The sequence below is a fragment of the Gymnoscopelus microlampas genome (genome assembly GCF_963454915.1).
Source record: "Gymnoscopelus microlampas genome assembly, chromosome: 13".
Classification (NCBI taxonomy): Eukaryota; Metazoa; Chordata; class Actinopteri; order Myctophiformes; family Myctophidae; genus Gymnoscopelus; species Gymnoscopelus microlampas.
This window is the reverse complement of record NC_139950.1, coordinates 46,400,683-46,468,182: the sequence shown is the minus strand read 5'-3', so window position 1 is coordinate 46,468,182 and position 67,500 is coordinate 46,400,683. Positions and strand designations below refer to the sequence as shown.

At 42.8% G+C, this 67,500-nt stretch overlaps 4 protein-coding genes across 7 annotated transcripts in view; all 4 read right to left on the bottom strand.

Moving 5' to 3' along the window:
- Positions 1-37,751: 37,751 nt before the first annotated feature.
- LOC311058689 (26S proteasome non-ATPase regulatory subunit 11A-like) lies at positions 37,752-38,681 on the bottom strand (the record flags this gene model as incomplete). Its single annotated transcript, XM_084076153.1, has 1 exon — positions 37,752-38,681. The coding sequence occupies one exon, from the start codon at positions 38,679-38,681 to the stop codon at positions 37,752-37,754; it is 930 nt and encodes a 309-aa protein (XP_083932279.1).
- Positions 38,682-39,621: 940 nt separating this feature from the next.
- Positions 39,622-40,839, bottom strand: LOC311058688 (26S proteasome non-ATPase regulatory subunit 11A-like; the record flags this gene model as incomplete). The annotated part of the gene is made up of 1 exon (XM_084076152.1): positions 39,622-40,839. One exon carries the CDS (start codon positions 40,837-40,839, stop codon positions 39,622-39,624), a length of 1,218 nt encoding a protein of 405 aa, XP_083932278.1.
- Positions 40,840-48,763: 7,924 nt separating this feature from the next.
- On the bottom strand, positions 48,764-55,406 carry hps6 (HPS6 biogenesis of lysosomal organelles complex 2 subunit 3). The gene is made up of 4 exons (XM_084076240.1): positions 55,111-55,406; positions 52,390-54,383; positions 50,658-51,251; positions 48,764-49,628 (listed from the first exon to the last, which is right to left on the bottom strand). The coding sequence occupies exons 2-4, from the start codon at positions 54,349-54,351 to the stop codon at positions 49,068-49,070; spliced, it is 3,117 nt and encodes a 1,038-aa protein (XP_083932366.1). The 5' UTR covers positions 54,352-54,383; positions 55,111-55,406; the 3' UTR covers positions 48,764-49,067.
- A 5,828-nt stretch (positions 55,407-61,234) lies between these two features.
- prom2 (prominin 2) overlaps positions 61,235-67,500 on the bottom strand; it is a 32,500-nt gene continuing 26,234 nt past the window's right edge. For 3 of the 4 annotated variants that reach the window (XM_084077126.1, XM_084077125.1, XM_084077127.1), the window contains 5 exons: positions 67,116-67,196; positions 66,296-66,364; positions 65,121-65,210; positions 64,441-64,553; positions 61,235-63,866 (listed from right to left, as the gene is read on the bottom strand). In XM_084077126.1, coding sequence (XP_083933252.1) covers positions 63,809-63,866; positions 64,441-64,553; positions 65,121-65,210; positions 66,296-66,364; positions 67,116-67,196 — 411 coding nt within the window. In that variant the 3' untranslated portion in view covers positions 61,235-63,808. The remainder of the gene's footprint in view (positions 63,867-64,440; positions 64,554-65,120; positions 65,211-66,295; positions 66,365-67,115; positions 67,197-67,500) is intronic. The other variant, XR_014602153.1, reaches the window with a different exon arrangement.

The following is a 67,500-nucleotide window of genomic DNA, read 5'->3' as shown; positions in this document are numbered from 1 at the left end:
CCCCCCCCACACACACACACACACACACACACACACACACACACACACACACACACACACACACACACACACACACACACACACACACACACACACACACACACACACACACACACACACCCACAGTGGTGTGAGTAATGAGGAGGTTCATTTAAAGGGACATTTCACCTTCTTCACCCCCCCCTCAAGGACACTTCTGATCATTGTTGTCAACTAGAGATACACACTTTGTGTGTGTGCGTGCGTGCGTGCGTGTGCGCGTGCGTGCGTGCGTGCGTGCGTGCGTGCGTGCACATATGTGCATAATATACATTTGAAGTGTTGTGAACCATGTCAACAAAATTCACATGAGACCATCTGAAGGAAGTAAGGAAGAGGCCCAAAGTCGGTACAATATGGCTGCTGTGCATAGAGCCTGACAGAACAGGTCTTATACTGCCATCTGCTGGACAACAGACATACTGCTACTCCTACCACCAGATCATTGGTGTCAGTTCTAAGGATGGCAGGTCTTATGACAGCATTGATATCAAACGCCATCTAACACTCATAGGTTAATAGTATGCCAAACAAAGGCTAAATTGTAACATGATTGTCAATGTGTGCAAATGGCTTGAGACAACATAAGCCTTTTTAAATGCAGTCTCATCCCTCTACTACAAACACAAATACATCATAATCTCTATCATTAAGCAGAGACTTCGGGGAGGGGGCAAAGCATTTTTGTTTTTTCCCCCTTTGGTCAGTCTTTCAGGCCAGGGTAGGCAAGAGCTCACTTGAGCAGCCAGCTCTGCCTCTACGGTGGCTATGCATCTGGCCAACACAATGTGCTATTATCAACGGTCATTTTCATTAACATGTGAAATTCCGTTTCAGAGTGGCACGGCTAGAGAGCGGAACAAAGACACAGCCTGTTTGGCTTGAAAAGCTATCGATTTGACTGCATCTCTATTCATTAGCCTACTATGCAACAACAAAACACAACAGTATCACATGAACAGACCAGTTACAGACCAGACCAGTTTCACTCCAAACACAGCCAATAAAAATTGAACAGAATAAGCCAGCAGTAGCCTAAGCCTATAATGCCTTAAAAGTTAGCATATAATACACATCTGATGGCACACATACATACAGGAAGCAAAAAGGTTTAGGGTTGGATAAAAAAAAGACGAGTGCTGTCTTACCTCAAGATGAAAACAGGCATGATTAGTCCAACAGTGGAAGGTATTATTTTACCAAAAGTAAACAACTGTCTGCCACCAACTTCAAAAATGTGTTGCTGCTAATTAACAATAATGCATTGCACCTGTGCTGAACTACTGAACCAGGGAATGTACCATTTGTCAAGATAGGGGGAATACAAGTGCTTTGGAGAATATAATACCTTGTGAAAGCCATCATTTTGTTCTAATTTGCATTTGTAGTTATTTTACGGTCATTTCATAACAGAGCTAGAAAAAGTGCTCCTCGGAGCACAGGTCTCCGCCAGGTCAGGTAGGTTATTGTGGCCTCCTGGTGGCGCTGTAATAGGCCAATGTGAAAAGGGTGCCATTTCTTCTTAGGCCTTTCACGGCAAGCGGACACTGCATTCATGATTTGAGGCATTTGTTCCAAAAACGTGTTTTGCTAAATTAGACCTGCTGGTGGCGCTATAACAGGCCAATGTGAAAAGGGTGGCATTTCTTCCTCAGCCTAGTGGGAATGTGTGTACTCTTGCTGTAAACCATTTTGCCCTTCTGGGACACTAATAAAGACCTTGAACCTTGACACACGGACGGACGGACACACGGACGGACAGGGTGCAAAACACAGTCTCTCGCCATGCCTTTGGGCCTGGCGGAGACAATAATCAATGCTATAGACATAGAGACATCCATGAATGTATTTTATAAAGTAAAATGTTATAGTTTTCCCCCTGGAGCCAAGGTATGGCAGCTCCATACCTTGCTATACCCAACGGGCTCCCTGCACCAGATGGAGTGCATCTGGTGCACTTTCATATGAAGCATCTGAGCTTCATATGAAAACTAAAAGTAAGCTATGATGACTAAAACTATGACTAAATATACTGACACTTTCATCAATAATAAAACCTACAATGTTAGTGTGAGGGACTAGTGGAGAAGTGATCCAGTAGATCTAAGACTAGTGGTAATATTTATTGACCCTTTAAATGGCACGCACGCACACACACGCACACAGTTCAAACATTCACTAAATTCATGTTATATTCAATAGCCTCACAACAGGGCATAACAATGTCTGACTTTAAACAATATCTGTTTGTTTTCTATCATAATAATAAGTATCATCTTCGGCTCGTTTCATTCAGAAAGAGTCTGGGAAGCAAAGCTGTTTGTGTTGTTGTTTCCTTATTATTGTTCTTTATTCTTCAACGATGGTATCTGACCCATAGAGGCTTTTAAGTAACGATGGTATCTACAGTACACCTATAGACAAATCCACAGAGCGCTGCGGTGTGCATTCTGACACCGCAGTTATGATTCCTCCAGGAGAGCGCACTGTGGATTCGTCTATAGAGGCTGTTCAGTAACGATGGTATCTAGATCTGTTCTAACAGTGTGTGCTTCTATTCACAAGGACTCTGGGAAGCAGGTCTATCCTTATTGGTTAACAGAGAAGCAAGTCCATCCTGATTGGTTATCGGACAACAGACTGAACAACAGCATTGTGTGCTGACCTGCTTGGCTTCTATTTCACTGACCCATTCAGCTGAATGGACCGGGCAGGGTTTCAACCTCCCAGGGGACCCCCCAATATAATCATATTTGAACTGGGGACCCCCACCCTGATAAGCACTTGGAATGGTAGGAGTTGAGGCATTACATTTAGTTTGACTCGGTTCTACAGAGTTAGAATAGAGGCAAGAATTGTGAAAATAGCTGATCTACAACGTGATGTTTGGACAAAATCTGTACGAGTACTGTGAAAAAAATTGTATTGCAAAAAGCGGCCTCCTGGTGGCGCTATAACAGGCCCATGTGAAAAAATGTGGGCAGAGGTTCTGAATTGGCATCCAGGGAGTTTGTGTGCTCAGTTTCGCTGCGATTAGGGAACGGTGTGTGAGATTAGCTGTTCACAGACGGACGGACGGACGGACAGACAGACAGGGGGTAAATATTCTCTCGCCGTGCTTTTCGGCCTGGCGGAGACAAAAAGGAATGTTTTTGGACGCATAAAAGTTTCCACTCGAGAGGGTCGTTATTCAAAAGGATTGGGTTACATGTGAGTTGGGTTACATGTGAGCAGTGCTTTGAAAAGGAGGTGGTGAGTATATAAGAGCTGCTGCTTGCTGGGTCGCTGTTAGAGAGGTTAGGTTTGTGCTGGGTCATTGTCAGTGAGTTTAGGTTTGTGCTGGGTCATCGTCAGAGAGTTTAGGTTTGTGGTGGGTCATTGTCAGTGAGTTTAGGTTTGTGCTGGGTCATTGTCAGTGAGTTTAGGTTTGTGGTGGGTCATTGTCAGTGAGTTTAGGTTTGTGCTGGGTCACTGTCAGAGAGTTTAGGTTTGTGCTGGGTCACTGTCAGAGAGTTTAAGTTTATGTTGGGTCACTGTCAGAGAGTTTAAGTTTATGCTGGGTCACTGTCAGAGAGTTTAAGTTTATGCTGGGTCACTGTCAGACGGTTTAAGTTTATGCTGGGTCACTAGTCAGTTTCAGGATGAAGGCTTGCGGTGCTTTGCTGTTTTTGCTCTTTGTGTTCGAGGCCGAAACTAGCGTTCACTTTGAGCTGAACATCGACCAGCATGACTGCCAAGTAACGGTGACCAACAATGCAGGTAAGGATGATTAAATGACATTTAACCACTTAAGCCCTGTATTACTTAATCACTCAAAAATAGAGAAAATAGTAGATCTGCAAGCTCACAACCAAAGTTGTTAGGGTTTTTTTCTTGACTTGTTTCCATTTACATTGTTTTATCATTAGTGTGTTTGCCCTAACAGGGCAACCAGACTATAGTACTCTTCCGACTGTCTTCCACTTCTTTATAGATAAACTTTATTTGGGCATGCTACTCCTCCCACTTTTTTCCCCCCCAATTGTGTGCCATATGTCAAAATGACCGGCTATCGTGCGCGTGTATTTTGCTAAGAAATTGGTTACATAGTTTAATTGATATTGATGTATTAGTGCATTAAAGTTCCCCGTCCACTTTAATGGGAAAATGAAAAAACTCTAACTCTAAAGGGATCACAGACACACACTGACCACCTGTCCACTGTACCAAGACATCACAGACACATACTGACCCCCTGCCCACTGTACCAAGACATCACAGACACATACTGACCCCCTGCCCACTGTACCAAGACATCACAGACACATACTGACCACCTGCCCACCAAGACATCACAGACACATACTGACCACCTGTCTGTACCAAGACATCACAGACACATACTGACCACCTGTCTGTACCAAGACATCACAGACGCATACTGACCACCTGTCTGTACCAAGACATCACAGACGCATACTGACCACCTGTCTGTACCAAGACATCACAGACACATACTGACCACCTGTCTGTACCAAGACATCACAGACACATACTGACCACCTGTCTGTACCAAGACATCACAGACGCATAGTGACCACCTGTCTGTACCAAGACATCACAGACACATACTGACCACCTGTCCACTGTACCAAGACATCACAGACACATACTGACCCCCTGCCCACTGTACCAAGACATCACAGACACATACTGACCACAGATCACAATCACCCAAGCAGAGTTTGAAAACATGATTATGACAAAAGAAAAATCCTATCTCCCAGATAAATTGGTATTCCCACCTAAAATGCATTTTCTGTTTATTAAAGGGCAAGAGGAACAGGAAGGCTCCTGTTACTGAACAAACACTCTATGCAGGGGTCTTCAACAGGGGTCCAGGACCCAGAGATATTGCAGGGCGGCCATCCTTGTTTGATTGGGACTTTTATTTTTATTTTTATTGTTTTTACATTAATCACTTGAACACACATCCCTATTCTGGGGGGAACATTAGCCAAAGATAGCAGATATACAGATGTGTTGTGAGCTTGCAGATCGTCTAGTTTTGGTTTAGAGGTTTGGTGCACGGGGAAAAAGAACACACCAAGTACTTGGTCAAAACCCAGTATGTCTGGATGTGATATGTAGATATACAGTTATAGAGTCTATAATGTGTTATATGTAGATATAGAGTTATAGAGTCCATAATGTGAATCGACTGGTTCAAAACCAAGCGTATGGCGGGATGCTTTATAATGATTCTCCTTCTTACAGATTCTGCATTGAAGAAAGAGAAAGAGAACCTGGTCAAAGACATGGACCAGCTACAGAGCAGCTACAAAAACCTGACTGAACAGAAAGAGCAGTTACAGTCCAGATTGAACCAGATACAGTCCAGTTTAGAGCAGCTACAGAGCAGCCATAGAAACCTGAATGAACAGAAACAGCAGCTTCAGTCCAGTTTTGGGCAGCTACAGTCCAGATGTAACAACATTACTGACATGAAGAGGAGGCTGTGTGGTCAGTGAGACATCACTGTTTTTATTCATTGCTATGTCATTTTCATCATCATTTAATCTGATAAACTAACTTTATTCTTTGTGTTTTTAGTATTAGATGGATTTACATTAGATGGTGGTGTGTGTTATTACTACTCCAAATCTACTGAGAGGATGACCTGGGAGCAGAGCAGACAATACTGTAGAGACAAACAATCAGACCTGATCGTCATAAACAGCAAGGAAAAACCGGTGTGTGTGTGTGTGTGTGTGTGTGTGTGTGTGTGTGTGTGTGTGTGTGTGTGTGTGTGTGTGTGTGTGTGTGTGTGTGTGTGTGTGTGTGTGTGTGTCTGTGTGTGTATGTGTGTGTGTGTGTGTGTGTGTGTGTGTGTGTGTGTGTGTGTGTGTGTGTGTGTGTGTGTGTGTGTATCATGCACACAATAGTGCATGATATAACCTGTTCCACTTTAAGACATACATCTATTGTACAGTTTCCACTCAAAGTTGAAATCTGGGAAGTAACCAGCAGCTTTTCTGTCCAGGACCTTTTTGAGAGAGTTGTTACCAGAGGCTGGGCTGTGTGGATTGGTTTGACTGACAGAGAAGAGGAAGGAATCTTTAAGTGGGTGGATGGAACACCACTGACCTCACCAACGTAAGACTCCAAATTAATCCACATTTTTTGTAAAATGACAGAGCTACAGAGCCTATGCACAAACTTCAATACAGCAAAATAACAACAATGATAGAGTACAGTATGATCTGTGTAAAAAGTACTTACAGACGATAACTTTGAATGTCTGAACAAGAAAAAATGTTAAAGCAGATTCCTTTAGCCATACACAAAGCATACTCTCGCCATGCCTTTCGGCCTGGCGGAGAGTACACTATATACCTGCAAACTTTGGGAGCTATATTATATTATTATAATACTGTATATAATAGGATAGTAGGATAATAATAATAATACATGTAGCTGCTAGCAGCAATACAGGGGCACGGAATGCAAAAGGCAATATGCAAAATGAAATGTAACCTAATGTAAATGTTCTTTATTTCTACAGGTTCTGGGGTTCTGCTCAGCCTAATGTAAATGTATTGTAATGAATGAAATGTTCTTTATTTCTACAGATTCTGGGGTTCTGCTCAGCCTAATGACAGAGGAGGAAACAAAGACTGTGTTTACTTTTACAACGGAGGTTCTGGAGAATGGGGCGACGCTGCATGTTCTACCACCTACCGCTGGATGTGTGAACGAGTTATTGTGTAGTCACTATGTAGGATGTGTTCTAGAGTGGTGTAGTCACTGTGTAGGATGTGTGAACGAGTTGTGTTGTCACTGTGTAGGATGTGTTATAGAGTTGTGTAGTTACTGTGTAGGATGTGTGAACGAGTTGTGTAGTCACTGTGTAGGATGTGTTATAGAGTTGTGTAGTCACTGTGTAGGATGTGTGAACGAGTTGTGTAGTCACTAGGGGTGTGCCGATACACTCATTTCACCAAACGATACGATACGATATTTGGCTCACAACTTCGATACGATATCGATACGATACGATACGCACTTTTTTTATTATGAAAATATATGGGGGAGGAAAAAAGTAAATGCAAACAAATAATTCTGTTTTTGCATTATTCAGACATGCAAACTTGTACCTTTTCAGCTACAATAGCCGTTTTCGATCCAAATAGGGCAATAGTGTGACACCTGACCTGAAAAAAAAACAACATGTTGTCATCTTTTCACCTCGGGGCTGTTTGCATGCCTGATTATAATGATTGTAAAAAAAAAACTAAAAAAAAAACGATATTTTTTTTTCCCAAAACGATACATATCGTCACGAAAACGTATCGCGATATATCGTGGGACGATATATCGGCACACCCCTAGTAGTCACTGTATAGGATGAGTCATAGAGTTGTGTAGTCACGGTGTAGGATATGTTATAGAGTTGTATAGTCACTATGTATGATGTGTTATAGAGTTGTGTAGTCACTGTGTAGGATGTGTTAAAGAGTTGTGTAGTAACTGTGTAGGTCTGTAGGATGTGTTATAGAGTTGTGATACTAGGTACAACAATACTACACTACACTAGGTAGTAGTGATGCGTGGGTCGGGTTTTTTCATAACCCGCCCCGCCCAGCAAAACGATATATGAATCAACGACTCGGCCCGCCCCGCGACCCGCGGTGAAAAAAGAGTGAGTGTGAGTGAACTGCTGCGCGATACCGTAGGCTACATCACACATCAGTATAAACAAATTAATTATGTTTTGACCTTTACATCTCATTCAACCTTAATATGCAAAACTTACAGCTTGTGTTTAGTTTCGTTAATGTTATACATGAATGATGGCGCAAGGGAGGTTGATTACAGTTTGCCTTAGTTGCCTGCAATGTGTGTCACCAACTTTCAACACTTATCTATTGCAGACAGACAGTCAATGTGCTTGCTTGTATAATATCCACGACCCATACGAGTTCTGGTTTTGACGGGTTTTATTATCGTCAAGTGGGTCCGGCTTGGTTCAGATTCTATCACTTCGGGACCCCGGTTCTGTTTATCATTACACCCGAGCGCTGATTAGGTGAGCTGTGTAAAGCTTCATTTGTGCTTCGCCGTATGTGCTTCGCCGTGGTGTTGTTGCGTATCGAAAATAGCAGACATACAAGCCCACAACACGGCGTGTTGCGACGTGTTGTGAGCTTGTAGGTCTGATATTTTCAACGCGCAACACCATGGTATGTAGAATAGGCTGATCTATCGGATAACTGCAGCGCTGTGAGACACAGCAGCACCATCAGGCTGTCGGGAATGAATCCACACTGACATTGTCAGATCATAATAAAAACTTTAAATAATTATGATGGGTTTTAATGGTAGTTTTATTGATATTAATAATAGGCTTAAATGTGTTTTTCTTTATGTGTGAGAGTGGTGTTAATGACCCGCAACACCCGCAGCCTGCATAATTGCCTCTGAAATCTTGCCTCGTCCGCCTACGCCGCGGGTTGACCGGCGCGACCTGCGGGTGCGCATCACTACTAGGTAGCAATTACCGTTAAATTCTTCAGGCACATTCCCACTAGGCCGAGGAAGACATGCCACATGAACATTTTCAAATCAGCCTCATGATGGCGCTATAACAGGCCAATTCGTGTATTTACCTATAACTGCACCAATCTGTGTAAAACTTTGTTTGTGCACTACCTAGAGGCCAAGGAAATCCTTTGCCCTGCATTTTTCACATCTGCCTTTTAGAGCACCACCAGGAGGCCAACTTATTTAAAACTCATTTTCTTACATTACTCCTTCCCATTTTATCCACATTTCACGCAAGTCGGTACACATGATCTCCATAGTCATGTGATCAAGACAGATCTATTAGATTTTTCATATTCCATCCTGATTGGCAAAGATTCACACCTAAAGTTTGCAGTAGTGGCTTGTTTTAAACAAAATGCAGCGTCCGATTGCGGTCGAACTTTGCACGCACATTCACACTATGTTGAGGAACAAATGCCACCCTTTTAACATTGGCCTGTTATAGCACTCCACCAGCAGGTCTAATTTAGCAAGACACATTTTTGGAACAAAATGCCTCAAATCATGAATGCAGTGCACGATTGCCGTGAAAGGGGCCTAAGAAGAAATGGCCGAGGAGCACTTTCTCTAGTTGTATTTTATATAATTTTATTTCCTTTTCAAATCAACATTCTTATTAATTGATTGTTAGAATGTCAGCTGTATATTATTTTATGTAAATATTGTCCCTTAATACGTTTTATACAGGTTTAAGCCTAAACAACCACCACCCAGATCATTTTTTTTCATAATATGTCTGTCTGTCATTCCAAGCCTTTTGAGCTGCAATACTAAAAGGTCCTCTTTGGGCAGAGGGGCGCTATTGAGGAAGTTTGTCTGTCAATCATCACCTCCTCCCGCCCTCCTCACGCTTTTCCCCTTCTTCATTAGAATACGGCCTTTGGCGCCGGATATAAACAATAAGGCAGGTGGAGACTGAAAAGGAGGAGGCGGGACTATTAAAATGAGGTCCCCATGGTGACATCACCATCGGGAAAATGTGAAAAGGCCTGTTCAGACACGCCCATTCAGAAAATCCAAGAAATAAAGATGAAAGACTGAGTGTTCAAAAAAATGTTTTGAGTACAAGAGACACTGGGGAGCCCAAAAAAAGGTTTAATTCATGGTGTGGCCCCTTTAAATATGTTTGAATCTGTTTCTTGTTTTTCTTGTCTTCAATGTAAATCACTTTGAGCTGCATGCTTTGTATGAAATAATGAATAATAAAGTTTGCTTTGGATTAATATTAGTAATATTGTTGTTGTTGTTGTTGTTGTTATTATTATTATTCTGTACATTGAAACTAGAACTAAGGACGATCAGAAGCTCACTTTTCTCTCTTTCTTATTGGCTGGTGAAGTATTAGAGGTTTAAATACCTGTTTAAATACCTGGGTCACATAATCAGGGATAATGATGATGATGATGATGATGATGATGGTGATGATGGTAAACTATATGTATATAAGCCAACATGCTGGCACGAACATTTCACATGTGTTCAGACAATGTTAAAGATGATGCAACATTCACCAATCTAACCATCTAACATCCTGCAGACATGCGTCATAGCACACACGCACACGCACACACACACAGGCTCTGTCAGCAAACAGAACTCTCTTGCATGCAGCGCTGTCATACAGTGAGGGCTAACAGACCTGTACCCTTGAGGCATCAAACAGTTGGAATGATGTGTGTGTGTGTGTGTGTGTGTGTGTGTGTGTGTGTGTGTGTGTGTGTGTGTGTGTGTGTGTGTGTGTGTGTGTGTGTGTGTGTGTGTGTGTGTGTGTGTGTGTGTGTGTGTGTGTCCTGCTGAGAGCATAATTTAAGCGTTTCCCCCTGAAGCACATTAGCGATGCGTGGTGCAGAGCAATGCACTTGACCCATTGACCCCTGTGTGCTTAATTCACAATAACAGCATGAGGCCAAATACAAGAGAAGAGGAACCAATAAACGACAAGTTGATCCTCTCATCTGAGAGAGAGAGAGAGAGAGAGAGAGTTTGTACAGTAAGATGGTTTAGGGTTAGGCTCAGTTTGTAGAGTCTGGTGCAGATCCTGTTTCTGATGAAAAGCTCTGCTTTTTATTGTGTTTCAGACTTATCATCTGTGAATGTGAGCATCCATAGGCGGCGGGTAATGAAGGCTAGGGTAGACTAAGCCTTCCCAAATGTTATGCTGGGAAATTCTGGGAATTGTGCAAATTATATATAATATATGTGCATTATTTAGTTGTTTAATTTAGTTGATAATAAATCAGTAAAATCAGGCAAAAATAAGAATTAAACTAGAGAATGTGCTGCTCGGAACACAGGTCTCCGCCAGTACTGTTCCTGATTAATCCTGTCTTACCTATTTATATTACATATTGTCACGTGTCACTTGACCAATGTTAGCTTAGCTTCAAAAAATATAAATGATTTTTTGAAGCATAATTGATATTTATAGGTTTTTATGTCATCATGCGTCTCGCTAGCCAATCAAAGCATTGGTGACAACATATTCTTCACGTGTCACGTGAAGCTTGACCAATGTTAGCTTGGCTGAGACGGTCGGACACACCGAAGGACGGAGACGAAAACATACTCTCCACCTCTGGCGGAGACAATAACCTAACCCTAACCTAAACCTAACCCTGACCCTATAACCGAAATAAAGTAACCAAAAACCAAAAAGAAACTAACAAAATCCGTCTAGAAACCGCAATTCTTTGCAGAGATTTCTGCGCTTCGCGTGCGGGCGACCCCCAGCCTTCCCAATTGTCATGCTCGCCCGCCGCCTATGTGAGCATCCATCCAGAACAAGACACGTGATCCGTCAGCGAGGCCTTGAAGCGTGTGATGCACCTTGGACCTATAGGGTTATATGGTCAAGTCTAGGGTTAGGGCCAACCCCTAGGTTAGGTTTAGCCCTAACCTTAACCCTAACCCCCACCCGAGTTTAGGATTAGGGCTAACCCTAACCCGGGTTAGTGAGCCTAACCACAAGCGAGCTGCTAAACATGCAAGAGCCCACACTGCACATCTGATGGCCCGGTGTGTGTGCTGTCCGAGACTGCAACCAATGAAAGGAAAATACGACTCATTTTCAACATTGAACCATGTCATAATATACCTTAGAGCGGGGGTCTTCAACAGGGGGTCAGAGCTACTATAGGGGGTCCGCCAAATATTTGTGTGATAGGATTTACAGTAGTTTTTTTACATTAACCACTTGAACCCTAGAATTCCTTTTCTGATCGGGAACATTAGCTGAAAATAGCAGATCTACAAGCTGTCAACGAGGCGTTGAGAGCTTGTAGATCGGCTATTTTTGGCAAAGAGGCTATAGGTGTAGAGGGAAAAAAGAGCAGACTAAGTAAAAAAAAACAACTTTAATCTGAAACACAATTTTATACAATATAGAGTAGGGGGTCCCTGCTTCATCTCTCTCTCAGCGAGGGGGTCCTTGGCCTGAAAATGTTGAAGATATTGCCTTAGAGCTGTTGTGTGGAAATAAGAAGACTTGAATATAAAGTTAAGACTTGTTAAAGCATTTTCAGCCAATTGATTTCTATTATCTACGAGTGCCTTGTCTTGCAAAATGTGATATATATAATCATATGCCATTATAAACTACTACAAGTCGTGGGAAGAGAAGAGAAGACAAGACAGACAAGACAACGTCACAGTGTTGCTTGCTGCCAGGTGGTGTGCGCGCACGCACACACGCACGCACACGCACACACACACAAGGGGTGTGCCGATACACTAATTTCATGAAACGATACGATACGATATTGGGCTCACGACATCGATACGATACGATATATGGCACTTTTTTATTATGAAAATATATGGGGGGGAAAAGCTTATGAAAATATATGGGGGGACAAAGCAAATGCAAACAAATACTTCTGTTTTTGCATTATTATCATGGGAAAAGAAAACAATATATTTTTTTTTTCAAAACGATACATATCGTCACGAAAACGTATCGCGATATATCGCGGGACGATATATCGGCACACCCCTAACACACACACACACACACACACACAATTTAACAGGGATTGGAGATAAAAAGTTTAACTGATAATACACACCATGCAACACACAAAGTATTCATCAACGCCACTGACATTAATTAAAAAGACTAATATGAACATAAATTATACATTATATTAACATGAATTATAGGTCGTGTGCAACGATGATCCAACACATCACTGCCACAGTGGCTGGGAGACAATTAAGGGACAAATTAACGAGACAAATGAGTTAAACCATCGCACGCACGCACGCACGCACGCACGCACGCACGCACGCACACACACACACACACACACACACACACACACACACACACACACACACACACACACACACACACACACACACACACACACACACACACACACACACACACACACACAAGTTCTGTTCCTAATCTGTCCTTTGGAGACACACTTATAAAAGGTTTCCACATCAAAAGCACATTGAATTCCTCGTTAATGTACAAATTCCTCGTTAATGTACAAGGACCCCTGGTATTCAAGGACCCCTGGTAGTCAAGGACCCCTGGGTTCTGTTGACCGGTCCCTAATCCATCCATGGTCTCATGAACAACATCTACTGACATCTACTCCAGTCTTATACTGGCCTCAGCTGGACAACAAACATACTGCTACTCCTACCAGCAGATAGTCTGATACTGCCCTCTGCTGGACAACAGACATACTGCTACTCCTACCAGCAGATAGAGTGATGTTTCTCAACTTCACAGATAGAATGAATCAAACATATTAAATAAATAATTGTGATAAATGTCAAGATAAGGCCACAAGTCACACATACAGTATGATCTATGAAGGTTTGTTCATCAACTGCAATAATAACTAATATTATGACTGAGTTTATGAAACCCACACAATAAAACTATAATTAAAGACTACATGCACCATTCATATAAGACATTAACAGTGGCTACAGCGAGCCCAAATACATGACAGATAGACAGACAGAGAGATATAAACTGTGTGTGTGTGTGTGTGTGTGTGTGTGTGTGTGTGTGTGTGTGTGTGTGTGTGTGTGTGTGTGTGTGTGTGTGTGTGTGTGTGTGTGTGTGTGTGTGTGTGTGTTTGTATTACTATACTTGCGAGGACCAAGTATAGTAGAATTTGAAGAAATATACATTGTGAGGACTGAGGACCGTTCTCCTGGTCCTCACAAGACAAATGGTTATTTAATAGTTAAAAAAAACATTTTTAGAGATACGTTTACAATTAGAAAAACATTCAGGATAGGATTAGACATTTAGAGGCTAGGTTTAGGGGATTGGAATTAGAGTTCAACATGATTTATACTTATACGTGTATATACATGCCAGTGTCATGCACCGAAAAATAGCTGATCTATAAGCCCACAACGCGTCGCGCTAGATCTGCTGTTTTTGGGTTTTACGGTTAAAATGGCAATTATTATTTTTAAATGGCATTCATAACATGGCTGTCCTAAAGTGTTGATATCCTCACAAGTATAGTAATACATGTGTGTGTGTGTGTGTGTGTGTGTGTGTGTGTGTGTGTGTGTGTGTGTGTGTGTGTGTGTGTGTGTGTGTGTGTGTGTGTGTGTGTGTGCGCACGCGCGTGCGTGCGTGTGGCTCGGCGGCCAGATAAACCATATAATAGAATGGACTCACTCATTAGGGCGCGTGGTCTCCTCTGGGAGGTCTTGTAGATCAGTGTGAAGGTCTTCAGTTTCAGACCGTCTCTGTGTGACCTGTGACCTTTCTGGTGGGGGGGGGCGGGGGTGTTGTTTAATGTCTGTTATCCTCCATATTGGTGTCTCTTGTAGCTCTGTTGTAGTTTTACAGCAAGAGTCTCTTAGTAAATAAACCCACAAAACACTCTTTCACCTAAAATGGAAGCCTCACTTCCTCCACTTTTACAAGGTATATAGAAAGAAAGAAGGTATATACAACACACTGACTTTTGTCTTTTTGTGTGTTTTCTAGCACCTTAACTTAACTAAGTAGGCCTAAATCACACACAGATGTAGTGACGATCTTAAACAAACATTTCGCCACTGGGTCCAGGAATATCTGTTTTTGACGTTTCCAATCAATAGAATGTCCAAACCAAAGACTGCGCTGTTGGTGTGGTTCCCATTTATTCATTAGAACAAGGAATTACAGCAAGTTTTGTTAATGCATGTATAAACGGTAAAAAACGTATGATCTCCTCCTGTGTACCCAAACCATGCCATCACTAAGTGGCTTGTTGCACCTGTGCCTATATGAACCTGCTGGTTGCCACGGCAACCCACTCAAGGTGATCCCGCCCACAACTGGCTTAAAGGCACAAGGTCAGAATGGCTCCTTCAGTATACATCTGCTGCTATACTCACACACCTTATATCTTATCTCAGGTACTATGTAAATATGTAGATCATTTCAGCCGCTTTTTTTAAACTTCTGTAAATCTGTGATGTGACAATAAAGCTGATTCTAGATTCTAAGATAATTGACAGCTTCCTCTGATAATCATCACCCTGTAGCCTATACGCCTACCTGTACAAGAAAACCAATCACAGGTTCAATTTGTAAAAAAACTAAAAAACTAAAACAACAACAAAAAAATCCTCCTTCTTCATAAGTAAATAGAAAGAAATAGCATAGCTACGAGCCTCTGAGCTTAGTAGTCACTCTATTTTTGCTATTTTTTTGTAGCAATTGTAAAAATATTAAACCTTACTTGTCGAATGTTTAAGTATGTTCTAATGATATACTTCACTTTCCAAATATGTATTTTTTTTTTACATTTTGGACAAAATAGCATATTTAACACGAGGTGCCCACTCTTCCTTCCTTGGATTACAAACAAACAAAGTCTACTGTCAAGAAGACAACAATGTTTGTTTGGTGGCGATTTCACCCCAAGACGTCCCATAATATACAACACGTTGCCATGGCACTGCAGAACAACATGAATTGAGCTTGTCTTTTTCAGTCAAACCACAAGATGGCAACCTAGAGCCAAGCCTAAATTAACGAGTCCGGTGACTTTTTCTGTACAAGTAGTGGTCATCATGTGTACTCAACTCAAGTACTGTCTGTAGTACAATTTTGAGGTATTTTTTACTTCACTGGAGTATTTCCAATTTTCAATACTTTTACTTCTACTCCATTACACAATTATTTGAAAACTTGAGTCACTAGTTAGGCCTACTTTGCAGATATAAATGATTACAAAACACACATTAACCGCTTTAGCCCTATTTTATACTCAGGCTATTTGAAAATAGTGAGATCGTGTGAGATCTGCTATTTTCAAACATTTTAGTACTTTTACTTTGGTACTTTAAGTATATTTTGATGCCAATACTTTTGTACTTCTACTCAAGTAGCATTTTGAACACAGGCCTTTTACTTGTAACAGAGTATTTTTTTTATTGCTACTTTTACTTACAGTAAGTAAAATATCTGAGTACTTCTTCCACCACTGCCCCACCTCTGGGTGTTCACATCAGTGAGGACCTGAGCTGGGCACCATTGTTAAAGGGATAGTTCACCCAAAAAAAAACGTTTTATCTATCCATTAGTCTGTTCTGAAATGTAATATTTGAAGATCTGTGTTAGTTAATTTTCTTTTGTTTGCTCTTATGTTTTCTCGTTGCTGCTATGATAATTTATTTTAATGGTAATAAGGTGGGCAAAATAAGCTTCGGCTTCAGCCCATACCTTTTCGGCCAAGTAGTCATCTTATTGACTAAGTTGTACTGTATGTTCAACTGTTTTGTTTAAAAAAAAATCACGACCGAAATAAAAACTAACTAACTAACTAACTAACCCCATGGAGACTTGAATTCATAGATATTTTTTAGTTTTGTCGCATTCCTAAGCCAATAAGTTGATGACCGGTGGAACGGTAGGCAGCGGTTCCGGTAGGAGACGCAAAGGAGACTCTTTAATTTAGTTTCCTACCAGAACCGCTGCCGGTCATCAAATTATTGGCTTAAAAAAAAAATCCATGAATTCAAGTCTCCATGGGGTGACTAATCGATAGAAAAGAAATCATTTTGGGGGTGAACTATCCCTTTAAGGTGGTGGGATAATAGCTCAGTGCATGCTGTGATTCTTGGTGCATTCAGTTTTCTGGCACACGTCTGCATCTTTTAAGGTCCAACTAAAAGGATGGACCATGGACAATCAAACATGTGAATATTTTAAATAGGCTAAAATGTAGGTTTTTCTAGTTTTCTTGAGTGTCTTGTATTCTAGGTCAAAACTAGGCCTCTTTTACCGTTGTTTTCTCTCTTCTGTTTGTACCCTTTTAGTAATATGCTCTTTTTAGTAATGTTGCTTGTTTTCTGTATGGGGACTTGATTGATTGATTGATTGATTGAGTGATTGATTGATTGATTGATGTATTTAGTAAGACATGAGAACAACAGTACATAGAAGTACAAATTCACAATACAAGGTCTACTAAACTGGAAGACTCATTAAAGCACTGAGCTTGTTTCAAATGAGTTCCCCATGCACACAAATCATGATGACATATAAGAGACAGACAGATATACACACTACTATAGAATGTCATACAATCAGTTTACAGGTTACTGGTATGAAGAGTGAAAAATATGTACAAAAGAAGAAAGAGAGAGGGAGGGGCCATTTATCAATTGCTGCCTCCTGAAGGTGTATCTTTAGGGCAGTTTTGAAAGTGAGTAGGGTTTTACACTCCTTTACTCCTTTTGGTAGGGCATTCCACATTTTTGGTGAATAGCATGAGAACGAGTTAATTCCCTTTGTTGAGCCAAATCTGGGTTGAACATGATTAGTGGAGCTGCCTCTGGTGTTATGATCATGGACTTCATTAACATTTTGGAAGTATTTTGATAAGTTTTTTTATGATAAGTTTTGCCATAATCATGTAGCTCTACAACAGAGGCACAGCCATGGCAGCAATGGTACAAAAACACTTTAAAGAAAATGTATATATATTTTTTTTAAATTAATAATTTCCGGCTATTCGGTTTTCGGCCAAGTGTGACAAATACAGGGGGATCCCGATGTTGTGGTGTATCTTGAAGACCAGGCCCATAGCAAGTTGCTGTACTCTGTCCTCAACCCTAAGCCATCCAATCCTAGCAAAATGAGCATGGGTTAGATGGGTTTTGTGATTGAGGCCAAGGAGTAGCCTTACAAGTTTGTTTTGGGATGTTTGGAGCCTTGTTTTTAAGGCCTTGGAGGTGTTGTGATAACATGAAGTGCATGCATAATCATAATGACCTTGTATGAGGGCCGTTGCAAGAATCTTCAGAGTATTCTTACTGACTAGACGATCAATCCTCCACAAATAGCGTGTTGTTTGGATGACCCTTTTGTTCACTTTTTCGGCGTGTTTGTTACCGGAGAGGTTCGCCTCCAAGATAGAACCCAGGTAGGTAATTTCCTCCTTTCTTGTGATAACATCATCACCCACTTTGATCGTGAAACTCTCAGCCTTGCTAAGGTTAGGACTGGACCCAAAGAGGATGGATACAGTTTTACCCAGGTGTAATGAAAGTTTGTTGTCGGACTACGGATGGAAATCAGCATTCTTGCTAAATCCGTTGTGTTTTTACACAGCATTTTATGTGTGGTGTTCAATAATATGCGCTGTCCCGTCCAAAGAAACGTTTGTATAAATAAATAAATACTTAAAAAGGTAGGGTAAGTGATATTTTTTGGTTAAAACAAAAGTTTTTTTGTTAAAAGGATAAAGTACTATATTCTGATAGTAATCATTGCTATAGAGTGTTTGTTCAGTAACAGGAGTCTCCATGTCTCTCCAGCTCTTTATTAAACAGAAAATACATTTTCAGGTAGGTGACAACATCTCATCCAATCAGGAGAGAGTACCCATTTATCAGCTTCATTTTTATAGAGTTCCAGATCCAATTGTGTCTGCTCATTTCTTTGTGTCATAACTTCCAATTTCACTTGTTTAATCTGTATCCTGACTGAGTTCTCCATCCTGATTGGATACAATTGGTATCCTGACCTGAAAATGCATGTTCTGTTTAATAAAGAGCTGGAGAGACATGGAGACTCCTGTTACTGGACAAACGCTCTATAGCAATGAGTACTATGAGAAAATAGAGCCATTTCTTTAACCAAAGTAAATCACTTACCCTACCTTTAAAGGGAGGACTTCACCCATTTTGAACCTATCTTCAGATAATTGTTCCTCACTAATGCTCTCTAATATGGCACCATTTCCCCTGTGTCAGAGGAGCTGTTCAGAAACCCAATAAAGCTAATAGAAACTGCAGGCTTTCTCTTCCTGGAAAGTATGTTATAAGCATAAGCATGCTATAATAGAAGCCCTTGTTCTCGCATTAATGAAAATAAAATGAAATGACCAAACATGTCTACCGATGTTGTCACTGGTAGGCAGGTTTTCTTAATTGTCTACACAGTCCTCCTCTGAGACACAGAGTGAATTACAGAAATGGTACCATAATGAGCATTAGTGAAGGCTAATTAAGTATATGAAGATATAGTTCAAAATGGGTGAGGTTGTCCCTTAACAACTAAGCAGGAAATCTGCCCAGAAGTCCATATTTGGACTGTTTATGTTACGTCACGCCCCAGGCACAGGGCCTATATAATGACATCCAGTAACAGGTAGGATGCAGTAAAATGTACAGGAGGAACCCAATAGGAAACCGGTGTGTAAACGTACAGTACTAGGCTGTTTTGATAGTCACACATATATAATTGAAATACAAAATACAATTAAATTGTAATTTGTATTTCATAGCTTATGAGTTCTGTATTTTGGTTTTTTAGAAGCAATAGCAAATGAGTAAAGAGGAAAAGAGCCAGGATGGAGGTCTCCAGAAGCAGCCAGAGGATGGTAGTGGGCTTGGGGATGGAGTTGGATCCGAGGGAGATATGGACATTTACAGGAAGAACTATTCCTTTACCAACAGTGAAGTCCGTCGTATTGACACCGAAAACCAGCGGCTGCTTCGATTCTTGTCGAGCATGTCTCCCAGGTCTGGCAGAGCACCAGTTCCCCCGGGGAAGCCTAAGAAAGTGGTCAAGCCGGAGGATCAGGAGGAGGATCTGGCTAAGAAGTCGCTCCCCCATGCGGATGCCAAGTCGAAAAAGGTAGTCCCACACGACGACACGACTAAGGATAAGTCGAAGAAGTCGGTCCCCCCCGATGACAAGGCTAAGTCAAAGAAGTCGGTCCCCCCCGATGATAAGTCGAGTAAGGACGCCGCTAAAGCCAAGTCCTCCAGCAAGGCTCCTTCAGAAAAAAGCAAAAAAGGAAAAGATGCAAAGAAGATCTCGGATGAGAAGAAGGAAGGAAGTAAAGCGAAAGCAGATAAGCAGGTAAGTGGACTGCAAGACGAGATTGCTGAAATGCAGGAAACCTTAGAAACGGAGAAAGAGCAACTGAAAGAAGAGATGGCTGAAATGCAGGAAACCTTAGAAACGGAGAAAGAGCAACTGAAAGAAGAGATGGCTGAAATGCAGGAAACCTTAGAAACGGAGAAAGAGCAACTGAAAGAAGAGATTTCGGACATGCAGGACACCCACGAACAGGAGAAAACAGAAATGCAGGACAAATTCGAAGAGAGGAAATCGCAACTGAAAGGAGAGATCTCTGACATAAAGGACACCCACGAACAGGAGAAAACAGAAATGCAGGACACCTTCGAAGCGAGGAAAGTACAGCTGAAAGAAGAGAAGCAGGAATTGAGTGAACAGATAATTGTCCTTGAAAAGAGTCTTGAAGACTGCCAGAAGACTTTGTCTGAGAAGGAAGAGGAAATCACTGACCTCAATGAAGAGAACACCAACCTCAAAGAGCAACTGTCTAGGAAGGAGGAGGAGAACGTTGCCCTCGAAGATAGTCTGGCTAAAAAGAATAAGGAGAACGTCGCCCTCAAAGAGAGCCTGTCTAATAAGGAGAACGAGAACACCGCCCTCAAAGAGAATTTGGCCGCGACACACAAAGCCTGGGAGGATGAAAAGAAGCAATGGAATATCAAGGAACAGAATATGATCAATGACCACAATGAGCTGCAGAAGAAATTGGACCTCACTGAGGAGGATTTGAAGAACGAGAGGAAGAAAAACGAGGCTTTGACCAGGAAGTGTGAGGATCTTCAGAAACAACTGAAACGCATGCAGGAGCGAGTGAGGACCTACTACAAGGACAAGAGACTCCAGGCTGAAGACAGGAGACGCCTGGATCAGGACAAGAGATGCCAAGTTGAGGAAAAAAGACGCCAAGATGATGATAGAAGACGCCAAGATGACGATGCGAGGAAACGTCAAGATGACGAGAGGAGACTACAGGATGAGAAAGATACCGAGGACAAGATACTACAGGACGAGAAAGAGGCAGAGCAGGAAATAGTGCGCATCACAACTTGGAAGCTGAAAGACAGTTATGAACTAAGCAGTTCTGAAACAACTGAGCCAGTTGACGAAGACCCCTCTGATGAAGAAACACAGAACCAGCAGGAATGAGTTCTGAAGAAATCAAATTAAGGATGACAGTATTAAACAACAAGAAAATGTGCTCTCTTTGTCGATGATAACTAACTTTGTTTTATTTATTACTTTTTTTGTTGTTTCCACTTGACAGGTTTGGAGGCCTGAGCTTTGTGAGGATGGGGGCACGGTGATTGGGAATAGTTTGAAAAACAAAAACGTTTGGCCGTAAACAATTGACAATTTTTTGCTTTTTTATTATTAGATAGTAGAGTGTAGTAGAGAGACAGGAATGTGAGGTCAGAGAGGAGGGAGACATGCAAACCATGCCAGGATTCGGATTCGATCAGGGGTCCTCACGACTCGCCGTACACAAACTGGCTGAGCCAGGTGTGGTGGAGAGCTCTCTTCAATCGAACCATCATCATACTGCAATGTCCAGCATCACCAGACAGGGCCCACAGGGGCTCCCCATGGTCTTTTTTATTATTTTTTTACAATAATTTGTCCTGCTTTATAAATCAGTGAGTGTAGAGGCAGGAAAAGGCAAGAGAGAGAGAGTGAGACGGGATGACATGCACCAAAGGGCCTCAAATTCATACCTAGGCCAGCTGCGGTAAAGATTCTGCCTTCGTAAGATTATGCACACAACCAGTTACCGGGGCACCAGACTGAAGTCTTTTTTTGCCCCTATATCTATTAGGCGAGGTTTCATAATATATCATAGCCTATAGATGAAATCTCGAAAAGGTATCGGCGGTCCGATATGCTTATATATGGGTATATGGTAATTGCTGGGGTCATAGACTAGCTTCTAAGTACTTTGGTGGCGGTGGGCATGCACCACACTGGGAACTACTCTGACAACAAGTACGGGTATTGCATAAACGGGTGGGGCAAGCATTCCCAACTTGCATCATTCCTACGTTGAGCACCCGACTACTATATTATTATATAAATCCTATATTAAAATTGGCTAATAGAAGGACCAGGGGGCGGACCACATCCTCACGCTCATGTCACTATGACTCAACCATAACCATATAAGGAGTTCCCAATGCAGCTACACCCAAAGCCAGAACCTCTAGTAAATATAAATGCACGGAATCTGTGCGTTTGTCTCTCCTCCGCGTATCATCGACCGTCTGACCGATCGACCTTCCATGTGTATCGCAGAGGACCCGAGGGAGGGCAGTGCGTAGCGGGAAGTCGGTAGGATCAGCAATTCTCCGGAACCCTAGATCCAGAAATCTCTGTCCCGTTTATCTCTGACTGTCTGTGTTCCATTTATACTCATATGTAGATCCCTGATGTCATCAATATGACCATATAGTACTGACGATCATAGACTGGCCTCCAAGTACAAAGAACTCGAGTAGCCTACAACGTGTAGTCTGACAACGGGTACAACAGGCATTGGATAACCGGAGGGGAATCTTTCCCATCAGCCCGTTCAGCCAGCTCTGGTCTGATGTAACGCACGCACGCACACACGCACACACACACACACACACACACACACACACACACACACACACACACACACACAGGCTGCCGTCATTTATTGACAAGTAGTAGTTGGTACGTTCAGAAAATACTGTGTTACTTGATTCAGCTATTGATTGTGCTGTACTAAACCGGTTAGCGGAACTGTGATCCGATGCGAGAATGTGGACTGGCTGGCATCAACTCGGGACCCCTGAATTAGCATCTACTAGCATTAGATTGAAAACTAGCATCATGTATGGAGCTCTGCACACTGGCTACCTGCACTAGTGATTTGGATTCAAAAGGACTTCTCACAACGTGCATTGAGCAATACGTAGCCCAAATACCACTCTGTTAACCCATTCAGACTGGGAACTCATCTCCGTGTCACTTTTAGATCCCTTTGGCTATTCAAAAATAGCAGATATACAAGCTTGTAGCGCGGCACTTGTAGATCTACTATTTTAGAAAAATCTTGAAAATTTGTGCAAATCTTTGAATAATATATTCTTTAAATCGAACTTTTGTAATCTTTGCTTCTGGGGGGTGCCTGGAACAACATATTTTGAGATGGGGTCCACGGCCAAATACATATTATTTTGGGTGGTCCTTGACATGAAAAAGTTTGAGGACCACTGATATTGCAACAGAAAAACTGTTGTTTAAAAGACATTTGTAGAATCCCCCAGAAGCAAAGATTTGAGTTACAAATGTTAGCTTTAACATCTGCTTGTAGATCTGCTGTTTTTGAATAGCCCAAAGAAATCTTAATATGACACAGATGCGTTCCTGGTCTTAATGGGTTAATAAACAAACAGCAGTGATTTTATGTTTGGACATTGACTTTATGTGAAGTCCACAAGGTGGTCACATATCTCGGCAGCTCATCAATTTCACCGGCGCACACCGCCATGCTCGAGGACAGAGGAGGCGTGGAGGCAGGTATCCGAGTATTGGGATTGGACTAGTGTTTATGTGCATCTTGACAGACGAGATATGCCGAAATTTTTCTGTTTCTGTGAACTCTTCTGACTTGATCACAGATTCAGAATCTGCAAATACTTGTCTTTCGTTCACCTAAAATCCACAGCTGAAATAAGTTTGTCGATACGAAAATAATGCATATCAGCTCAATGTTGGTCCTCGTCTAATATATGACAAGAGTTTGGAAGCAAATATGTGCCATAATTAAAGAAAAAATACAATTTTGAAGATTAAAGTTAAACAAGAGAAAGGCTTTTTAAGCTTCAGGAAAACAACACATTTTATGATACAATAAAGTGACGGTTATGTGTAATAACAGCTTTATTCAATTTGGACAAAGTGCATCAAAAACAAAGCTTGTTTCTCAAATAATTTCTGATGGTGGTAGCTACAATATGAATAGTGTTAAAACTTGGTTCAGGAACATAATGCGTACAGTAACTACATATAGGAATCTATAAAACCATCAGAACACTTTGATTACAGAGTACAGTCTGATTCTAAAATATTTGATTGGGTCAAATTGCGTCTGGAAAAAAGACATTGGAACCCATATACATTTCATTAACCCGTCACCTGTCACATAGCGAAAATATAAGCCCCACAAGCTCACAACACGTTGTGAGCTTCTAGAGCTGATATTCTCACCAAATGTTTAGCTATTTTTGCAGAATGGTCCCTGTTATGCCCAGAATAGGATTTGTGGTCAACCAACACTAATGTGCAACACTCATGGATGTGCAGACTACAACATTCCTGGACTGTCCAGGCAGGTTCAGGAAGGGTGGAAACCCTATTTATTGATAGTCCATTAAAAGGTATTTTATGTTACTCTCAGTGGTGGAGAGGGGGCTCAAACAGTCTAAGACAAGCTTATAGATTTGAATGAGTGATCGCAGGAAAGATGCAGATAAGCTTAAAATGAACAGAAAGTTCAGAAATTCCCACATATCACACTACTGCCCAGAAGTCCATATTTGGGCAGTGGTTTGTGCTACGTCTGTGCGTACATCACGCCCATGTCACAGGCCTGTATAATGCAGCAACAGCTAGAATGCTTTCACAGTACCCTTTATCATACTGCATACTGCACATTACAACTACAGAATACATTTTTCCGTATGTAATTCAGATTTGTATTTGATAGTTCTGTATTTCGGTGTTTTGAGAGCAAACAAATTTAAGCCACCATGAGTGCGGCCCAGCGCATCGACGAGCTCCAGAGACTACTGGAAGTGAAGGATGAGCAGATACAAATGAAGGATGAGCAAATACGACAATACCAAGAAGAGATTGGCGATCTCCGGACACAACTGAACCATATCATGGAGGTTCACAGATCCCAGGCCGAGTCCAGGAGACAAGACGACAACGAAATGAAGCGTATCATGGCCCAAGAAGAGGAGATAATGCGAGAACAGTCAATGCTGGATGAAATGATGCGCAGAGGCAATCGCGAATAGACTGATTCTACTTTAGAGTCAAATGATGGACAAGATTATACAAACGGCAAAACATTCTCTCTTTGACCTCTTTTACATCATGGCTCTGCAGGAGCCACAGTTATAGACAAAGTTACCTGAAGTAACTTAAAACTTGTCAAACTATTTAATTTCAAGGATCCCCAGTTTGATATGCATTAGATCATACAGACCCCCATTTGATATGCTTTTCAACTCTGGGACCTTACTCTACATAGTTATGTCCTTAGTGCTATAATTTAACTCTGCTTATGGCCGATTATGGCCAAACTCTAGAGCTACAGACCTGTAAAGGTCAATTTGAACCCCCTGGTGGGCCCCAGACCCGATGTTGAGAACCAGTAAGTTAAACCACCTAGTAATCTCAAAGTAATTTAATCCGACTCTACTTAAGATTGATGTTTTTTTTGTTAACCCATTCGAAAGCATAAATCAACCTGTCCAAGACCACTAGTAGTATCGATACCAAACAACCTAGAGAGAATCCATCGTCTGCATTGCATGGCACTGAGATTCTGTGTATGTCTGTCTGGTGTCCGTAGCTCATCTCACAAACCACTGGACCAACCAGTGCACATGTTTTATATAAGTTTTATGATTGCTGTAATATCTAACTTACATTTTATAATGGAGGTCAATGGGCTCAGATCAACCTTGTGACTTTGTGACTTTACTGTGTTTTATCCTTGACATTCCTATTTCTGAGAAGCATGTCTATGTCTATGTGTTTTCCTTTTTCAATCTAATGTCAAATAAATCAAATCAAATCTTCACCAAGCTAAAGGCATGGGGAGATTATGTTTTCGCCCATATGTGTGTGTCGGTGTGTTTGTCAGCAGCTAATGCAAACCTCTGGACCGACCAACACCAAATGTATTGGGCACGCTGCCAGTAAGTCAAGGAAGATTACCTTTTTTATACAACTTTAATTTTATAATGGAAGTCAATGGCAGTTGGATCGGACAGAAACCTTTCCCGAAATTGAGACGATCACTTATGTCATAGATGAAGTCTCCACTGAGTGCAGGCCCCTTTCTAGTTTATTTACCTGTCTAGTTTATTTTATTTTATATATTATTGTTGTTTCCCCATGACAGGCTTGGAGACCTGAGCTGGGTGAGCATGCAAGGGGCCGGCTTCCGAGTTGTAAATTCAGGCTGTATAGGAAGTGACAGTTTATATTGCTGTTAGTTTCACCCCTGCTGGTGTTAGAAGCAATTAGGCTCCATTCAAGTGGATGGGTTTTTGCCTTACCTTAAAAACATTGTCATAAATACTATATGCTTCCAGTCACTAGTTTAAAGTCTTCTTTTAATCACTAAGATATGTGTTTTGGTAAATTATGATCCCATTTATTTAAAAATTGATGATAAAGTAGGGTATGCTGTAGGAGGGGCGTGGCTACCTGATTTGATTGATGTACTTTATTTAGTAAGACATGAGAACAACAGTACATGGAAGTACAAATTCACAATACGAGGTCTACTAAACTGGAAGACTCATAAAAGCACTGAGCTTGTTTCAAATGAGTTCCCCATGCACACAAATCATGGTGACATATAAGAGACAGACAGTTATACACAACTACAATAGAATGTCATACAATCAGTTTACAGGTTACTGGTATAAAGAGTGAGAAATATGTACAAAAGAAGAAGGAGAAGGGGGGGGGGTAGGTAAGGTTAGGACTTAGACAGGGGCCATTTTCCAATTGCAGCCTCCTGAAGGTGTATCTTTAGGGCAGTTTTGAAGGAGAGTAGGGTTTTACACTCCTTTACTCCTTTTGGTAGGGCGTTCCACATTTTTGAGGAATAGCATGAGAACGAGTTACTTCCCTTTGTTGAGCCAAAAAAGGGTTGGACAAGGTTTGTGGAGCTGCCTCTGGTATTGTGATCATGGACATCATTAACATTTTGGAAGTATTTTGACAAATACAGGGGGATCCCAATGTTGTGGTATATCTTGAAGACCAGGCCCATAGCAAGTTGCTGTACTCTGTCCTCAACCCTAAGCCATCCAATCCTATCAAAATGATCAGGGGTTAGATGGGTTTTGTAATTGAGGCCAAGAAGTAGCCTTACAAGTTTGTTTTGGGATGTTTGGAGCCTTGTTTTTAAGGCCTTGGAGGTGTTGTGATACCATGAAGTACATGCATAATCGTAATGACCTTGTATGAGGGCCACTGCAAGAATCTTCAGGGTATTCTTACTGACTTTACGATCAATACTCCGCAAATAGCTTCCAAAGAGGATGCATTCCGTTTTGCCCAGGTGTAATGAGAGCTTGTTGTCGGTGATGATTTGATTGGCAAGAGCTACAGTACACAACCAAAACCATTAATTCCCCACCGCTGCTCGGGTCCCAACCAAAAGCATTCATTTCCGTGTACATCTTTCAGACCGGATATAGAAAGATGGCGGATTTGAAATTGCTGAAAAATAGGCTTCATTTAGAGTCTATGGGCATAACGCTGTCCATACTTTTTACTGTCTACAGTATGAGAAGATCTGTGTTACAGCCAATGAGAGCACAGGACAGCTGTGCTCACAGACAGAAAGTCTGTCTGTCTGCCTGTCTGTCTGTCTGTATGTATAGATGGATATCAATTTAGGCTATAGACCTTTATTCTGTGGGTAAATTCAGGTGTCATACATCTTGGTAGTTGTCTCCGCCAGGAGACTATGTTTTCGTTCTCGTCCTTCCGTGTGTCCACCAAGCTAACATTGGTCAAGCTTCACGTGACAATATGTTGAAAGGGTGTGCTTTGATTGGCTAGCGAGACGCATGATGAAATAGAGACCTATAAATAGGTGTGTCACTTCAAAAGATCATTTATATCTTTTGAAGTGAGGTAAGACAGGATTAATCAGGAACAGTACTGGCGGAGACCTTCAACATTTGCCTTCCGATCATTCTAACGTTACCTTATCATCTCTAATATATACTGTATATATATATATATATACATATATATATATATATATATATATATATATATAGTCTGGTGTGTCCACACAGAGATGTGTGCAAAACTGTTCCCACCCGAAGCCTTTTCATAGTGTATTTGTGGAAAAGTGAGAAGGTGCACTGCCTGGAAGTTCATATTTGGGCAACGGTTTGTGCTGCGTTGTGTTACATCACGCCGAAGACATAAGCCTATATAATGACATCCAGCAGCATGTTGAATAATGTGTACAGGAGGAATCAAACAGGATAACAGTGTTAATGTTTATATAATTGATATACAAAATACAATTTCTATTTCATAGTATAGAGGTTTCTGTATTTTGGTATTTCAGAAATACTGAGAGCAAATGATGGAACCCTCTTTAGGTGTGAAGGTTGGAAACAAGAGAAACGACTTAACCAATAATGATGAAGTCCGTTGTGTAGACTGTGGCGAGAAGACAATGATAGACCCCTCTTTAGGTGTGAAGGTTGGGAGTACTAACAGGAAAAACTATTCTTCTACCAATGATGAAGTCCCTCGTATAGACTGTGAAAGGCAAATGATGGACCCCTCTTTGGGTGTGAAGGTTGGCGGTACTCTCAGAAAAAACTACTCCTTTACCAATGATGAGGTCCGTCGTATAGACAGTGAAAACCAGCGGCTGCTTCGAATCTTGTCGAGCATGTCTCCCAGGTCCCCCAGACTTCCACCACGTAGACCGAAGACAGCACCTCCAAAAAAGGATGACAGTGAACAACCGAAAGCGGTCCTCGAAAGTGAGGACCTCAAGCCTTCAGACGATGAGAGCCCCACAGAGGAGTCACCAGAGCCTCAACCAAAAGAAGAGATGCCTGCAGAGCCAGAGTATGGTGAGATGCCTGTGAAAAAAGAAATTAAAGAAGAGGATGAAGGGGACTGGGATGAGGAGAAAAAACTATTGTTGGATGCACTGGCTGAGACGAAGGATTCTATGGAGGAGAAGGCAACACAATTGAAGGAGGACATGCAGAGAAAACAAAAGCTCTTCGAAGAGAAGAAAACACAACTGAAAGAAAAGTTACTGGACATGAAAGACAAGGTGTCTGGCTTGCAGGACCAACTCGATGATCAGAAAAGTCTAATGAGAGGCGAGATAAGTAGTCTACAGGACAGCCACGACGCGGAGATGAGCGAAATGAAGGCGAAATTGAAAGCACAACTGGCTAAAGCGAAGGACAAATTGGGTGACGATTTATACGCTGCAGAGAAAAAGATTAAACAGTTGGAGAAAGACAGAGCAGCCCTCAAAGTTGCCAAACAGACTTTGATTGAGAGGGACGAAGAGATTGCAAGCCTCAAAAGCAGTATGGCTGAGCAGGAAGAAGCAAACGCCATCCTCAGTAAGGAGAACAATGACCTCAAAGAGACTCTGACCAAGAGGGAGGAAGAGATCAAAGACCTCGAAGCAAGTCTGGCTGAGAAGGAAGAAGAAAACACGGCCCTCAATGTAGAAATTGCCGACCTCAAAGAGAGTCTGACTAAGAAGGAGGAAGAGAACACCGAGCTCAAAGAGACTCTGTCTAAGAGGGATGAAGAAATCACAGGCCTCAAAGAGACTGTTTCTGAGAGGGACACAGAGATCGCCGACCTCAAAGAGTCTGCTTCTAAGAGGGAGGAAGACATGAGGAAACTCAAGCAGAATATGGATGAGAAGCAAAAAAAATGGGAAAAGGCAAGGAAGGAGTGGCAAGAAAAGGAAAAGGTGATGAAGGATGAGCACCGGAGGGTGCTCACTGAAAGCTACCAGAAAGAAAGAAAGCTCCAGATGGATCTGGACCAAACCAACACAGAGCTAGGCAAAAGCAGAAAGTTAAATGAAGATTTTACTAAGAGGTGTTCAGAACTCTCGAGACACCTGATGCACATCAAGGAAGTTCACAATACCCAGGCTTCGATCAGGAGAAAGCAGGATCAGGATATGAGTAGCGTATGTGAAAAAGAAAAAGACGAAGAAGGAGAAGTAGAAGTAGAACATGAACACGAGGACGACGACGATTGTCCATGCTGTGTGGGTAAGGAGAAGGAGCCGGAGCCAGAGCCGGAGCTGGAGCCGGAGCTGGAGCTGGAGCAGGAGCAGGAGCCGGAGCCGGAGCCGGAGCCGGAGCCGGAGCTGGAGCCGGAGCTGGAGCTGGAGCCGGAACCGGAGCCGGAACCCGAGCTGGAGCTGCCAGCCTGAAAAAGACAGAAGAACATGAAGAAGAAAAAGACTGTCCATGCTGCCATTAGGCCAAGGAAGAACCTCCACTTATTTGTTCCTGCATGTTTTATATCTTTTCAAATATGTCACTTGGATTTCATACAACAAGTCAGTTTGGAATCCCTAAAACCTGGACCAAAACTTTAGTCACATGTCGTAGATACATCACAGGTTGGCCTCATGAAGTCCGAGATAAACATGGGAGCAACACCGTTAGTAGACCCCATCTTGTTTGTTTGTTTCTTTATTATTATCTCAGCCAGGTATAAGGGGGAGATTATGTTATGTTAAACCACTGTATCAATCATGGTCAAATTTCTTGGTCCCTGCATTTTGTTAATTGTCTCCGCCATTGTCTACAGGCTTAAATGTCATAATATACGCTCTACCAGGTGAGCTGCTGGGGCGCACAAAGTGACAGTGAGTAGAGACATGAAGAATTCACACCATGGCCAGCTGCTGGGGCGCTGAAGATCTAGTTATTTTATTTCTGACAAATTGGGCTCTTCCATTTAATGTAGCAGAGCCTTTCCAGTGAGCCAACATGCATAATATCAGCACCCTGACTTATTTTTCATTCTCCAATAAAGAGCATGTTATATTTGTGTTTAGATAATTCTTTCATTATATTGTTTTTAGTTTTTTAGCTCCTCTGAAAATGGGGTTACATTTATTTCTGCACTGCTCATCTATCTCGAACACTATCTATACCTGGTTAATATAGCATCAAAGTCAGTTTAACCACTTAAACGCCTTTTTAACACAAATCGTCTCTTATCGGGTTCCTTGACACAAAATAATTTCTGATGGCGGTCTACGGCCAAATACATATTCATTCGGGGTCCTTCCTTGACATCAAAATGCTGAGAACCACTGTTCTACACAACATATTTGATCCTCACTCAACTGGGGGAAACAACAGAAACTAGAAAAAGTGCTCCTCGGAGCACAGGTCTCCGCCAGGTCAGGTACGTTATTGTGGCCTCCTGGTGGCGCTATAATAGGCCAATGTGAAAAGGGTGCCATTTATTCTTAGATCATGTCTGCATTTTGTTCAAAACGGAGCAATCCTGCTAATTTTGGAAGCGAACCTTAGCCAATGAGGATGGATTTGCATGATGTTTGGATAAAATCTGTAGGAGTAATGTAAAAAAATGGGTTTTGCACAAATCGGCCTCCAGGTGGCGCTATAACAGGCCCATGTGAAAAATTGAGGCAGAGGTTCTGAATTGGCATCCAGGGAGTGTGTGTGCACAGTTTCGCAGCGACCGGGCCAACGGTGCCAGAGATTAGCTGCTAACACACGGACATACACACACACACACACACGGACGGACGGAGGCTAAAACATACTCTTTCGGCCTGGCGGAGACAATAAACTAGACAGGTACTGTTCCTGTTGTTGTCCATGTAATACAAATGACAGGAACAGTACCTGGAACATCCCAGACTTTCTTCCAAAGTTCTGAGGAAAAAAAATTAAGAATAAAGAATAGCGACAATAACATACCATACAATAACTATTTGGTTCCTAACTCAGTAATTTAACTGAGGACCACTGCACTAATAAAAGAATGAAAAAATAAATACATACAAATAAAGACAGGGTTATGATTGATAAAGAAAGGGAGGCAAAGTGAGAATGTTTAGCTCCAGTCTGTTGGAAGTTTCATGAAAAGCAATCTCTTTGTTTACCCACCATACAATAACTATTTGGTTCCTAACTCAGTAATTTAACTGAGGACCACTGCACTAATAAATGAATGAAAAAATAAATAAATACAAATAAAGACAGGGTTATGATTGATAAAGAAAGGGAGGCAAAGAGAGAATGTTTAGCTCCAGTTTGTTGGAAGTTTCGTGAAAAGCAATCTCTTTGCTTCCTGGGTGATAGTGGAGGTGCTAAGCAACATTTGACTTCAAGTCATGATGCAAAGGTCCCCTTTGGTATGGAAGTACCTTAGGGCCATAGGAAAAGAATTATCCAAAGAGACGAGTTAGATCACCCTTCTTTTTTTTATTATAGGCGTTTTTAAAAATGGCCGCCGACAATTTACCACTATTACACCAGACCCCATATCTTTGCTTCTGTTAGAGCTATAGTAATAATATTGGTGTCAAATTGTACATTTTTGGGGTTGAGGAATTCAATTAAATAGGTTTCAATGTAAAATACCCAATGCTTTACTAATTGCCATGACAGCGGGGGGTAAAATATGTTAATTTCATTTGAAGAATATATTTTAACAGGGTAACTTACCCCCCCCTCCTCTAAAACTTTGATTTACTTTTCCCTTTGGTATAGAAGTACCTTAGAGCACTAAGAAAGAAATGATCCAAAGAGACAAATAAGATCACTCTTCATTTCTGAAATATATGCGTTTTTAAAAATGGCCGCCACCATTTGAAGTGATACAGCAGAACCCATATTTACTTCTGTTAAAGCTATAATGGTAAACATTTTTAGGGTCAAGGAATCCAATTAATTAGGTTTCAAGGCAAAACAAATCCCCAATAATTTTCTTACTACCATGACAATGGGGTTGTTGTGGTAATTTGAGTCTTGCACTTGCAAATAACCAGTTCTGGCAAGTCCCTTGAAATAATTGAAATTGAAGCCATTCATCAAAGGGCAAAAGGAAGAGGGGGCTCGACTCATCATTTACAGCCTTTTCCAAATATCGCTCATAAGCCTTCATCACAAGTACAGAGCAGCTACAGACACCTGATGCATGTACCAGGTTCTGCAGATGTGGTCAACACCAATGAAAGACTGAGCTTTGCCACTAGTTGAATTACCACTATTGGTGAGAGCTGTAGTCCATCCACTGCCATTCATCCAGCCAGTCTCCAGACACACTCCAGAGCATCTTTTTTGGCAAGTGTGAATAGGGGTTGATCAGCTAACATGACTGGTGTCTGACCTGGATTTAGGTAGTTGATTGCTTGAAGGAGGACATTCATTGCATGCCAAGCCAAGCCAAGCCATAGTGGGACTGGTAGGAGACTCTGTGAACAGTGGCAGTGTGTATGATCTGGATGGGGGGGCTGAACAAGGCTCTGCAATGCTTGCATAATATGCACCCCATGAGATCCATTCTTCATCCTCAAGGTTGTCTTTCCCCAAAAGGTGTCGGTGACTCTCTCCAACCACTGGGAGCCTTCTTCAAGTATGTTGCTGAGAGGACAAGAGGCTGGCTGAGGATGACTGTTTGTATTAAGGGCAGGAACATCAGTTTGGAGTGAAACATCCAGATCCATTGTTGTGTAGAAAGCTGGAAAGGATTGTACATGCTTCTTCCCCATCTTAGCTGGAACTAGGATGTTAGTGAGATTGGCTGTTTGTTGGTCATCTGACGGGAAGTGCTGCTGAATGCTTATGCATGTCCCGTGGAGGGCTGATTTTGCTGTTGTTGACGATGGGTTGAGGTCAATGTTGTCAAAACCACCATTAGTGATGACACTGCCTGAGGTGGGACCACCACACCAATCTGCTCCCACTGATTGATCACTGTACTCAATGTTTTCAAGCGATCACATGATACACCATACCTCGCTTATGCATGGTATCCACCTGGTGTTTACTGCCAGTATGCAGGTGCAGATTCATTGCCAGATACAGTGAAGCTGTGGTTCCCTTTCTCTTATGTGACAACTAACACTACGGACATTTCTTGGATCTGCATTTCACAGAGTTGTAAATGATTTGCTGCCCAATTGATGTAGCAACCTGGCACTTCTCTGGTTCAGGGGCTGGCTGGTCAATACCTTATCCATCCAGAAGCATCTTTAGGAACAATTGCAGCTGGGGTGGGATTGAATCAGGAGGCTGTGAAGGAACCTGTAAATTATTGTTTCATCGGAAGATATTCTTCCCGGAGGATTTTAGCTGCTCTGAAGATGATGGAGACATCAGTAAATGTGTTGCTTTTCATGCCAACAAAAGCTTTCAGGTCATCATCAAACAACATAACAGGGACCAGCCACGATCTAGTCGCACAGATCTGATGTCAATATCCTCTCGAAGGCGCGTGGTGTTACATTTAATAATAATTGATTGACTCAAACAATTCATTGAGGACATGTGCTCTGATGACCTGTGTTGCCTTATTTTCTGTCGTGTCACAACGGCGGTTTCTGCTTTTCTATAGAGCCTAGTCAGGCATGCACGATGATGCACTGCCTCCATAGCTACCATGTCACCAGCAGCTTGTTTAGCTAACAGACACTTGTCACCCAGCACCTGAGCACATTATTTCACTTTTCGATCCAATCCCAGGGTGGAAGCCGTCCTTAGTTCCTTTCTGTTGCCAACTTCACCACAGAAGAAACACGGTGTGGTTTATTCACATGAGGATGATGATGAGCATGAGAGTATAGCCTGTGCAGTGAACTTGCCACCACCATTCATGCACTGTGTTTTTACTGGGATCACAGACTCTTCATGTCTTCTTCTTGCTCTGTCCACCTTTTGATCAATAATGGCACAGTTAACATAAAAAACATTCTGTATTCAATGAGAAAGTAATACAAACCTCAAATTGAACCTCAAAGTGTCTCAGATTTTCTGTCACCTCTGATTTAATCAAATTGTCGCAGTCCCTTGTGCAGAATTTATGTTTTGTGGCAGCAACAGGTGTAACTCTCAGGTGATAGCAGTCAGACATATACACTTACAGTCAGACAGACACTAATCTACCCCCTACCCCCTACCCCCCCTCTCTCTCCTTCTTCTTTTGTACATATTTATCACTCTTCATACTGTACCAGTAACCTGTAAACTGATTGTATGACATTCTATAATAGTTGTGTATATCTGTCTGTCTCTTATATGTCATCATGATTTGTGTGCGTGGGGAACTCATTTGAAACAAGCTCAGTGCTTTTATGAGTCTTCCAGTTTAGTAGACCTTGTATTGTGAATTTGTACTTCCATGTACTGTTGTTCTCATGTCTTACTAAATAAAGTACATCAATCAATCAATCAATCAATCTCTCAAGACAGATTCAGAGCTCTGCAGCTGAATCTGTCGGGAGCTCCTGATACAACGTGTATAGTTAGGAATGTTAGGAATGTAAACAAAGACACGTAGACCGGAAGTGGAGGGCTGAGGGCGGACCTAATGGCCACCATCCTGTTATCCATATTCTATTGGGAGGTCCCCCCCAGCAGTCAAATCTTAAGGAAAAAAATAGCAGAGGGTGCTGTTTTTTCCTTTTTTTTACTGGTTTCCTAGATTGGACAGACACACATAGAGCATATGGCATGTGCATAAGAGGTTGTACTTCTTAAAGTTTTTTTTATAGGGGGAACATTTTAATGTCCTTTATTTTGTTGATGAAATGTGCATATTTCACCCCCATTGTGAGGGTAATGAGAAAACTATTGGTTTTTTTAGTCTTGGAACCTATGTAATTGTATTCCTTGGCTCCAGAAATGTACACTTTGACACCAATATTATCATCATAGCCCTAACAGAAGCAAAGATATGGGCTATGCTATATTGCTGTAAATGGTGGCTGCCATTTTTTAAAACACAAATACTTTAGAAATGACGTCTTATCTAGTTTGTGTCTTTGGATAATTTATTTCCTATTCCCCTAAGGTACTTCCATGCCAAAGGGAAAAATAAATTAAAGTTTTAATGGGGAAATAAATGGAAAGTTACCCGTTATTTACGTATTTTTCTAATAAAATGTGCATATTTTACCCCTGTTTTCAATGGTAATAAGAAAATGATTGGGTTTTTTGCCTGGAAACCTATTGAATTGGATTATTTGACCCCAAAAATGTACACTTTGACACCAATAATATTATTATAGCTTTAACAGAAGCAAAGATATTGGTTCTGCTGTATTGCTGTAAATGGTGGCGGCCATTTTTTAAAACGTGTATATTTCAGAAATGAAGGGTGATCTAACTCGTCTCTTTGGATAAATGTTTTCCTATGGTCCTAAGGTACTTCCATGCCAAAGGGGAAACTAAATTAAGGTTTTAGAGTGGGGAAAAATGTAAAGTTACCCTGTTAAAACAACATTTTCCAATTAAATTAGCATATTTTAGCCCTGTTTTCATGGCATTGAGAAAATGATTATTATTTTTTGCCTTGAAACCTATTGAATTGGATTACTTGACCCCAAAAATGTACACTTTGACACCAATATTATTGTTATAGCTTTAACAGAAGCAAAGATATTGTTTTTGCTGTATTGCTGTAAATGGTGGCGGCCATTTTTTAAAACATGTATATTTCATAAATGAAGGGTGATCTAACTCGTCTCTTTGGATAAATGTTTTCCTATGGCCCTCAGGTACTTCCATACCAAAGGGGACCTTTGCATCATGACTTGAAGTCAACAGCCTATTTTTGGGTCCTAACACCTCCACTATGAGTCCAGTTGGTTCTGGAGTTGCCCATTCTCTCCTTCCTCTTGTGTCTCCTTCCCCGGTCTCTCCGGCTGAGCTCCAGCCAAAGCATACTGTTCTGTCATTTTCCATTGCTCCCTTTCCTCCTTGCAAGGTTTTGTCCTTCTAATGCTTTCTTTTATGCTCCATCGTCGTACAAGCTCGTAGATTGGCTATTTTTGGCTATTAATCCTTTGGTCAGTATTTTAAAAAATACCAGATTACAGAACTTCTAAAGTGCTAAGTTTCTTTGCATTTTTTTTTAATTAGCACAAGTCTTTGTAGTAAAGCCTGAAGGGGGTCACCGTGTGAGGGGGTAGTCAGTGCAGTAATTGTCAACCTTTTTATTTCAAGGATGATATGCATTAGGCCACGGACGCCCATTTGATTCAATTGGGGTTTTCTTTGGAAGCAAATGGAGGGTAAATAAGGGTCCATTTGGATCGATTTGTAAAACTCTTTGAGTTACAGACCCATAAGGGTACATTTGGACTCATGGTGGTCCCCGGACCCGATGTTGAAACAGTGAGTTAGTGCTTCTCATCCCTGCTGAAATGGTTTAAAGCAAAAAAAGATAGGGGATCAGGGGATAGGGGGAGATCAATGGAAGTTGGCAATTAAACCGGACAGAACGAGAACCGAAACAGACTCAAAAGGAACAGAGGAAAGGAAGGCAGTCTGGTTCTGTTGGTCTGTTTTTGTTTTGTTTGTTATAGTTTCTTTCTTCATCTTGGTTTATTTACTTGCTGGGCTGTTGAAGTTAAAACTCTCCTTCTCTCCCTCCTCCAGACAGGAAGTGAGGAAGTGAGAAATCAACATAAGTTATTATGGCCAATTTCAACTCCAACTTTATTGTCACACCACAGGTTTAAAGAGGCTCCCAGCGTTTTGTAGTTAAAAACAAAGTCATAAGACAGAAACAAGGGAAACAAAGTCAAATAACAAGACACAATGTCAAATATACTTAAGGAATTCGAATGGTCAAATAGAAATAAAATGAGGCAGAATATGATTCTTGTTCAAGCAGACGTGTAGCAGCAGATATAGAATGAGTCTCTTGTGCAGGTGAGACTGTGATCCTATATTGCCACAGAGAGACAGATGGTCAACAGTGTGTCTAACTATGTGAGCTTCTTGGCTTTGTTGTAGAGAGAGTCGACCACTTTGCTCATGTTCTGAATGGTCTCCAGGGCTGCTTTGTAAGTCTTGTCCACCAGTGGCTCGTCAAAGATGATCAACAAACCTTCTCCCTGGTCCACAATGCCGTGAAACTTCTTGTCCAGAATCATCTGTGACAACTTCTTCTCCACATCTCCCTTGGAGAGTTTGATGAGGGTGGAAATGTGTGCTATCTGGACCCTGGAGAACGGCTCTATGACCCTGATGAGGTTCTGTTCAAACAGGTTGTCGTAGAGTTTGGTCAGGTGCGTGGTGATGATGTCATCGCTCAGCTCTGCTCTGTACTCCGTCAGCGCCTTTTCAAAGTCAGCCAGAGACCTGTTTTTGCTGGCTTGTGCCACAGACTTCAATGAGTCTATCTGTCGCCCTGCGTACCGCAGAGCTAGCTTCCCACTAATCAGAGCCTGCACGTCCTCCGCCGCGTTGAGCATGATTTTGCAGAGCAGCATGTATTTGAGAGCAGCGATAGCTCTGGGGCTGTCGATGGAATCGTAGCCCTCGAAGGCTTCGTAGAAGTATGAGTAGGCCGTCTTCCAATCCTTCTCCTCCGCCGCATGGATGATTCCTGATTGCATGTCCAGTGCGGCCTGTAGTTTGGGCGGGCAGAACATGGCGTTGGCGGTGGTCCTGGCGGAGGTGAGGGCGGCACGAGCCTTGGGCAGGTTGCTGAGGGCGTGGTACGTCTTGCTCTCCAACAGCTGAACCTCCACCAGCAGAGCCTTGTCGTCCATCTTCTTCAGCTCCTGCAGGAGCTGGGAGCCTAAATGTAGCGCCTCCTGGTAGCGCTTTGTGTCGACGTACAGCGAGACGAGACGAGCCTCCAGCTTCGCTATTGAATGTAACCTGTCAATGAGGGCGTTCCAGTCGGCCATCTTTCCTGAGGGTGGGTTTCAGCTGTTGCTTCCAGTCACAGTAATCTGCTAGACCGTCTTTATATGATAGGCTAATGCCTTTTAGGCGTGACGTGAGCACAGACGTAGCACAAGCCATTGCCCAAATATGGACTTGTTTCTTGAAGTGTTTATTGAACCTTTTTTATTTCAAGGATGATATGCATTAGGCCACGGACGCCCATTTGATTCAATTGGGGTTTTCTTTGGAAGCAAATGGAGGGTAAATAAGGGTCCATTTGGATCGATTTGTAAAACTCTTTGAGTTACAGACCCATAAGGGTACATTTGGACTCATGGTGGTCCCCGGACCCGATGTTGAAACAGTGAGTTAGTGCTTCTCATCCCTGCTGAAATGGTTTAAAGCAAAAAAAGATAGGGGATCAGGGGATAGGGGGAGATCAATGGAAGTTGGCAATTAAACCGGACAGAACGAGAACCGAACCAGACTCAAAAGGAACAGAGGAAAGGAAGGCAGTCTGGTTCTGTTGGTCTGTTTTTGTTTTGTTTGTTATAGTTTTTTTCTTCATCTTGGTTTATTTACTTGCTGGGCTGTTGAAGTTAAAACTCTCCTTCTCTCCCTCCTCCAGACAGGAAGTGAGGAAGTGAGAAATCAACATAAGTTATTATGGCCAATTTCAACTCCAACTTTATTGTCACACCACAGGTTTAAAGAGGCTCCCAGCGTTTTGTAGTTAAAAACAAAGTCATAAGAGACAGAAACAAGGGAAACAAAGTCAAATAACAAGACACAATGTCAAATATACTTAAGGCATTCGAATGGTCAAATAGAAATAAAATGAGGCAGAATATGATTCTTGTGCAAGCAGACGTGTAGCAGCAGATATAGAATGAGTCTCTTGTGCAGGTGAGACTGTGATCCTATATTGCCACAGAGACAGATGGTCAACAGTGTGTCTAACTATGTGAGCTTCTTGGCTTTGTTGTAGAGAGAGTCGACCACTTTGCTCATGTTCTGAATGGTCTCCAGGGCTGCTTTGTAAGTCTTGTCCACCAGTGGCTCGTCAAAGATGATCAACAAACCTTCTCCCTGGTCCAAAATGCCGTGAAACTTCTTGTCCAGAATCATCTGTGACAACTTCTTCTCCACATCTCCCTTGGAGAGTTTGATGAGGGTGGAAATGTGTGCTATCTGGACCCTGGAGAACGGCTCTATGACCCTGATGAGGTTCTGTTCAAACAGGTTGTCGTAGAGTTTGGTCAGGTGCGTGGTGATGATGTCATCGCTCAGCTCTGCTCTGTACTCCGTCAGCGCCTTTTCAAAGTCAGCCAGAGACCTGTTTTTGCTGGCTTGTGCCACAGACTTCAATGAGTCTATCTGTCGCCCTGCGTACCGCAGAGCTAGCTTCCCACTAATCAGAGCCTGCACGTCCTCCGCCGCGTTGAGCATGATTTTGCAGAGCAGCATGTATTTGAGAGCAGCGATAGCTCTGGGGCTGTCGATGGAATCGTAGCCCTCGAAGGCTTCGTAGAAGTATGAGTAGGCCGTCTTCCAATCCTTCTCCTCCGCCGCATGGATGATTCCTGACTGCATGTCCAGTGCGGCCTGTAGTTTGGGCGGGCAGAAGATGGCGTTGGCGGTGGTCCTGGCGGAGGTGAGGGCGGCACGAGCCTTGGGCAGGTTGCTGAGGGCGTGGTACGTCTTGCTCTCCAACAGCTGAACCTCCACCAGCAGAGCCTTGTCGTCCATCTTCTTCAGCTCCTGCAGGAGCTGGGAGCCTAAATGTAGCGCCTCCTGGTAGCGCTTTGTGTCGACGTACAGCGAGACGAGACGAGCCTCCAGCGCCTGCCTGAGGAAGGTCCTCTTCTCCGTCTTGGCCCACTCGATACACTCCAGGCAGAGCTCCACCTCCTGGCCCGTGGCGGCCTCCATGTCCAGCAAGAGGTCCAGCAGCGAGCGCACCATCTGCACCGCCTTGGCCTTGGAGATGGAGTTGAGGAAGGGTCGCACAAACTTCAACAGACCACCGAGCTCTGCGGCCTGTCCCGTCTTCGCCAGCAGCTTCCCCAACTCAAGGATGCTCTCCTCTTTGACACGGATCGCCTCCTCATCACTTTCCTGGATGTCCCGCTTCACTATTGAATGTAACCTGTCAATGAGGGCGTTCCAGTCGGCCATCTTTCCTGAGGGTGGGTTTCAGCTGTTGCTTCCAGTCACGGTAATCTGCTAGACCGTCTTTATATGATAGGCTAATGCCTTTTAGGCGTGACGTGAGCACAGACGTAGCACAAGCCATTGCCCAAATATGGACTTGTTTCTTGTTTATTGAAGTGTTTCTGGATTTAAGCACTATGGTTCTCAACGCTTGTAGTCCTGGGACTACCAGTGGTCCAAATGGACCTTTACAGGTCTGTAACTCTGAAAGTGTACAAATGGAACCAAATGGACCCTCATAGGTCCATTTTGTTCCATTTGTACACTCTCAGAGTTAAATTAACTAAGTTTTGCGCATCGCCGAGGACCTGAGGGAGTCAGTCGGATAGGCGGTTGTCCAGAACCGCTGATCCGACCAATATGCCCATATATAGGCATATGGAGATCCATTTTTCCAGAACGATGACAATGTCATAGACTGGCCTCTAGACTCCATATTTAGGCATGCCTCACATGGAACTCTTTATATGGGCATGAAAGGGACACTGACAACGGGTACTTGCATAACTGGGTGGGGCATGCATTTGCAGCTTTCATTGTTCCCGAGTATTAATTACCGAATGAAGTCTTCCCTGCCCTGTTGTTAATTCTGATCGAACTCAGAGTTAACTGCTGGTATGAGCGATTCGAAATCTGGTTTGTAACTGGATGCCCCTCAACAATGCAAGAAACAACCTTTCACAAACTGTCTTTCAATTGAAGATAAAACAGATGCTGCTGAGGCAGCAATGCACTCCCTTACAAATACTATTCAGGGAGCTAAATGGGCTTATTATTTTGTTTGAGTTGTCTTTTTTTTGGCAAGTAGGCCTTCTGTCAAACCAAGTGGGTTGATTATTTGTGTGACTGAACACACCTGACTCTAATTTCACCTTCAAGTTAACTTTATATACCTTTAGGACTATTTATGCAAACATATAGAAACATTTAAAGGGTTCACAATTTCAAGCACCACTAGCTGTAGTGGGTAGTGTAGTGTAGTAGAAAAGGAAAAGGATAACAAATATTTATTGGCTATATTATGTGGCTATGTCAACAGCCCATTGACATATCCATGTCAAGTCTGGCAGGGCTGGGTTTGTTCAGTTACATAGCCCATCTACAAGATCTACAAGCTTGTAGATCTGCTATTTTCAAAAATGATTGACACAGAGAGAGAGAGACTCACCACTACTGCAATGGATGATTAAAAGATCAGTACTTCCATAGTGCATGGTGTTCACGTTGGTAAAAAGGTAAATATGGGCGTTCCAAAAACGTAATCCATTCAGCAGTAGCGACGGTAGCGGCAAGTAGCGACTCAGACTTCCTGTAGTGGCTTTTCAAAATAAGACTCACTAAATGGTATCATAAGAGAAAGCAATGTACTATGGTTACTCAATACAGGTCACGGCCCCCCGTCTTTAAAAAGGTTAGCCTATGTAAACTTTCTTCACAAGTTTAAAAAAAAGATGGGTTTCATCCCTGCTGATGGCGGGAAAATAAAGTTTGCTTGGCCACTGGTGATGAGCACAGAGCACTTTAGTGGTCAACCTCCATTGGACTGAGACATAGTTGCAAATGGGTTTAGGTTCAAGGTAAAGGGGGGGAGGGGTCAGGGGCCCATGGACTCAGGATCTGGCCCTGCTGCTCGGTCACATCTCTGCCAGTCACAGCCAGTGAAGAACTCGACCCCAGTACTTGAGTACAGATACTCCTGGTCAAATTTACTTCCCTACAAGTAAAAGTAGCTCAGTCAAAATGTTACTCAAGTAAGAGTAAAACATTCATTGCTTTTAAATATATCTAAGTATTCAAAAGTACATGCTTTGAACATGGCTACGAAAAAAAAAGTAAAAGTAAAAGTAGAAGTACATTTCTTAATTTTTATATCAATGAATTGCTGTAATGTTTTCACAATTAATGTATAGGACCTTGTAACTCTCTGAAACCACCTGCACTGCATGCACTCTGATGTGCTTGTAGAACCACTACGTTATACAAAGCCTACCGAAACATCTATAAAAACATAGAAATGACTGAGGAACCAGAACTAAATACTTCTACTCCCATACAAGATGTAACAAAGAGGCGAGTGGAGGGGGAAGCCAGAAACACGGCTAGTGTGAGAGCAGAAGTCTGTCCAATTGGCATTCAGGGAAGAAAATTAAACCGGCAACTTAAAAGTAGGCTACTCAGTACTTTACAGCCTTCCTACAAATGTAATTGAGTGAAATTATTTGTAAGTAAGAATAATAAGTATCAAAACAATCTAATACTCAAGTAAAGTACAGATCCTCGGAATCTGTTCTTAAGTACAGTACTCAAGTACATTTACTCTGTTACTGTCCACTACCGACAGACACCAACCAGCCTTGAACGATGTGAGAAGTGGTGGTGCATGATGTAGCCTATCGACAGCCTATCTACAGCAGGGGTCTTCAACGTTTTCAGGCCAAGGACCCCTTAGCTGAGAGAGAAATGAAGAAGGGACCCCCTCTATATTGTATAAAATTGTGTTTCAGATAAACTTTTGCTGCTCATTTTTCCCCTATACACCTATAACTCGTTGCCAAAAATAGCCGATCTACAAGCTCACAACGCCTCGCGCTGCGAGGCGTTGTGAGCTTGTAGATCGGCTATTTTTGGCTAAAGTTCTCCTCAGAAAAGGGATGCTATGGTTGAAGTGGTTATGGTAAAAGGAAAAAAATCCTATAACACAAAGATTTGGCGGACCCCCCTGTAGTAACTCTGAGGACCCCCTAGGGGTCCCGGACCCCCTGTTGAAGACCCATGATCTACAGCCTATCTACAGTACCACCTAGGAGAGAGGAAGTGAGAATGTAATCCGAACAACAGGATCAAGAATAGAGGATTTGATAAGATGGTATATCTACAGTATCTCATCCATGTCATCTATGCTCTGTTGATGAATTGAATACATACATAGGACCACAATGGACTTTTTTTGTGTTATCCTTTTAGCCTAAGTAAGTGTTTTACTCTACCTATAGCATGTGCTGTTCACATTTTCGAATAAAGCAATCAATAAAATCAATCAATCAATGTCACTCCATTTCCAGCCAAGCCTCTGTCAGACCCATATCTCCAAATACTGCCCTCTTCTGGTTAGTAAATGGAACAATTACAAAGCTACAATAATCAGTCCAGTGCAGAATAAAAGCTCCCTTCTTTTTTCTCTTTAGCAATATGATAGATGATAATAATACAAAGCGCTTTACAGATTGTGCATTACATTCACCCATTCACACACACACACACATTCATACACCAATGGCGGAGGAAACCATGCAAGGCACCGACATGCTCATCAGGGGTAATTAGGGGTTCAGCGTCTTGCTCAAGGACACTTCGACGCTAACTCTGGGGGAGCCTGGGATCGAACTGGCCGCTCTGCCGGCCACTCGACCCCTGATACATAATAATATAATAATGAATAATATGTTATTTTATTACAAGCCTGAACCCTGACTCAAGACAACATGACAACTGATGGCCACCATGAATAGACCTTATGATCTAGCCTATGTTATCTAGCATAACCGTTGATTTGTGGTGAGAATTCTCTGAAACAGTAGTTAAAGATACATTACATTTGAACAGGCCTAAAAGTGACATACTTGTCTTGGCTCAGTCAGTGCGACATACTTGTGACCCAACGAACAGTAATTGCACTAGTAGGCTAATGTAAATACATTAAAGTTGTGACCCAAAGGCTGAGGAGATATAATCTCATTTTCAAATACATAACATAGCCAACACAGTTAGATCCAGAGTGTTAACTGTAATGTAAATGTAAGAATCGATGTTTACTCTCATTAACACTACGGATTTAATGTGTACATACAATCAATAGCATATTGCAAATATTCACTATTATTAACCATACTGGAATATGCTGACAGAGCTGAGCAAACCAGAACGACCAGAATAGACTTGGAACACATGAGTATTACATGTGCAAGAGAACACAGTTCCTACTGATTTCTGATTGTGATCCTGAAGATATTGATGACCAGACCAACTACTACATACTACACATTGTAAACCCAAGCGAGACTGCACAGAAGTTTAAACTTCACTTTAATAACACACTGAATTGCATTCATAAATACTCAAAACGTTTGATACATGATGTTTTTCAAAAAGAGTGCCATCACCACAGGTTTTGCAAAGCCACTCAGGTGGCGGCGGATACAGGAGAGATTCCTTTATCCAAATAAACAAATTAACAGATGTATTCAGGCCTACTGTACACCTTAGTGGTGGAATCAGGGTGTTCCAAAAACAAATGTCATTTCAGTTGATACTGTTCATACTGTACAAGACTTATCAGAACGTTTGTTCAAGTACATAAACTTGGAATGCAAGTCATAATCAGCAAATGGAGGCAAGTCAGACCACCAACAGTGAGCTCATAATTATAATGGTTGAAAGTCATAAGAGCAAAGATTATAACTGTACTCTGCACAGTAAACTACTTATGGTGATACACCGTATATACTGTACCCAACAGCAGTGTTTCCCAAACACTAGGTCAGGACCCATTTTTCTGGGTCGTGCGGACCCATTTTTCTGGGTCGCGGGCTAATACTCCCGTTTTTCATTTAATACAAATTATTTTTTTCATTATAATTTCAAAAGATCGTCAAAAATGCCAAAGAAAAAAAATCAGAAATCAATCAATAAAAAAAAAAAGTAAAACATTTTTCAAAATAATTTCATAAATAAAATCTTAGAAAAAGAAATCAAAGAAATTCCATTAATGTAAAAGAAAAAAACGTTTAAGAAGAAGTGAAAATAGCAGATTATGGTGAGCTTGTATTTGGCTATTTTCACTACTTTGGGTCCCGGGGGAGACATTATCAAATTCCTCTTTTGGGTATGGTGCTAAAAAAAAGTTTGGGAACCTCTAACAGCTCTACAGCAAAGAGATCAGATCCTAGAGCAGTGGTTCTCAAACTTTAACATTTCAAGGTCTCCCCTCAACTCTGACAGTATACAAAATGGAACCAAATGGACGGGTCCATTTGGTTCCATTTGTACACTGTCAGAGATACAAACTTGTAAGGGCCAATTTAGACCCCCCCCTAAAGGACCCCCAGAGAGTCCCTGGAATCCACTTTGAGAACCACTGTCCTAGGACAGCGTAAACGTCACAGCGTCCCTGCTTGAGGGTTATGTGCGATTCCATCTGAGGAACAGATAAGAAATGTGACACCGGGCTGTAAATGAGAAGCAGTACGCTGCCGAAGGCACTCAGATTGTTCCGTGGCATTTTAGAGTATGACTGTGACTTGCTCCGGCCCCCCGCCCCTCCCCATCACCCACCCAACTGAATACCAGCTACTGTACAGTACTCGTAAAAAAAAAAGAAAGAAAAAAAAAGAAAACTCTGATACAAAATAAATTGTTTCAAAAGTAGTCCGTATCTGAAAAAAAGGAATTAAAAATAATTTCAGTTTGATTAAAATTGCTAGAAAAAATGCACTGAAGGCAGCTGGGAAGTGAAAGGACACTTGAACTTGTTTACAGCACTTGTAACACAACATAGCATTTGATCATAAGACGGGCTGAGATCCATTTCAGAAGGCTTGACGTCCAGCGGAAGGCCACGAGAAACACTGATTGGGTGCGTTAGCAGCACATTCACAGTTATAGAGCATGGAGAATATGCTTGCTCCCGCAGATGGGACAAGAAGACACAAGACAAGAGGGCCTTAACATCTCTAATGACATTACTCTCTCACTGGGCCCAGGCAGCGAGACATCATGACCTTATGCAAAAAAAGTTCCTGTGTATGTGTGTGTGCGTACGCGTGTGTGAGTTAGACCCGCGCCGTGCCCATGAGAGACTTAACAGAATTACCCCCCTCCCACCCCCAAATTTAATTTAGAACAGAACTGCGAGCCATTTTTATCGGGCATTTTGGAAGGAATTTCTCATGAGTGGGACTAAAAGACGGGACAGAATGAGACAAGATGGACGTCAGACAGACAGACAGACAGATGAGATAAGAATGTTGGTGAAGACGAAGGAAGGAGATAGCAGATTTTTACAGTTAAGCATAAAAGAGGTTAACAATACTATTACACTATCCAATCGTGGTTAATATTTGAGCTTCAGAGTTGAAAGAGGAAGACAAAGCCAGACGGTAAACAAACACCAGAGGATGGACTCTGAACCCAAACCCTGCCTTAAACAACACACATGCTGTACAGGTACATTCAAAACACAACAGGGAGCGCACTTTGTGCTGACAATAGTCGATACAGATGACGTTGCATGATGAACCCCCAAATCACTGCAACAACAACTGGCTAGGTCAGGGGTCTTCAACGTTTTCAGGCCATGAACCCCTTAGCTGAGAGAGAGATGAAGCGGGGACCCCCTCTATATTGTATAAAATTGTGTTTCAGATAAACTTTTGCTGCTCTTTTTTCCGTCTTTTTCCGTCTACACCTGTAACTCTTTGCCAAAAATAGCCGATCTACAAGCTCACAACGCCTCGCAGCGCGAGGCGTTGTGAGCTTGTAGATCTGCTACTTTTTGGCTAGGGACGCTAGGGTTCAAGTGGTTAAGGTAAAAACAAAAAAAAAATCATATCACACAAAGATTTGGCGGACCCCCTGTAGTAACTCTGAGGACCCCCTAGGGGTCCCGGACCCCCTGTTGAAGACCCCTGGATTAGGGAGTAGGGATTAGGGCTGGGCGATGTGGACAAAATCAAATATCATCATATTGTTTGACCAAATACCTCGATATAAATATTGTGACGGTAATACTGTGGCAATAACATACATTGTCTTTACATTTTCAAAATGTGTCAAAAGTAGCAAAAATAGCCAAGCCACTGTGAGTTGTAGATCAGCTATTTTTTGCTAATTTTGCCAATTTTATAAAATAGTATAAAGTATAAAATAAGGCTTAGGTGATTAAAACCATATCACGATGTGATATGAAAAATCCCAGACGTCATCTAGTCTCATATATCGATCAATATAATATCCATATGTTGCCCAGCCCTAGAAGAAATATTTGGCTACAGATAGCAGACACAAATGACTATATGGCAGAGAATAGTTTGCAGGCAGACAAGTACGAAGCCCTCTACTACATATCAACGTATATATATTACTATCAGTGGTCTTTTCATAAAGGCCAGGTCTATTCAATGCAACTGTATGCATTAACTGTGCCATGGGCCTTCAAGACCATGTTTGGGCTTAATACTTAAATAATATCATATATATATATATACACACACACATTCAGACTTAGAATGGATATCAATACGTATGTACAATGGTTCAGTAGTCATTTAATAGGTTATAGTAGTCAGTCTGAGGACAGCCGCAGCCCCCAGAAATGGTGTCTCATACAATATAATCTCATAATACTGATTTATTGTTCTGTTCTCAAACACATGTGCTTGGTTGTTAATAACCTTTAAAATTGTCTATTTCCAGACAGACACCTATATAATAAGGTGCTTCTTTAATCTCCTGTGTTATTGTGTTGATTGTCGTTTTCGTTGTCTCTAAGATAAATAAGACACGTACTACTTTAAAATTGTAAACTCAAGTCAGTTAACATGTGGAATGTTCTATGATCATGTTCTTTTTCCTCAACGCGCAAGGATGTGATACTGCGTGCGTGTGTGTGTGTGTGTGTGTGTGTGTGTGTGTGTGTGTGTGTGTGTTACTATACTTGCGAGGACCAAGTATAGTAGAATTTGAAGAAATATACATTGTGAGAACCGTTTTCCTGGTCCTCACAAGACAAATGGTTGTTTTATAGTTTATAGTTTCGAGATACGTTTACAATTAGAAAAACATTCAGGTCAGGATTAGACATTTAGGTGTCTTAGAGGTTAGGTTTAGGGATTGGAATTAAGAGATAAACATGATTTATACTTAGTTGCGCGCCAGTGTCATGCACCGAAAAATAGCTGATCTATAAGCAACGCGTCGCGCTGCGACGAGTTGTGAGCTTATAGATCTGCTGTTTTTCGGCTTTAGGCTTACGGTTAAAAATGACAATTATTTTTTTAAATGGCGTTCAGAACATGGCTGTGCTAAAGTGTTGATGTCCTCACAAGTATAGTAATACAAACGTGTGTGTGTGTGCGTGTGTGCGTGTGCGTGTGCGTGCGTGTGCGTGTGTGTGTGTGTGTGTGTGTGTGTGTGTGTCAGACTGGATTAATAGCTAATGTCACCCTGCCTCCTTGCTGGATGGTCTTGGCTTTAGAGCACTCCTGTGCGGCGGGCGGCTCCGTGGCGAAGCGGTCGTCCCGGACCGCCGAGCCGCCCGCCGTGCCGGGCCCCCCCGTCCCCCCCACCGCCTCCCCCACAGCCTGGTGGGGGGGAGGAGGAGGAGGAGGGAACGAGGGCGACTGCAGGATGTCGGCGTACCTCTGGCTGGGCTTGGTCTCCCTCTGGAGGACCCTGCTCAGCAGCGGCTTCAGCAGGCCCACCGTCAGCTGGCCGTGGAGGAGGGGGTCCCCGAAGGGGGCCGGGGAGGGCGAGCCGGACAGCAGGCCGGACGAGGAGGCGGGAGGAGGCAAGTTGTGGGAGGGGATGTTCTTCAGCACCAGGTTGAGGATGGCGGTGACGGTGACGTCCTCGGGGCACAGGGTCCAGAGGAGGTCCAGGTAGGGGTCCAGGTCCCGGTGTTGGGCCACCTCGCACAGCAGAGTGGTGAAGATCTCCTTGTTGAGCAGCGGGCTCTGCTGGCCGTAGCGCTGGGCCACCTGGGAAAGAGTGGTGGGGGAAAAAGTACCGTACTCAAATGTTTTACTTAAGGTAAAAGTATCAATACTGCATTGAAGAAAAATATCTGTTACAAGTAACGGTAAAAGTGCAGAATTAAAAGTGTACTTGAGTAAAAGTACAAACGTATTGGTATCGAAATGCACTTAAAGTACATGCAGAATGTCCCATTTCACAAGTTTTCAAATGTGTAAAATGTACAAAAATCTTTTGAAAATAGCAGATCTACAAGCTCACAATGCGACGCATCTTGAGATTGTAGATCAGCTATTTTCAAATGGGCGAAATGTACAGTATATAGGGCTGAAGTGGGTAATGTGTGTTTTGTAATAATAATCACAATCTACAAAGTAACTAGTCACTAAAGTGTTCAAATAATTGTAGTGGAGTAAAAACACAATATTTGCCTCTTGAGATGTAGTGGAGTAGAAGTAAAGGTACTGAAAATTGGAAACACTCCAATAAAGTAAAAATTCCACGCCAGAGTTTAATATCATAATGTACTCACCAGTGCCAGCGTTTTATTGTTGTTTTTTTCACGTCGCCACAGACCTCTCTAAATCCGTTAAAATCGCGCGTTCAACCGTTTGTAAACACACAGGGGATCTGTGTGAGACGAGCAGCGAAGACCGTTTCGATCTGCGATCCGCCATCTTGAAGCTACAGCGGTTTATGCTAAACAGCGATCAGCGATGAGAAAAACAACAACCGAGAAAATCGAGTTTAAGTTTCCGCTTTAGAGTGGAAGCGGATGAGAACGAAAATCTCCGGATATGGATAATTCCGTTTCCGGTGGTGCTACAATGAAATGTGTCGTGGCGAACGAGGCCTACAATGAAATGTGAACCTGCGAGTAAAAAAAAAGAAAAAAAGACCACTTCGCTTAGATCTACGCGACTGGCACGCTGCGCAATTAAGTAGGTTCGCGTAGATCTACGCGATTGGCACTCAATGTGTTAAAGTACAATACTTGAGTAAATGTACTTAGTTACTTTACACGACCGCCGTACCTGGGTGACGCGCTCCCACTGCTGCCGCCCCATCAGGATCCGCAGCGCCTGGAGGATGGCGTTGGGACGCCCGCTCACCAGCAGCAGCTCCACCTCCAGATCCTGGACCACCTGGTGGTGTCTGTCGGGTGCCCCGTATCCGGGCAGGACGGCCAGGGCTCGCTTGTAGAGGGGCAGGCTGCCTCCCTCGCTGCCTTCCCCCCTTCCTTCCCCCCTCCCTCCTCCTCCTCCAGCCCCGCCCCCGGGGTATCCCCAGGAGGACGAGGCCAGGCTCAGACCCAGGCCCGCCGAGCCCTGCTGCTGCTGGGCGATCTCCAGGAACCTGGGCAGCCAGCCGGGCTGGAAGTGGAAGATGGCGTGGCACAGGAGCTCGAACACGGGCAGCGCCGCCGTGTTAGCGGCGGCGGCGGCCGGGAAGCTGGAGGTGGAGCCAATGTGGGGCGGTTTGGGGTTGGATAAGGATTTGGTGACGGGGCCGGATCTGTGGCTGATCTTTTGTTGTTTGGGCTGGCCGTTGGTGTAAGGGAGGCCTGAGGCTGACGGGCCGCTGCCGGGGGGGGCCGGAACGGGGCTGAGGATGGTCTTCCAGACGTCCTGCGGGAAGGGCAGTCATCACGATTACAAATCGTCACCTTGCTAAACTAATGGCCTAAGTCAGTGGTTTTCAACCTTTTTCGCATGAAGGACCCCCAAATTGACAAATATTAGCCCAGGGACCCCCATTTGAAAAGATATGCCAGGGACTCAACCATTTTGATTTCTTGGGGGGTCCCAATCTACACTGTATCACCATCATCAGTGTTCATTTAACTCTGAGAGTGTACAAATGGAACCAAATGGACCCGTTATGGGTCCATTTGGTTCCATTTGTACACTCTCAGAGTTACAGACATATAAGGGTCAATTTGGTTGCTAACTATTAATTCTGCTGGGGACCCCCTGGAACCCCCTCAAGGACCACTGGTGGTCCCCGGCCCACTGGTTGAAAACCCCTGGCCTAAGTAATCTTTTTAAGTTTTTCAGAAAAAGAAAAAAAACTGATCCAAAACAAAACTATATTATATTTCTGTAACATAAGTTATGTAACATAAGAGATTTAAATAGGTGTAAATAGGATTAAACCTGACTTGAATGAACTTAACCCAAATGATTTTGGGTTAAGTCAAAATCATTTGGCCATTGTTTTGGCCTAAGTCACAAAACCAGGTGACTTAGGCCAAAAAAATTGTCTATTTTGGCCTAAGTCACACTAGGGAGATAGGCCATTATACTGAAAGAGGAGGGAACAGCATGATCCTTTTCAATTAGGAGATACTGTAGGCCATTTTACCAGAGGTGGCCAGTGTCATGAGGAGCTGACTTAGGCAAAAATAGCATTTTCCTCAAATAATTGCAATTAACGATTTAATTGTGTGTGTTGGCCATTGAACAGTGAAACATACGAAGCCTTTTAGGTTTCGTAATAAAAAAAATGCACAGGGCAGATATGACAAATATCTGAAATATACAAAGAAATGATTAACATGTTTTAAAAAACATTATAGATGTAAAATGGCTGATCTACAAGCTTACAACGCGGCACGAAGTGAGTCACGTTGTAAGCTTGTAGATCTGCTATTTCTGATTTTTTTTATTTTAAAATGTGTGAAAATCTTTCAACATTTCAACAATCATGACGATTATCTCAAATAATCGCGATTAGACGATGATGTAATAACTGTGACGGTCCTACCTGCGGGGCCCAGCTGGACAGCGTGTCCTCGCCGTTGCAGCGCAGCTGGAGGGCGGCCTTGGCGGCGCCCCAGGCCTGGCCGGGGAACATGCCGAAGACGGCGTTGAGGTGGAGCACCGCCTCCCTGTCCAGCTCGCCGGACGACAGCAGGCGAGTCACCTCCTGCTCCACCAGGCTGTCGCGCACGGCCTCCACCTCCTTCTCGCCGCCCCTCACCAGACTCCCCTTCACCTCCTCCAGAGACACCAGGGCCTTCAGTTCGGCCTCCAGGGACCCCAGCAGCTTGTCGGGCCCCTTCTCGCCGCCCGCGCCTCCTCTGCCTCCTCCTTGTTGTGGGGAAAGCCCCCCCGCCGCCTTCAGCCCCCCGTCTTCTCCGTTGAGGTAGTCCCTGACGATGGAGGCCAGAGAGATGGGAGCCTGGAACATGCCTCCCTTTTTCAGCTTGTCCACGGTCAGCTGGGTGCTGCTCAGGCTCCGCTGCTGGTAGTACTTACACGCCTCCTCGAAGACGGCCTCCAGCAGGAGAGCCCCGGGCCGGAGGAGGCTTTCGGCCTCCGGCAGGAGGAGAGCTCTGCTGGGGCGAGGGAGGAGGAGGAGGCCCTCCGCGTCGCAAAGAGGAGAGGAGGAGGCCCGACTCGCTAGCCTGGGATCCGACTCCCGCTGCATCACGGCGAACAGCCCCGTCTCCGACAGCAGGCGAGGGACCCGTGCGTCGGTTCTGTCCACGTACAGCAGCCCCTCCCTCTTCAGGGAGATCTTCTCCAGCTCTCTGCCGCACGTCAAGTCTATCAGGTACAGGGTCCGGCCCACGGTCAGCGCCAGGGTGTCGTGGTAGGCGCGGAGGCCGCTGTGCGTCTCGCCGCTCGCCGTGCAGTTGTCCGCCAGTTTGTACACCTGCCGCAGCGTCCCGTCCCGCCGCAGCAGGCTCACCCAGCCGGTGCTGAGCAGGAGCAGCAGGCCTCCGCACGCCGCGGGGGAACAGCAGTAGATCTCGGGCGGCTCGAGCGCCGATAAATACCCTAAACAGTCCGCCACCAACCTCTTAAAGTCGGATTCTTTAACCGAAGCGGAGTCTCTCCTGAGCAGCGTGCCTTTACACGTGCTGCTGACTCGGAAGGTGTCGTGCTGAGGGAACCACACCAGGAAGAACTTAGAGATGCTCAGCAGACGTTTGTCCGTCTGGTCCGGAAGCAGGTAAACGTGTTCGCCCGAGCTGACGACGGTGAAGCGGGGGTTGTTGTGGAGGGCGATTTTTACCCCTCCCAAAGTGACGGCCCCCTCCTCCACCTCAAAGGCACGTTTGCAGATACAGTATCTGAAGTTGTTCCTGGTGGTGGTGGTGGGGGTGGCGTTGGTGGCAGTGGTTGTGGCGGTAGCAGTGGTGGCGGTGGCGATGACGGCGGAGCTTTCCGAGGGCGGTCTCTCCTCGCACCAGATGATGTGGTCCGAGCAGGCGGACACGGACACCACTTTGGCCCGGGGGCCGTTGCACAGGTCCGCCGTCTGCAGGAAATGCCAGCCCCCTCTGCATTCCTGGAACCTCCAGAAGTCCGCTTTCCCATTCTCAAACACCACGACTAGTGTGACGGCGCCGTTGTTGCCGTTGCTCTGTGGATCTCTGTTGTTGCTCTGCGGATCTCTGTTGTTAACGACGCCTTTAACACGGTTCAGATACACCAGGTCCACTATTGGCACGGTCCGCGTCAGACCCAGATCCAGGCGGTTGTGGCTGCGGATAAGCTGGGGTCTCTCGTATTTGTCAAAAGTCACAAGACCCACCCTGGGTCTGCGGAGAATGACATGAATGTGACGTCCGTCTGGACTCACACGCACGTCCGACAGAGGTCTGGTGGTTCTGCACTCATCACCACCGCTGCTGCTCTGTTTCAGGAGCTCGTTCAATTCTTTCCCACTGGTATAGTCCCCAAAGTCAGTCACTTGCTCCAGCACCAGCCGTGTCATGATGGCTCCACCGACAGCAGTGTTGACAGATTCTGTGAGAGAAATAAGAGCAACCAGGTCTATGAAAACAAGCCCAAAAGAAGCGACTATAGGCTACGGCTATTGGAAATAAAATAGCAGATCTACAAGGCTATTGGAAAATAGCATATCTACAAGGCTGTCACTTGTAGGTCTGCTATTTTCAAAAAAAGAAAAAAATAATCTTGGGGGAAAAAAATAGGTAATTTTGGAACATTTTTTAAACACTTTAACAACACATCTTGTATGGGGGGGGCCCTGGCACAAAATATCTTCCAATGGGGAGGGGGGGGGTCTGATTGATTGATGTACTTTATTTAGTAAGACATGAGAAACAGTACATGGAAGTACAATTCACAATACAAGGACTACTAAATTGGATAACTGGTAGAGCACTAAAGCTTGTTTAAAATTAGTTCCCACGCACACAAATCACGATGAATGTGACATCTGTGGACAAAATACATATTAATTTGGGGGTCCTTGACATGAAAATGTTTAAGATCCACTGGTTTTAACAACATTAGGACAACAAGGAAACAAGCCTCAATAAGTAACAATACACTTTAGAAACCAGCTAAAAAAAACAAGCCCAAAGTCGCTTATAACCAGTGGTGGAAAAAGTACTCAAATTCTTTACTTAAGTAAATGTACTTAGTTACTTTCCACCACTGCTTATAACAAGCGGACATGGCAACCCTGGGCGACAGTATAGGGGAGGATAAACGTATGGCTACTCACACAGTCCGTCCACTAGCCAGCCAGCTAGCCCGTCACTTCATCCACTAGCCAGCTAGCCCTCTCTGCTAGAACAAATCACATCCCCGTTATAGTTCCTACAAAGTGGGGCATGATCCTTGTTTACCGTCCACGGTGGCCGACCCATCCACGGATATCCTCTGGTTGAGTTAATTCCATGGCGTCACTTTACAACATCGTTAAAAAGCAAGTTGACACCGAACAGGGGTTTGTTTTATTTCACTTCTAAAGTCCAGAGAAAGACGCTGTTAGTCAGTCATTCCATTCCGACGCTGTTGTACCTCCTGACATCACGAGATTGTTAATTTCCGGATACCGCTGGTAGGAGCCTGTATCCCATCGTCAGGGGGGAGGATAATCAGCGTTGCCAGGTTTTGAGAGAAGAACAAGCAGCCAGGTCTAGGAAAACAAGCCCGAAAGAAGCAACTAGGCTAGGCCACATGACATGAGCACTTTTTAGACATCGGCTATTTGAAAATAGCCTTTGATCTACAAGCTCACAGTGAGCTTGTAGATCTGCTATTTTCAAAAACTCTTGTCATGAAATGTGGAATATTTGGAGAAAAAAAATTGAAATATTACATTACATTACATTACATTACATTACAGTCACATTTACAGTTACATTATAACAACATAAATGCTCCCTAGCTGGCCTGGCACAAAACATTTTCATGAAAACCACTGGTTTAAATATATATTTATATATTTTTTAGAAACAAGCTAAAAAAGAAACGCAACCACCGATTTTTACAGGAAACTTTACAGAAAAAAAGAAGCCCAAAATCGCTTAATATGCCGACATGGCAACACTGAGCATAATCCGTCTCTGATTCGCCAGTTGGTTGTCAAGCAACCCGCCGGCGCTGACGCTTGACAGCGCGGCTCACTAGCCAATCACAACGCCATCGTCCTTCCGGGTGATGGGATGTGTAGACAAGTAATATTTTGCATAAGGGGAGGGGCAGAGAAACAAAACATGTGTAAAGATTCTATAACCAACAAACAAAGACACTGTCAAGTCACTGTCAAACAAACCAAGTGGACCCTTCTAGACTAAAAAGTGTACGTTTATAAACGATTCCAAGAATGTTGCCCAAAAGCCAAAAGTATTTATAAATGGCCCATTATAACCTATATTGGCTACCACCTAAAACATGCTGTTATACTTATAAAAGCAACATTCTCAATTCATAAAATATGATTCACTGCCCCCATTGCTAAGTGTTAACTTGAATCTCAACATTTCCCTGCCATGGACAAATCCACTTACAGCTGCAGTGTGTGTGTGTGTGTGTGTGTGTGTGTGTGTGTGTGTGTGTGTGTGTGTGTGTGTGTGTGTGTGTGTGTGTGTGTGTGTGTGTGAGAGAGAGAGAGAGAGAGAGAGAGAGAGAGAGAGAGAGAGAGAGAGAGAGAGAGAGAGAGAGAGAGAGAGAGAGAGAGAGAGAGAGAGAGAGAGAGAGAGAGAGAGACCGACCCAGTGAAAGGGTTTACTGTGTGTGTGTGTGTGTGTGTGTGTGTGTGTGTGTGTGTGTGTGTGTGTGTGTGTGTGTGTGTGTGTGTGTGTGTGTGTGTGTGTATGTGTACACCAGAACAGTGTGTGTTGTGCTGAATTACAGTCCACACTTCTTACTGACACGGCCAGTGGAGGACAATAAGGAAGGCTACATTTACTTGAGTACTGTGTACTTATGTACATTTCTTGAGTATCTGTACTTTACTTGAGTACTGGTATTTGTATTGTTGGATACTTAAGTTATAACTTTCACTCCACTACTGTTGTTATATACAGCTAGTAAGGGAAACACACACACACACACACACACACACACACACACACACACACACACACACACACACACACACACACACACACTCACACACAAGGAAACACTTGTCATAATATCTTCGCCACAGGCATCCAGTTGGCACGCATGGCAGAGTTTCCAGAGAGTGACAGACAGACAGACAGACAGACAGACAGACAGACAGACAGACAGACAGTTTAGATGAGTGCAACTTTGCACTGTGGTGAGACCAGTGATATAGAGAGAGAGAGAGTTGCATCATGCTTTGATCTCGCCGCAAAGGGGATGTTGCCTCCTGCAGTTCCAAACATTGGAACTTCCTCATTGAGATGAAGGAATTTCTTTTATAAGGAAGGGACACCGACGTCATTTTCTCTATCCTTCAATTCCAGCCGGCAGATTCGTCGCACTTACTTGCTTCCCCCATCATGGTGAATGATACTTCCAGATATGTGAAATTGGTCAGAATGCAAATAACTTGTGTTCAAAGAGTCAAGAATCTATCGGCATCACTTAGGCCAACCAAATCAAATGTAGTTTTTGACACCTGTTGAACAGTTTTTAACATATATCATGATATTGCTTGCTTACTTAATTATCCCCATTACGCCAGCTGGCGCATATAGGGCAGCAACAAAGTTTCTCCACTTCCATCTGTCTTTGGCCATCTTCTCTATGGCAGCTCTGATGGTGTTGCTGGAGCTCCTTCTCTATCGTCCTCCGCCATGTCATTTTAGGCCTCCGTTTCTTTCTTTTGCCTTCTGGGGTCCAGTGTAATGTGACTCTTGGGATCGTGTTGCTGTCCATTCTGAGGACATGGCCAATCCAGGTGCAGCTGCGTTTATTGATTATGCAGTGCATTTGATTTGATTAAGGATCCCCATTAGCTGGTGCCATAACAACCAGCAAGTCTTCCTGGGGTCCACACAAAAAACATACAGTGCATGTCATCTTGTTGGGTGATGGTGAGGAGTTTATTGTTTGAGATGGTCTTGGGCCAGAATATACGCAGGACTTTTGCGCAGGCATGATGTGTGGAAAGTGGACAATTTGTGGATGTCGCTTCCTGTGGTTTTCCAGCATTCTGCACCGTATAGTTGTGTTTATAGTACACAGCTTTGGTAGATTCTGAGTTTTGTTTTGGTGCTGTACTGGTTTGACTTCCAGATTTGTTTAATGTTGTTTTTTCGGTTGACCATACATATGGTCCCTAATAGTCTCCATCTATAAGGGTGGTGGTGAGTGAAGGTTTCTGTTGAGACGCACACGCGGAGAACCAGTTGACACCAGGCAGTATCACACGACAAGCTCTGAAGTTTATACACACATAGAGAATATATACAGTATTGTACAGTGGACACATGACGTGACTAGAAGATATGGAACAAGGACAAGAACATAAAGGATAGGAACAGAACATACATCTTGTATCATTGTGCACAGACGTCAGCATTTACGTAAGCAGTCTTATGCTTAATGCTTACGTAAATGCACATGCGTGTGCTGGGTCAAGCAGATGAAGTCATAAATCATGACATTTAAGTCTTATGAAGGTTGTGTTGTTGATCCGGTTTTGAATGTCCTTACTTGCTTCCCCCATCATGGTGAATGATACTTCCAGATATGTGAAAGGATCTGTATGTTCCAAGACCTGTTCCTCTATTGTTATATGTGTTGGTGTATTGGTGTTGATGGGCATGACTTTGGTTTTATTGTTGTTTACGATCAGTCCAACTTGTTGGCCATAGTGTTGGAGTCTGTCTATCTTTTCCTGAAGATGTGTGTGTATGTGACAGAAAGGCTAGGTCATACGTGATATAGCTTAATGACAGTAAAACACAAGGTTTCATTCTTGATTTAGTTGCCATTATCTTTCTAAAAAAAGTTTTGTGTGTGTGCAATAAACAGGATATAACTAGGCCTATTTTGGAATACATTGTGTATGAAGACAACACAGACAATGACCAATACAACACACATACTGCTAGAGATTCCAACAGACACAAATCAATACAACACACACTGCTAGAGATACCAACAGACACCAATCAATACAACACATACTGTGGCCCACCTATGCTGCTAGTTACCAATATCCAATGGAACACGCGCGCAATGCAACACACGCTGCAGTCGCGCTATGCTAGTCAGTAGCATAGACTGTAACATAAAGGTCAGTTGTCGCCTATAGACATACAACACACACTGCTAGTTACCATTAAACACAATACAACAGCCTACAGCGCCACAGTGTTCAGCCAAAACAAAGCATGAATTGTCTACATAGGCTTATAGAGACAATTTGTCACCATAACCAAAAGGCAGTCTTTTGGCACAAGTAACCTGTGCCAAAACAAACGCATCTTAAGTATTTCTAAGAGCACAAGCAACCTGTGCCAAAACAAACGCATCTTAAGTATTTTTAAAAGCACAAGCAACCTGTGCCAAAACAAACACATCTTAAGTATTTTTAAAAGCAAGTACTGCAGTACTTTTACTCAAGTACAAATTTGACAGGGTAACATTGACTTTGACCCAAGTAATGGGGTTGAGTCCACCAGTGGACACGGCCAATGGGACGTCCACTCTGTCAATCGACCAGAGGAATGACCCACGGAGAGTGTGTGTGTGTGTGTGTGTGTGTGTGTGTGTGTGTGTGTGTGTGTGTGTGTGTGTGTGTGTGTGTGTGTGTGTGTGAGAGAGAGTGAGAGTGAGTGTTGTAGTTCTCACAGCAAACAGGCAGGTTCCACAGGGGGACGTGAGGCTGTACTCACAGGGGGTGTATAGTATATTAAAAGGTTGCAGTGGAGAGTAACTATGGGCCCTATTTTCACCGGTGCCTTATCCCTAAACTTCTTTGTCATTTTTTTTGACAAGCTCACAACGTGTCGATGTAGATCGGCTAGTTGAACTATTTCAAAATGTTTTTAAAAATAGTTTTAAAAAATGGCAAAGAAGTTTAGGGATAATGGGTAAGGCACCGGCGAAAAAATAGGGCCCATTCTCTCATGTCTCCAGAATGCAGAACAACCTCATTCTCCCCCAAAGGAAGCAAGAAAAGTGCTGTGTCCTGCAGAAGCAACCACCACCAGGGTCAAATTCCATCCTGATACCTGGCATAACCTCCCCCCATTATCCTCAACTCATGTGACTGTCTATTCTCTCTCTCTCTCTCTCTCTCTCTCTCTCTCTCTCTCTCTCTCTCTCTCTCCTCCCCTCTCTTTCCACCCCATCTCTCTTCTCCCCTTTCTCTCCCTCTCTCTCTCCCTCTCTCTCACACACACACACACACACACACACACACACACACACACACACACACACACACACACACACACACACACACACACACACACACACACACACACACACACACACACACACACACACACACACGTTTTTCTGTGATGCTGTCTAGTTTGATGCTCAGAATCCTCCAGCCTCTCGTATTACAAAGATTCTGAGACTTACTGGCGTGCTAATGCTATTGATCCCTCTGCTCTATATATAGACAGCATCCTGTAAACAATAATCAATCTAAATGGCTGACACGGTTCAGGTATACTGTCTGCCCGGGTCTCTGAACTGCTGACTGTGTTCTACTGAACTGAAAGACTACATCTTTACTGTGCGTACCCCAAGGAAAATGGCATTCTACACTGAATTATCCTGGATGTTGGATCGCGAACCGCGAAGGGGTCCGTGAGGGGGTACCAGGAGGTCCCCAGCTAAATGAGTGATACTGTAGTTAGGAACGTACAGGTCTGTAACTCCAAATGAGTGAGAGAGAGCAGCGTACAAATGGAACCAAAAGGACCCTTATGGGTATTTCGCTCTGAGAGTGTAGAAATGGAGACAATTATTATTTTGTAGAGGACCTTTAATAGCTAACAAGGCTATGGGATTAACTGTCATGTCACATTTCGCCCAACGTTGAATTTAGCTCAAGATTAGCTACTTCAAAGGAAGGCCTACTCTAAAACAAGTAACCATTTTAAAATTTTAGTTTTGGCTAACCTTTTGGCCAAAGCAAAAAAGAATGCCAGTGGCTAAAATATAGTACATGATACTGACATGATATTTACATGTTACTGACATAATCCTGACATGATATTTACATGTTACTGACATGATACTGACCATGATACTGACCATGATACTGACCGTGATACTGACATCATACTGACCGTGATACTGAACTGATTCTGACCATGATACTGACATGTTTATGGGCTGTGTAGAGAATAATATAAAGATTTCATGGGTCAGAAGTAGAAAAACACACAACAGAGTCACAGTCTAAATCAATCAGTAGCAAATTTTATTCACAGTGCGTTGGACAACACCTTGCAGAAATGTAGTACACAAATGCACCTTGCGTAAAAAAGATCATATAAAGTGCTTTGTAACACAGAGACAAACATCTACTACCCCTCAAGTACAAAATAGTTACTATAAATACTAATAATTTTTTATCAAGATCTCTAATTATTACAAAAATATCTTTGGAAAAAAAATATATGAACAAAAACAAAATCAGCTGCTTTGCTGGCAAACAGTGACACATCAAGACATTAAACACAAATTGTTCCCCAGAGAAAGGTGTATTTCTTTCATTAATTAACATACAGTAATGTGCCTGAAATTCCTATAGGCTATGCTTCATGTATGGACCGAGGTCTATACTTTGTCGTACGGCGAAGTATAGACATACTGTAGACTTATATGCTTTACTTATGTGCTTTACGTTGGCACAGCTGCTCGATTAGACCGGGAACGCATCCGTGTCATTTTAAGATGTCTTTGGCTATTCAAAAATAGCAGATCTACAAGCTCATAGCGCGCCACTCGGTGCCGTGCTATGAGCTTGAAGATGAGGATTCTTCAAATGTCTTCTAAATCCTAACAGTTTTAAAAAAAAACGTATGTTGCTATAATATCAGTGGTTCTAAAACCTTTTTCATGTCAAGGACCACCAAAATGATATGTATTTGGCCGCAGACCCCCATCTCAAAATATGTTGTTCCAGGGACCCCCAGAAGCAAAGATTTGAGTAAAAAAAAATTGCTTTAAACAACTATATAGCCTATATATTCACTTCCACGATAAAAAAGAAAATAGCAGATCTACAAGCTCATAGCGCGGCACTCGGTTATGAGCTTGTATATCTGCTATTTTTTTATTGCCAAAGAAATCTTAAGTGACACAGATGCGTTCCCGGTCTTAATGGGTTAAACCACAGTCGTGAATGGACAGAGGCTGGCATATTACAGATGCCACTTGGCACAAATACACATTACTATGTTTGTTCAGTACTGGACATCAAACTGGGCGGCTGGCGGTGGCACCGTGTATCAGCATGGGCCGCCGTGTGTGTGCCTTTCACACCCGCACATTTTGCAAACCACATGACGCCTCCATCGTGTTCATTCATTGGCTAAGCTGTCCACCCTTTGGCTGGGTGGGAGTGAACCAGTGTTGATTTCGTCGACTCAAACTATGACGAAAAATGTTCGTCGACTCCCTTTTTTCATTGACGAAAACTACATAAAAACTAAGCTATGATGACTAAAACTAAGACTAAATATATTGTAGACTAAAATGTTAGGGAGGGACTAGTGGAGAAGAAATCCAGTAGAACTAAAAGACTGTTTGGTTGCGCTCAGGTGTTGCGCTCTGAAAATAGCAGATCTACAAGCTGTGAGCTTGTAGATCGGCTATTTATTATTATTATTATACGAGACGGCATTGCAATTAAGTCCCAAGAACATTTGCCATGGAAACTGTGTGCCGTAGCGCATTCCGCCCGCTGCTTGCATTCATGGCTTAATTTTTTCTCTCTAGAGTCGAAGTTAGGTTTTCCTCCCAGCAAGCAACAAAGTATAAAATCAGCCATTATGACGCCATCAAGGCACCGCCAAAATACATTTTAGTCGACTAAATCAACTGTAGATTTAGTCGACCATAATCTTATGATATTTAGTCAACTAAAACTAGACTAACAGTAAAACATTTGAGATGACTAAAATATGACTAAAACTAAATGGAATTTGATTCAAAAGACTATGACTAAAACTAGCTAGCCTAACACGCACGTCATTGTCAACTTCAAGTGCTATGAGCAACTGGGAGATAGAGGAGATAACCTATAAGTTCTGTTCACCACGGCTTGCCAACTCATCGACGCGCGAGACCATCAGCTGTTCGGTGTGGGCACTCACTCGCCTATAGCGGTTCACTCTTGTTGTCAAGTGATGTAAAAATCGCAGTGAACAGTAAGTTTGCAAAATTTGCTGCTGGTGCAAAAGGCATATTGTACACACTTATAGACCATTCTTCAAAACGCCGCAACAGCTTGAAATATAAACATTGGCTCTATTAATACAATACATTGATACAAGAATATTTATTAAATAACGAATTGCAAATTTGAAATGATGGGGGAAAAAACAACATCCCTGCAGATTCCCTTATTATGCCGTTGTGTCTCTCCAGAGTCCAGACAGAAATTCAGAAATTTAAATATCCCAACTTTGGGTGAGAACCACAGTTACACCTGATTAATGGTTGCACACTGGTGTATCGCACCGAAAATAGCTGATCTTCAAGATCGGAACACTCCGCACTGCGACGTGTTGTGAGCTTGTAGATCGGCTAATTTTAATGCTAGACACGATGCACAACCAAGTATAAATGGGTCGTTGGCATGCATCTGGCAACCTGACCCTCAACCGTTCTTCATTCCCTTCAAGGTGAAGGTGATGCTTTGCAGTAGAAATGAACCGTGTGCTTTTACTTTGAAGTGGCGTCTGATATTAAGAAAGTCTCTAAGCCCTGCATACATCAAACGTACCCAGTCTGCTCCACACTTCTCAGAAGGGTTTCATTTGGGCCCGAGGGATGTGGTTCATTGCTATGCCTATGTGGTTGCTGGTGAGAGAGAGAGTAACAGTCAGATCAGAAGTGAGGCATCACATTCTCGTCTTTTTCCATAATGTCTGCCTCGACCAAGGGTTGAAAGTAACTAAGTACTGTACTTCAGTACACTTTTGAGGAATTTTTACTTTACTGCAATTTTCAATACTTCTCTTCTCTCAATTTTCACTTACTTTTACTCCATTACATCTCAGAGGCAAATATTGTACTTTTACTCAACAATTATTGGACAACTTTAGTTATTAGTTACTTTGTAGATTTTACAAAACATACATTAACTACTTCAGCCCTATATAGACTTATATAGATTTATATAGACTTATATAGTACAAGCTTACTTAAGTAAAAAAGAAAAATACTTTTTCCACCACTGGCCTTGACTGCCGCTAGGTGTGTGTGTGTGTGTGTGTGTGTGTGTGTGTGTGTGTGTGTGTGTGTGTGTGTGTGTGTGTGTGTGTGTGTGTGTGTGTGTGTGTGTGTGTGTGTGTGTGTGTGTGTGTGTGTGTGTGTGTGTGTGTGTGTGTGTGTGTGTGTGTGTGTGTGTGTGTGTGTAAGTGGGGCTACTCACTCATATACATCCGATTCGTCCATTCTCCTGTAGTACTTGGCCAGTTTGATAGAACATATGATGCTAGGGATGAAGAAGATGAGACACCAGCCCAGACTGAACCAGAAAGCGTTCTGTGGAGACAGAGTTCAAACGTTGACAGGAAGGATTGTATGTGACATATAGATCAGCTGCTGAAAGTCACTCGTTCCATTTCAAAGCTATACATTCTGGCACTTATCTCAATGAACAAAACTTTATTTTAAGCATTCTGTATGGTAGAGTATGTTAATACAACATAACTAGTACATCTGCAGTGGTTGGAGGTGGGCTCCCTGCTGTACACTTCCATTGAGAAACTGTTTAAACTGGTTGACAATGTCAATATGGGACAACGTCGCACTGTGTCGTGATGTGTACTTGTAGATCAGCTATTTTCACTATATTCGAAATAGGGCTTAAGTCGTGAATCATCATGTATTTTTGCACAATATTTCTGTTTGACATGTAGGACTGAAAGTCATCAGCTGGCAAACTAAACTTGTCTCTGTCAGGTGGAAACCTCATATGTCCAAAACTGGTACTTTTCTGATTCAAATTCAAAAACAGCAAAAGTAGCAGATCTACAAGCTCAAAACGCGGCGTAGATCTGAAAGAAAGAAAGACGCTAGCACAGAGCCCTGTGGGACTCCTCCTCTCACCAGAGACTCCACCACGTTGGCACAGACGATGGTCTCTGCTGAGTCCACAGCTCCGGCCACTGGCCCACAGCGCCCCACCTGCTGTGTGATCTGCATTACACACACACACACACACACACACACACACACACACACACACACACACACACACACACACACACACACACACACACACAAATACATATTCAAAGATTTGCAAAAACGTTCATGATTTTTCAAAAAATAGCAGATCTACAAGCTCCTAGCGCGGCACTCAGAGCTTGTAGATCTGCTATTTGTGAATAGCCCAAAGTATAAAATAATGGTTAAAGTGGTTAAAATCTAAAATGACAGATGCTTTTCCCGGTCTTAATGGGTTAGCGCACGCACGCACGTCGCACGCACACAGAGAAACTGTTATCGTAGTTAACTAAACCTAATGAAATGACAAAAAGTAGATGTGGGAAGAAAATAATGTCAAACTGTGTGTTTACAAAAGTTACTACAACAAACTAAAAACATTTATTTCAATCTATTTAAAACTTAAGCCTAGTATATTGCATGCATATGAAATCTACAGTATCTTGCACGTTTTCTAGCTGTGACAGTTTTAACACAATACTTTTTCAAAACTTTGTGAATATACCCCCTGACAAACTAACACTAAAACAAATTTTTAAAATTAACTAAAAAAACAAATTCAATTTAACCCATTCAATGCAGGGACACATCTCTGTCATTTTAGATTTCTTTGGCTGTTCAAAAATAGCAGATCTACAAGCTCAAAGTGCCGCACTATGAGCTTGTAGATCTGCTATTTTAGAAAAATCGTGAAAATCTTTGAATATATATATTTTTAAAGCTAACATTTGTCACTCAAATCTTTGCTTCTGGGGGTCCCTGGAACATTTTTTTTTTACAAATGTTGTCTTTAAAAATATATATTTAAAGATTTGCACAAACCTTCACAATTTAAAAACAATTAGCAGATCTACAGTGTGCCACGCTATCAGCTGGTAGATCTGCTATTTTTGAATAGCCAAAGAAATCTAAAATGACACAGACACGTCTTAGAATTGAATGGATTAAAAACAAATCAAAGAATCTGAAAGTCAAAACTAACTATAAATAAAAACTAACAAAGGTAAAATGCTAAACTATTAATCTGCAAAAGGTTTGAAGAGATGTTTGTTTACCGTCAGGTTGGCCCAGTCAGCATAAGAGGTGAAGTAACTCAACTGACACTCAACAAACTCCCTGCTTTCCTACAGAGAGAGAGAGAGAGAGAGAGAGAGAGAGAGAGAGAGAGAGAGAGAGAGAGAGAGAGAGAGAGAGAGAGAGAGAGAGAGAGAGTGAGTGAAAGAGAGTTACAGATAGAACGTACATTCCACGCATTCCTTCCCTGCTTTACAGTGGAATAGTCATGAGAATCGGTGGAATTCTGGGTTAAATCCTGCTCTGAGAGTGAACTGTGTGAATAGTGTGTGATAGTATTATGTATATGTGCTGTAAAATAGACCAAAGGGGTCACACGGTCACACGCACACGCACACGCACACACACACACACACACACACACACACACACACACACACACACACACACACACACACACACACACACGCGTGCGCGGGGCACTGTAATATAGCTGAATGCTCCCTTCAGATAGACTTACTGTACTTCTCATGGTATGTAATCAGCACCACAGAACGCGAGGCGTTGTGAGCTTGCAGATCTGCTATTTTCACTACTTTTGTGCGACACTCTTATATGATGAAATATGGACATATGGAAATATGGAGATACAAGGTTTCAAACTATATACTTAGTTGATCGGGTGCTCTATATTAAGTTTGCTAGTATTTCCCTCTTCACCAAATCTCTTTGCCGGAAAATAACTGCAGATCTACAAGCTCAGCTTTCATTTTCACCAAATGTTGGCCTCAGAATAAGGGGTGCTGCTAGGGTTCATGTGGTTATAAGGATCAAGCGGTGGTCATGTGACTCTATACTCACAGCCTTAATGATGGCCGTGGTGTTGGCGTTGAGGAAGTCTTGAGCTCCTCCCACTCGAGTCAACGCTCCGCTGACCGTTCCCTGGAATGAATCCACCACCCAGACAACACAGGGTTAAGAGGCCATCGAGAGAGAGATGATGCACATATGTCACCAGTGGTGAAAAGTAATCAAAATGTTTTTCTAAAGTAAATGTATCAATACTGCAATGCGTAAGTACTCTGTTACAAGTAAAAGCCCGGAATTCAACATTTTACTTGAGTAAAAGCACAAAAGTATTGATATCAAACTGTACTTAAAAGGTAGGGTAAGTGATTTACTTTGGTTGAAATAAGTGTTAAATAGCTCTATATTCTGATAGTACTCATTGCTATAGAGTGTTTGT

Excerpts from the sequence above, each read along its gene's own strand:
- hps6 (XM_084076240.1), bottom strand. The coding sequence starts at position 54,351 with ATGACACGGCTGGTGCTGGAGCAAGTGACTGACTTTGGGGACTATACC. Across the intron at positions 51,252-52,389 it reads TGTCCAGCTGGGCCCCGCAG|GACGTCTGGAAGACCATCCT; the intron begins GTAGGACCGTCA and ends CCCTTCCCGCAG. Across the intron at positions 49,629-50,657 it reads AGTGGGAGCGCGTCACCCAG|GTGGCCCAGCGCTACGGCCA; the intron begins GTACGGCGGTCG and ends ACTCTTTCCCAG.